The sequence below is a fragment of the Monodon monoceros genome, unplaced genomic scaffold, assembly GCF_005190385.1.
Source record: "Monodon monoceros isolate NGI ecotype Baffin Bay Population unplaced genomic scaffold, NGI_Narwhal_1 Super_Scaffold_10, whole genome shotgun sequence".
Classification (NCBI taxonomy): Eukaryota; Metazoa; Chordata; class Mammalia; order Artiodactyla; family Monodontidae; genus Monodon; species Monodon monoceros.
Window position 1 is genome coordinate 23,395,526 of NW_021703766.1, and position 72,089 is coordinate 23,467,614.

The following is a 72,089-nucleotide window of genomic DNA, read 5'->3' on the forward strand; positions in this document are numbered from 1 at the left end:
GTTTTCCCTACCCCCAGGAGCTAGAAATATAATTTTTAGTGTGTTGGGAAAGGGATTCAGATGTCCGTAACTGAAATATTATATTGCACTTATTTTTGGGTTCCTGGGCCCAATTCCAATGTGTGTGTGTAGGTGGGGGTTCCCCACACACCGCCAAATAGTTCTTGAATACCCCCATGGTGTCTGAAAATGCAGTTCAATCTGACACTGTCTTCCCAGGGGTAGTGTCAAATCCTACAGGTTCAGTACTACAAGATGGCCCCTCTCCATTTCAGATGCCAAGCACAAGCCCAGGCTGTTACTTGTACTGCTGACCCACTGGCTATAAATACCCACAGCTTCCTCCTCACATTCAATAAATTTGCTAGAGTGGCTCATAGAACTCAGAGAAACCTTTTACTTACTAGATTGCTGGATTATTAGGAAAGAATATAACCCAGGAACAGCCAGGTGGAAGAGAAGCATAAGGCAAGGTGTGAGGAAAGGGTGCAGAGCTTCCATGCCCTCTCCAGGTGTATCACTCTCCCCACTCCTGCAAGTGTTCATTAATGCAGAAGCTCTCTGAATCCTATCCTTTTGAGATTTTATGGAGGCTTCATTACATAGACAGTATTGATTAAATCACTGGGCACTGATGACTGAGCTCCAACTTCAGCCCCTCTCTCCTCTCCAGAAATTGGGGGATAGGACTGAAAGTTCCAATCCTCTAATTACCTGGTTAGCTCCATCGGTGACAAGCTCCCATCCTTAAAATCACCTCATTAACATAACAAAAGACATCTTTCCCACTCTCATAACTTAGGAAATTCCAAGAGCTTTGGGAGCTCTGTGCCAGAAACAAAGACAAAATATATATTTCTTGTTATAAATCACAATATCACAACTATAATTATCTATTTCTTAGAAAGTTGTGGAAAAGGCATTTCAAGCAAATCAAACAGTGAGGAAAAGTAGAAGTACAGAGATACTGAGGGGCGCAGAAGGCCTCTAGGGAACAAAAACTAATGAGCTGAGTCTTGGAGTTCAAGTGAAATGGATCTCAAAGTGTGGACATGGAGCAGCAGTGTCAGCATCAACTAGGACACATTAGAGATGCTAAGTCTCCGTTTCCACCCCAGACCTATTGACTCAGAAAATTATGGGGGTGGAGACCAGGAATCTATGCATTAATGTGTTCTCCAGATTCTGACACAGGCTAAAGTTTGAGAACCACTTATATATAGTCAGGGGATTCATCACAGGAACCACAGTGGACACCAAAATCATAGGATGCTCAAGTCCCTTATATAAGAATCTCATAGTATTTGCTTATAATATAGGCACATCCTCCCGTATACTTTAAATTACCTCTAGATTACTTATGATACCTAATACGGTGTCAGAGCTGTGTAAATTGCTGCCAGACTGTAGCAAATTCAAGTTTTGCTTTTCGGAATTTTCTGGAAATTTTGAAAAATATTTTTGATCCAAGTTTGGTTGAATTCACAAATGCAGGACCCACGGATATGGAGGGTTGACTGTAGTGGATGTCCAAAAAAGAGCCCTGCAGATTGTGTGACTCCTCAGTCTCCTCATCTGCAAAGCAATGCCACCTCCTTTGACATTTGTGAGAATCAAAGTTGAGACTGTAAACGTAATTCCTGAATTCAGACCTCTGTAAATGATAATTCCATATATGCTATGTTGATATATTATTTCATATGTATTATGTTTTATTATATAGAGAAATACCCAGTAAAGTATAGCTGTAGATGAATGAGCATAAATGTATGTGTATAGATTATAAAATAATCATCTAAATGAATATTGCCTCCTTCAAAGTATGAACACGTGTAAGGCTACTTTCCTATATAAGCCTATTGTCTTTTATATGTATAAAGGACACTTTATATACATAACGTGTCTTTCCTATATAATTCTATTATGCAGTAATCTGGATACCTAGACAGCTATTTAGATAGATAGATAGATAGATAGATAGATGATAGATTGGCAAAGAAAAGCACATATAATATATTAAGAGCTATTGAATTTAGTTCATGGGCTATGGGAGTTTAATTTACCATTCTTCCTTTATTTCTGTGTAATTTTCATAGTAAAATTTTAGAGAGAAAAATGTTTATTGGTTTCCTCTTTGGATGCTATCTCCAGAGCATATTTGTATGATATAAAAATCAAATTCACTGCCTGATTTTTAAACTTTATTTCGTCATCAATACTGAAATGCTTTTGGCTGTTTTCAAGTAGCAAAATATCCACACAAGTCAAGCATCCCAACTATATGGGACTTCCAAAGGATACATCATAAACTGCTTATAAAGAAGTGATTCTCAAACTTGACTTCCCATTAAACCACCAATATCAAAAGTTGCTGCTGCTCAGATCCCACCCACAGAGAAGTTAATGTATTCGGTCTGATGTGGGACCCAGATATTGCTTCTTTTAACCATCCCAAGTTATTCCAAAGTGTGCTCAGTGTTGCAAAACATCGCTCAACATCGCTCTAAACGATATCCAGTGGCTTTTAAACTATTAAAAATAGAAAGACTCAATTAAACACCAGTTTCTTGAGATAAATACTTCAAAGGAAGTGTTAGTGTAGGTGCTGCTTGGGAACAGGGTAGGTCTGGCCAAGCAGAATGAGGGAGGGCGTTTGTTCGTTCAAGAAATATTGTCATTTGAATTTAAAACAATGTCTATATCATGCTATAGTTAATTCTATATTAAATTATAGAATTACAGTTATATAAAGCATCAACATTGACAACACAGACAGGTGAAAATAAATGTTTAAACATCATGATTTTATTACCATTGCTCCAGTTTATCTAAAAGACCAAAGAAAAGATGTACACAATCTCAAGCTCTCCTTCCCTCTCCTAGCTCTCTCTGTCTCCTCTCCTTCACATACACTTACACACACACTTGCTCCTTGTGTCTTTCATACACACACATATACACACACCCACACACTCACATACACCCCACCTCACTGCATGCACACACAAACATCCATGCACATATATAATTTTAAAATATTTTTGTTATTCTTTCATATATAGTTTTGGCTAAATCTTGGCCCCCTATATGGTTTTTTTTTTTTGTTTTTTTAACATGGAAAGACTGTTCTTTTATTCTTTGAAGCAAAGATCTCATTTATTAGCTCTTCTGGTTCAAGAATATTAACGGTATGTCCTTTCGGACACATTATTTTAAATTACATGTAATTTAAATTCATGTAATTCAACTTTATTTGTACACATGCAGTTTTTGTTCCCTCTCCTTATGTTTTTTCCTATATCATTATTTCCCCTTAATCTGAAGATTCTGAACAATATTCATTTGAACATATTTTAGTACTTGTAGTGACATATTTTACCAAATTATTAATATTTCATTTCAGATTACTAAAATGTACAGCTTTGGGTAGTTTTATACCAGCCATTCACACATTCTACTGAAGTATCACACTCATAAGTTTTGTTGACACTAAAGACACCCAGTCATGTTTAAACTGACATGTAAAAGTATAAGAACCTTTCAAAAAGAAGAAAGAGATCACCTCAGAAAATATGACCATAGGGAGCAATACTGAGCAATGCTTTCAGCTATATGGGGGGAGACATAATTTGGAAAAAGAGCAGTAGAGGGAAGAGCAGAAAGGGTTGCAGATAAAAAAAAGGGAGAACATCATGGTTTCAAGGAGCCACAGAAAGTTTTCATCCATTTATTCATTAATTCATTCAAGGCTTTGGAGGAACTTTTTTCATCAGACATTAAACTAGATGATCTTTAAAAGGTTCCCAAAACCATGAGCCTAATATCAACCACAGGACGCATTCCATTCATAAATATTCATGAATATTTATGAGCACCTACTATGTATTAGGCATGAGAATGTAGAAAGTATCAAATCTGCACATAGTGTACAATCTTTGCTTTGATTAGGTGTGTTCTGGAGCCCCCCAAATTTTAAAGGACATAGACATTTTCAAAAGGGCAATGCAACATAAAATTCCGAAATTGATATTTTCCTAAACAATCCAGGAAGGACTAGATATGTCAAAAATGATCCCCCCAAAGTATTGATTAGCTCTGCCACTAAAGATCTACAGAGACAAGTCTTGCATGGTTCAGTTATCTCAAGAATAGTTTATTTACTTTCCTTTTCCACACTCCTTTCCACCCTCTTGATGTTCTTGTCTCTGTAAAATATCTATTTTTAATCTCAGCATCCAGAAGGTAAAGAGGAGAAAGGAAACATGAGATTATATCTAGGGTAATTTTGTCTGTTGGAAGAATTTTCACACCAAACTTTGGACGTTGAGTCACTGAAAAAATATTTAGTTATAATAATAGCTAACATTTAGTATGTAGCTACTAAGTGTCACACAATTTACACGCTATATTAGTTTTCTATTGCTGCGTAAAAAAATTACCATAAACTTAGTGGCTTAAAGAACACAGATATCAGCTCACATTTCTGTAGGTCAGAAGCCTGGGCAGACTCAGCTAGTTCTCTGCTTAGGGTTCTCATAGGCTGAAATCAAAATTTCAGGCAGGCTGGGCTCTTACCTAGACTCAGGGGAAGGTCTCCTTTCAGTTTCGTTCAGGTAATTGGCTGAAACCAGTTCTTTCCATGTGGCTGTAGATCTGAGGTCCCCATTTCATTATCAGCTTATAGCTGAAGGCTGCTCTCAGCTCCTTGAGGCTTCCTGAATTCCTTCCTACAGGAGCCCTTCATCTTGCCATTTTCAAAGCCAGCAAAATGATGTCAAACCCATCTCATGCTTCAAATCTGTCTGACTTCTCCCACCAGAAGGAGAATACTCTGCTTTTAAAGAGCTCATGTAAATAGATTAGACACCTCCCAATAATCTTCCTATTTTAAGAACAACTCATTAGTAACCTTAATTACATCTGCAGAATCCCTTTGACATGTAACGTAATCACAGAGATAATACCCGAGGGTAAAAACCATACAGATTACTGCCTATTACATATATTTTAGCTCTAATTTTCATCGCTACACTATTAAATCAGGTCTCACTATTCCCAATTTTCAGAAAGTTTAAGATCCAAGGTCACACAGTTATCAAATACTGGAGCAACGATTTGAACCCAGGTCTTTCAAACTCTAAAGTTGTTTTTTCCACAACTGCACAATCAACAATTTCTTTTTGAGCACCTATTTTGTACTATAGCCTAGGGCTAAAGGAATGAATAATGTTTTTCCCTTCTCTTCAGGAACAAAAAAATTTAGCAGGTTCCCCTTTACCCAATCAGTTAGTAATTGAATAATTCCTGATACTTATTATGTGCTCTTTTTAAGGGCTTTTCATATATTAATTCGTTTAATCCTCAAAATAACCTTATGAAATAAATGCTGTTGTAATCCCCAAGATCATACCACTTGTACCTGGCAAAGTTCAAATTCCATCACAGGCACTTGGGTGCCAGAGATCATGCTTTTAACCACAGCATATACTGCCCTTGAACCATCCATACTGAAGTTCTCTATTTAGGTGACAGAGAATACAAACAGATGTTCCACACACCATACTCTGTTGGCCATTCAAAAATCCATTTCATGTTATATTTCAATGTAAAATTTCCTTATTCTCAATGTGGACTTAGATTTGAGAATCTCCTGAAATATCTGAAGCTCTGATGACACTGAGCTCACATTCATTCATAGCAACAACCCACTGAAGCCAAATACACCTGCCCTTAGATAGAAATCCTAATTTGCCCCATTCCCTACTTCCTATTGTCTCCTATATATTAAAAGAGACAGTCTGTAACCATTAAGTACCCCACTAACACTGTTGTGTTTTCTTATGGTAGAGAATTTTTTTCCTGCACTTATCAGAAGTGGGAAATCAAAGAGCAAATTAGAAACTGTAGACAGCAAGCATTAAGTCCTCCTCCTTCATTTTGTCAGTTTCCTGATAGTCTTAGACATTTACCTTGATTGGCAACTTTTTGCTTTACCTAAAGTCCATTCTTTAATTGCATTTAAGAACTCTGTACCATCTTTAAGTCACAGAAAATATTGGAATGAGTTCTGTAATTGTGGGATTTGAGTGAGAAAAAGGAGATATTTAGTCTTATATCCAACCACTAGGAGGAGGAAACACGCCCTCCAAATGTAACTGTGTGTCATTATATGTAATTTTAAACTTAACTTTACATGTTAAATGTTAAATTTAAATTGATGAGTACTTACCTCATCTGAGTTTGTGATATTTATCATGTGTCTCTGTGCTATTTTTTTGTGAATTAGTCAATTGCCCTACATAGTTCCTTTAATTTCTAACACTTATGTTTGATAATGTTAGCATTGCATTCCAGAAAGAATTTTGCCCATGAAATTTGAGTCACATTCAGGGTAAGCAGAGCTAGTAACTCTGTGGCAAAATCAATAGGCTTTATGCCTGAGAAGCCCACGCATTTGTGTTAGATAAATGTCTCCCCACCTGGTTTTTGTTCAGCCCATCCACCAATACAAAACCTCACAGCAGCCACATCTGTATTCAGCCACAACTCTTTGTGAAAGGGACAGCTTGAGAACCTATTAAATATACATTGTTACTATGAGTGTTTTGTTCCTCTTTGCTATATAATAAGCTGAAAACTACAGTAGCTGAACATTCTTTGGGGAAGACTGCTGTTCCTTTTATTAACTTTATAGCCACACAGACTAATAGAAAACGCATTTTGTATCATACAGGTGAACTCAATCACGCTGAACTCAACAGGATGGAATATTTTCCCTGCATTTAAGTTGTAAATGGCAGGTTGCTTTACAATAAATATCTGGAACAATAAAATGTCACTTCTTTATAGAGTTGTATTATGAAAAATGCCTATGTTGTAAATAATTTTTAGAATTTTGACTATGAAGCTAATGCTTATTTAGAAGACTTGAGAATTCCTAAGTAGTTGATATATAGAAAATGTGAATTTATTTTTTCATATTAACTTTGCAGAGGAAGAGATATTTATGTCATTACTATTTTTAATAATTTTCACTCCTTATAAAATTAAGATTTAATGATTTACTAACGTAAATTTATTCAAAAATTTTCCTATTTAAGACATTTAAAGTTATTGCTAATTATCTCAATATATTCCCTTTCTTCTCTCTCTCTCCCATTCTCTCTCCTTTCCTTTCATTTTTCCATTTCTCATTTTATTCCTTTTAGAAAACATTCACTGTAATTCACATTCAGAAAATTCTTAGTGTGCTACTTGATTTTATTCGTTCAGTTGAAAATCTAGGTACAGAGTTATTTGTTATAGGCTGTTATTATTTTGTTGTTGTATTTTATTAGCAATAGCAGTAGTGCAGTGCCATTTGTAAATTGATCATTTAAAATCATTCCAAAGGAAAAATGATCATTCCAAAGACACATGTTATAATGAACAAAACAACTATAAACTGAAAATTCCTTATGAATTAGACTTCTGTATATGTCTTCATATAATTAATCCTCTTATTTGGGGCTTTAATATTTACCTAAATGTTCATGTACATAGCTTTTGCATCATAGTTTTAAAGTCTATATCAAAATACCCTGAAAAATTATTAAGATAGTTTTGCTAGGGTGACTGCATAATTTATAGTCCAGAAATTTGGGACTGAAAATGGACACTATCATTAATTACCCTTGGAAAATATACATAAATCAGAAGTATTCCAGGCAAGCTATGAAGAATGATCACCTTAAAGCTTGCCTACAAATCCGTATCATGGCCTTTGCTTTCTGATATTTCTACCATTCAGTATGAGAAAGCAAATAATCGAAAAACCAGAAAGGACCATTTTGGCTACCCATTCACCCATTTCATTTCAAATAATGCATATTTTTTCCTGAAAAGGATGACTTTGAAGAAGGGGGTGATTTACAAAGGTTTTAATTTGAGTGCAACAGCGGTTCTCAACTTTATTATTATCTAACATTTCAAGATGAGTTGGAGAGGAAAAGGGAGGAATTACAGATAGAAAACAAAGTGTGGATAACCAAATATCTATTATAATATTTATCCCATTCAAAAAATATCATTATGTGTTCATAGAAGTGGGTCAAACATGGGACATTAAACAGCAGGTGTGTTTGCAGGGTGGAAGCGGGACATACCGTTAGGAACATTGGCATAGAGTTAATAAAAATCCAAATTTAGGGACTTGTATCTAAAGTCCCCAAAACTCCAGCCCCATCTATCTTTCCAAATTTGTCTCTCATTTCTTCAAACGTGAAGCCCAAATTATGTATACATTTGCCTGTTTCTCTTTTATGCCTATTTCCCTTTTTATGTTTTTGTCAAATCCAAGTTTTGGGTGAAGATCACCTTCTCAGTGGAACTTACCCAATTTCTTCAATTTCTTTCTACTGCACCCCTCGCCTCCCCTCCTCCACACACACACAAACCACACTAGAGACCTAAAGTCCATTGTTCAGACCCTACTGTGATTTACAGGAGAGATAAGTAATGACACATGCACACAATAAAATCCTATTAAAAATTATCCTACTGTTAAAATTTAGGTTAGTTATATTTTGTTTCTATTATAAAATATTTCTTAATAAATAAAATGAAAATATGTAGGCAATAATAGTGGGAAAACTTTAAAATGACTCATAAAAAACTGATACGCACATTACTATATATAAAATAGATAATAAGAACCTACTGCGTAGCACAGGGAACTCTACTCAGTACTCTGTAATTACCTATATGGGAATAGAATCTAAAAAAGAGTGGATATATTGTATATGTATAACTGATTCACTTTGCTATACAGCAGAAACTAACACAACATTGTAAATCAACTATACCCCATAAAAATTAACTTTAAAAAACTTGAGATCTTATCTGCAGCTTAGATAGAATTGCTTGAATGTCCTGGCATTGACTTATATTCACATCTTCCATTGATTTAAAGTGACCCTTTATGTCTTTATTTTTTTTTTGCTCTTAGCAATAAACATACTCGGATAGGGTCCTAGAACCAGATACACAATTCCCAACATGTTAGAGCCAAAATTAACATCTTGATTTCAAAGAAGCTAAGTTTCTTGAAACAGTGTTTAGAGGCTGCTGTTTCACCTTGATGTAATTAAGAAGCTATGACCCCAGAAACGATGAACTACAAAAGCTTTTCACACACCAACTCCACCTCCATAGATTTGTCATAATTTTTTTCTTCCAGTTTTATTGAGATATAACTGACCTACAGGACTGTATAAGTTTAAGGTGTGCAGCATAATGATTTTACTTGCATACATCATGAAATGGTTACAACAATAAGTTTAATCCTCTTAGTTTTCCTTTGGAATGATTTTAAATGATCAATTTACAAATGGCACTACTGCTATTGCTAACAATAAGTTATTGCCATCATCTCATATAGATACAAAAGAAAAGAAAAAGTTAAAAAAAATAGTTTTTCCTTGTGATGAGAACTCCCAGGATCCACTCTTCTGACAACTTCATATATATAGCACAGCAGTGTTAATTATATTTATCATGTTGTACATTATATCCCTAGTACTTGTTTATATCATAACGGAAGTTTGTACCTTTTGACTACCTTCATCCAATTCTACCGTCCCCTTAAACTCCCCTCTGGTAGTCACAAATCTGATCTCTTTTCTTAGGAACTTGTTTGTTTGTTTTTGAAGTATAATTCAATTATATTGTTAGGTCAATTATACTCTGTTAGCTCCTGGTGGACAACATAGTGATTTGATATTTCCATATATTACAAATCCATAGATTTGTCTTAATTGGTAACTATTATTATTATTGTGGATTATTATTATATAAACATCATGTATTTTTTCAAAAGTTATTATATTGTAATCTTTTTTAATAATAATATTCAATGATATAATTAATTCATCATTATTACTCTTAGCTTCATTCTGGATTGTTACTTTTTCATACATAAGTTCCCTACCTTATTTTTGGGGTCATGAATTTGATTCATTCATCAATTAGCTGGATTAAATATGTTACTGTTAGTTTATTTTTTCTAGAAAATATACATTAAATCAAGTGGTTCAGAAATATCTTTGTATTGCCCTTCTATATGAATGAAAAATTTGACTGTGAAGGGAACTTGAGGTCCGTAACTTTTGCATCACAATAATCAAAATTATATTTTGGCAGATGCAGATGAAAAGTCTGAGGCAAGATTTATTTTCTTTTTTGACATATAGTATTTTCTGAAATAAGTTGATTTCAGAGTATTTCTTCTACCATGAATTAGAAATTTTCACTATGAGGTATACACGTGGTAGTCTTGTTTCAGCCGTGTTGCTGGATATCCTGTGTGATCTTTCAGTCTGCAGATTTAAGTTTTTCTGTAGCAAAGGAACAATATTCTGTGTAAATATTAACTGGCCATTAACTATCCTTCCAGTCAGTCAGTTTTACTGAATAAATGAACTAAACTTATAATTTTCTTTCATTTCTGATTATTTTCACTTTCCCTGAGTTATTTCCTCAAGCCTTTTCTCCATATTCCTAAATCAATTATGTGCATAATTTGTGCTACCTGTAAACATTTATATATACAGTGCACATAATTCCTCGATGCCTTTTTAATTCTGTATATGTCTCATCCAGTTTTTTTCATGTCTAAGATCATATAATACCATATATTGTCTCTTAATTCAATTAACCTATGTTTCCTTTATATCTTATGGAGTAAACAAAACAGATGTGGCTGAAATACGCTTCTATTCCCTGCAGACTTTATTATGTTTATATTCTCCTTTCACGTCTTGAGCGCCACACTCATTTTAATGCTAAAAATATTTTTTCCCTTCTTTACAAGCAAGTAACTCTTAAGTCTTAGTAATCTAGCTATTAGTGATTTAGAAGAGTTAAAAATAAAGAAATATGATCTGTTTTTAATCATTCTGTTTCCCTTGTATGCTGCTGGAATGTGTTGAAGAATACTTTTAATTCTCAGAATAGAGATCTTATAGAAGGAAGATGCCACAGCTCTGGGAAACCCAGCATGACTTATTTGTTTTTTTCTTTGTTTGCTTTTTGTTTGTCTGTTTATCATCATTAATATTATTATTATATTGTCTGAATGGTTGAATGACAACCACAAACAACTGTCTAGCTTGCAACTAGAATGAATTGTAGTCATTGCTATTCCATCAAAGAAATAACTTTTGTATCTTTGCTCTTGCTGGTCCCCCTCGAACCTGGTGTTTTGATGCTGTGTTGGTGACAACTAATGTGACCAATCATCTTTCCTAGTATCGGGATAGGACTGCTCTTTCAAGTAATTTTTACAACAGTTAAATTTTAAAAATAGTTCTATATTTTCACCATGTTTCTTCTAAAACCACTGCTACCATGGTAACCATTTCAGCCTTAGTGGCAACCATATCAGTTTGAGAAACCACTTTTCGGGAGCCTTTGTCACCAGTGGCCTCCTGTTTTAAGTGGCAGCGCTCATCCCGGCATTTCCCAGCATGGTTCATTCAGGCAGCTACTGCTCAGGTGAACGACATGCTCTCACAAGCCATCAGAGCAGGTGACGCAGCGTCCTAGCTCATGGTCATCTGAGATTCCAAAGATCCACAGTGACCAAAGGAAATTCAAATAAACTTTGTTAATATTAAATCCTCTCCCAACCTCTAGTCCTCACTTACCTATGGCTGGGTGCTCGCAGGTTGCAGAAAAGTCCGTTCACCTCTAACTTGTCCAGTACTCTGTTTGAAGAGGGCAATTTGCAAATTGGTCTTTATTGGACTTGTTCGATATGAATTCAGATGAACTGTATATAGTTAGATGAATAAACCTTATGAGTTAGAATTGATAACCAGGAAAAAAGAGCAAATTAGACGTTTAGTGACTTAGAGAAATTTTGTAATTAGGTAGTGTGTGTGTGTGTGTGTGTGTGTGTGTGTGTGTCTGTGAATATTTGAAAATTTCTCAAGCTGCTATATTTTTGTGGAAGTATTCTATGCTGATTGCATTTTCTTTGTTGTTCTGGCTTCCAAGAAATTAAAAATCAAATTTGAATCTTAGTGTAATATACTCTGACATGTATTCTTGAAATATGATATCCCTGGAGGTTTGCTTTTTATTATAATTTTTATATTCCCTATGTATGACTTTAAAAAAAATTATTTATTTATTTTTGGCTGTGTTGGGTCTTCATTGCTGCACGGGAGCTTTCTCTAGTTGAGGCGAGCGGGGGCTACTCTTCTTCGCAGTGTGTGGGTTTCTCATTGCACAGGCTTCTCTTGGGGAGCACAGGCTCTAGGCGTGCAGGGTTCAGTAGTTGTGGCACATGGGCTCTAGAGCGCAGGCTCAGTAGTTGTGGCGCACAGGCTTAGTTGCTCCGTGGCATGTGGGATCTTCCCGGACCAGGGCTCGAACCTGTGTCCCCTGCATTGGCAGGCGGATTCTTAACCAATGCGCAACCAGGGAAGCACTATTTATGACTTTTTAAATTTACCGTATATGTATTTGACAGACTGTGTATATTCTTAGATATCTTCACATCTCTTACGGAAAAAAGAGCCAAAATTAAATAAATTAATATTACAAATAATTTGAAACCTAGCTTTATTGAAAGAATAATCTGTTCCTTAGATTTATAGATTGCTCCAAAAGTAGGGTCCTTAATTTATTTCTTCAATTTCAACATAGATACCTATTAAACAAATCAGAAACCTAAAGCCCAAAGAAGATAAATACCTCCTCCGTGTCTCTTAACTTACAAATTGAAATACACTGTTTTCCACTGATTTATTATTTATTTTTATACCTGACATTAAAATGACCATAAGAATGACAACAGCTGAATAAACTGTAGTATATATTACTGAAATGTATATGGTCAATAATAAGGGATCAGTCAGCTCTTATACAGAAATACAGTGGGATGCTATGTGGATAAACATAGATGCTATAGCTAGTTATTACCTGATAATTTAAGTACAATCTATATTTTGGATCATACATGTAAGGTGTAAAATAGTACATTAGTAGGACCACACTTATGAGAATAATATATGTTTCACACGCACACACAGATAAATTTTGAGAGATTTTTATCATTAACATTGGTTATTATTTAGGGTGGCATTAAAGAGAAAATAATTTACTATGTGTTTTATTATTTAATTGTTCTTATGGTTTTCTTCCTTTCTAGAACATGCCAGAGATTGTCTTTCTTTGTTACCCCTGAATCACCAGTATTTGCATATGGTGGTATTTCAGTAATTTTTTGCCTTGAATTGATGTATATCAATTGAAAATAAAGTGTATATTTGAGGATTCTGAACGCATGTGCACCAGATTATCCTACTTTGCAATTGCAAGTTAGAGCTTATAATGAACCTCATTTTGAAAAGGAACATTAAGTTTTGAATAAAAAAGCCATCCATAATGTTTGCAGAGGGAGATTATTTATAGGGGAGTTGTGCACATCTCCATATTTTTGCAGTTTTTAAGAAAAGAAAAAAGTAGAAGCAGGTGGGCTTAGTTATTTAAAGTGTTATGTCATAAACCATGCATTGGATTTACCCTGGAGATTAGCACTTGCCAGTAGCCATCAGTTTAAATTAATGAGTCCATTGAACTACTGGTGAAGTGGGTTATATAAGAACCAAGCAAACCCCACTGACAGTTGAAGATCATGGAAAGTACCAACTCGGCTTTCTCAGCAAGCATGTGTGTATATGCATTCATTTTATTCTTATATTGTCTGTCCTGATAGCTGAACTGAGACCATAAAAATAGAAAATGAAAGAAAAAAAATCTCAACTATAACACTGGAACCAAATCTCTAGTTTCTTTTTGTCTCAAACTCCATTTAAAGTGGTTGTAAAATACAGTAATAAATTGCACTGTCTTGATATTCCACATGATCTTTTTTTGTTGTTATTCTATCAGTCTTTTCCATTGCTGTGCATGTTTCCCTCATATTCTAAACCAGTTTTTATATGTTGGATGTCACAGACCTTATCATCAGAAAACATTGACAGTTACACAGAACATTTACTGAAATATCAGATTATATTATTTCTTATTTTTTAGGTTGTGTTATATTTTTATTAATCTTTGTACTAAAATGTATCTTTCAATATAATACATTCTGTTTTTTATAGAGTTTTACAGACTATAAAGCATTTTCTTGTATGGCATCAAGTTTAATCCTCAAAAGCTTTGTGTGCTTAATAAATCAGTACTACTGTTAAATGAATGAGGTTATAAGAGCTTAGAGTATGACTTTATGAAAATCATTCAACCTATACACGGCAAAACCAGGGCCAGAGTCCATGTTTTTCAGTAATTAATAACAACCAGTGTTTATGCAGTACTTAACACCTTACAGACTTCTTGGCAAAGATAATTTCATTTAGTTCAAAAACTTCCCTATGAGGAAGGAATTATTAGTATTCTAATTTTACTGTAACTGAGGCACAAGTACTTGGCTTATGGTCTCAGATATAATAATTGAAAGTGCCGGGAGAAAATATTTGCAAATGAAGCAACTGAGAAAGGATTAATCTCCAAAATTTACAAGCAGCTCATGCAGCTAAATATCCAAAAAAAAAAAAAACAAACCCAATCCAAAAATGGGCAGAAGACCTAAATAAATAGACATTTCTCCAAAGAAGATATACGGTTTGCCAACAAACACATGAAAGGATGCTCAACATCAATAATCATTAGAGAAATGCAAATCAAAACTACGAAGTTTCACCTCACACCAGTCAGAATGGCCAGCATCAAAAAATCTACAAACAATAAATGCTGGAGAGGGTGTGGAGAAAAGGGAACCCTCTTGCACTGTTGGTGGGAATGTAAATTGATACAGCCACTATGGAGAACAGTATGGAGATTCCTTAAAAAACTAAAAATAAAACTACCATATGACCCAGCAGTCCCACTCCTGGGCATATATCCTGAGAAAACCATAATTCAAAAAGAGTCACGTACCACAATGTTCATTGCAGCTCTATTTACAATAGCCAGCACATGGAAGCAACCTAAGTGTCCATCAACAGATGAATGGATAAAGAAGATGTGGCACATATATACAATGGAATATTACTCAGCCATAAAAGGAAATGAAATTGAGTTATTTATAGTGAGGTGGATGGACCTAGAGTCTGTCAAACAGAGTGAAGTAAGTCAGAAAGAGAAAAACAAATACTGTATGCTAACACATATATATGGAATCTAAAAAAAAAAAAAAAAAAAAACTTCTGAAGAGCCTAAGGGCAGGACAGGAATAAAGACACAGATGTGTAGAGAATGGACTTGAGGACATGGGGAGGGGGAAGGGTAAGCTGGGATGAAGTGAGAGAGTGGCATGGACGTATATACACTACCAAATGTAAAATAGATAGCTAAGTGGAAAGCAGCCGCATAGCACAGGGAGATCAGCTCAGTGCTTTGTGACCACCTAGAGGGGTGGGATAAGGAGGGTGGGAGGGAGACGCAAGAGGGAGGGGATATGGAGATATATGTATATGTACAGCTGATTCACTTTGTTATAAAGCAGAAACTAACACACCATTGTAAAGCAATTATACTCCAATAAAGATGTTATATATATACATATAATTGAAGGTGCCAGTGATCAAATCCAAGCAACCTACATTCAGAGCTCATTTTGCATAAGCACTAAATTGTAAGCGTAATCTTTTGCACATTTCACTACTCAACAGTGACTATTAGTTTAAAAAAATAAATAAAACGTGTTATGGGACACTACTCTGACTATACCATCATTTAAAAAGTAAACCAGGGCTTCCCTGGTGGCACAGTGGTTGAGAGTCCATCTGCTGATGCAGGAGACATGGGTTCATGCCCCGGTCCGGGAAGATCCCACATGCCGCAGAGCGGCTGGGCCCATGAGCCATGGCCGCTGGGCCTGTGCGTCCGGAGGCTGTGCTCCACAACGGAGAGGCCACAGCGGTGAGAGTCCCACGTACCACAAAAAATAAAAACAAACAAACAAAAAGTAAACCAGCTACTAAACTGAAGCATAAATGTAGAAAAGTTCAAAAATCTTCAGTGTGTTACTTGGGGAAATTTCATAAAGGGAGAATACTTGTAAAAATATCACCCTGATAAAAAAAATTAGAATATTATCATGCTCTGCATCTCTCCCTGCCCCTAGTCATTACCTGCTCTCTTTAAAGGTAACTACCTTTCTGACTCAACATCATAGATTATTTTGGCTTGATGTTGAACTTGATATCCATGGACTTGTACAATATATAATCTTGTAGCTTTGGCTTCGTCCTTTCAGTTTTGTAGTAGAGATTCATCCATACTATTGCAGAAAGCAATACTCTGTTCATTCTCTTTCTTGTACAGTATACCAGTATGTGAATGTTCCACGATTTATATATCTATTCTTTTGCTGATGAGCATTCAAGAAGTTTTCAACTTGGGGCTATTATGAATGACGTTGCTATATAAGTTTTCTAATAACATTTTTGTTGCACATATGTACATATTTGTGCTGGTTATATTCCTAGGAGTGGAACACCTGGGTCATAGAGGATGTATATGTTCAAGCTCAGTAAATATTTCAAAGCATTTTCTAAAGTAGTTGTACCAATTTATACCGCCACCTGTATTGTATGAGTTTTCTACCTTTTCACATTGTCACCAACACTTGATATCTTCTGGGTTTCTAAAAAATTTATTATTTTAGCCATTCTTGTTGGCATGTTGTATCATTGATGTTAATGTTGAATTTTTTTCAAATATTTATAGTTATTGGATATTCTTTTTGAGAAATTGTCCACTGAAGTCATTCGCCAAGTTTCTTTCCTTTAATTGTCTCTTTTCTTTTATTGAAATGCAGTTCTTTATTATGGGTATAAGAAGAATATATGATGCGTGAGTGTGTATGTGTGTCTTACTCTTTGGGTTGTCGTTTTACTTTCTTAATTGTATCTTTTTATGAAATGGTGCTCTTAATGTAAATGTTTTACAGTTTACCAGTCCTTACATTTTTACATTTGAGGCAGCTCTTTTCATGTCTTATTTAAGAACTATTAGTCTGCCTTAACGTCATAAACACTATATTCTATATTTTTTTCTAAAAGTTGTATTGTTTCGTTATATAGTGCTACATCCATTGGAATTAGTTTTGGGGGTGGTGAAGTAAGAGTTTAATGTTTTAACATGACTATCCAATTGACCAGCACCATTTTCCCCCACTGAATGGCAATGGTACCCATAATATAGATCTGGTAATCATATAAGATTGAATCTCGTTCTTCACTCTGTTGTGTTACACTGATCCAATTGTCTATTCTTGTGTTAATACCACAGTGAATTAATTACTTCCAATTTATAGTAAGTATGGCGATTTGGTCATGTGAGGTCCAAGGCTTTGTTCTTAGATATTATTTTGCTTATTCTAGGGACTTTTCATTTCTACATAAGTTTTAGAAACAACTTGTAATACACCTGATGAGTTTTCAGTAGGACTGACTTGAACCTACAGATCCTTTGGGGCAATCTCACAATTTTGAGATTTTCAGTCTAGGAGTGTGGTATGTCTTTCTATTAGTGGGATCTTCTTTAATTCATCTCAGTAATGTTCTGTAGTGTTCTGTGAAAAGTTTTTGCACATTTAGATTGCATTTGGTCCATATATATTTTTATGCTGTTTTCAATGCTAAATTTTATATTTTATTTTTTGCTTTGTTACTTTCATAGAGGAGTAAAATTAATTTTCATATCAAACTTTGTATTCATTAACTTCTAAATTCTGACAATTGGTGTATAGATTCTTCTGAGTTTTCTGTATACACAATCATGTCTATGTGAATAATATATTTATTTCTTCTTTTCTAATTCTTATATCTTTTTATTTTTAATTTTTGTTTGTTCACTTATTAATTCTTTCACTTCTGCCTTATTGCACTGGCTATAACTTGGAGAAAAAATAGTAAAAACATATTGTGGTAGCATCCTTTTCTAGTTAGAAAATTCGAAGCAGAGTGATACTTGTAACATATTACTGTTTAAATATGAAAAATGCTGTTGATTTTTAAATATTCTTTATAGATAAAAATATTGATTCTATTTCTACGTTGCTAAAATTTCTCTTTGTATAAGTGGTTGTAGAATTATATCAGACATTTTTTCTGCTTTTACTTGGATGATCATGTAATTTTTATCTTCTGTCTTTTACTGTGATAAATTGCATTGCTTGGTTTTCAAATATCATACCACCCTTGTATTCCTGAAATAAATCCCATTTGGTTATGATACACTATAATTTTATATGTCATTGGGTTTAGTCTGCTAATATTTTGTTTAAATAATTAAGATTACCTCACCTATGTTCATAAGAAATATTGGCCTGTGCTTGCCATTTCTTGTAATGTTCTTCCTTTGGTAGAAAACATACATTGATCTTGTGTATCATGGTGAGAAGTGTTACCTGAATTATTGTTCACTGGAAGAGTTTTATAAGTTTGTTGCCATTTTTTTCCCCCAAATGTTTGGATTAATCAATAAAATTATTTAGAGAGTAGTTTTATTTTTTGGAAAATATTTAACTTCTATAGGATATTTTTATATCCCTAATATAATATATAATTTTTAAAATTTAATAGATCTTTATTTCTTCTCTTCTCAGATTTGGTAAGTTGTGTTTTTTAAAGGAATTTTATCAATTTCATCTAATTTATAATAAACCATTAAATGTATTGTCAAATTTATTACAAGTTTGTGTAAAATGTCCTTTTATCTTTTCAATATATGCATAATCTCTATTGATGTCTTTATTTTGTTCCTGAAATTGATATTGTAACTGCTCTCTACTATATAAGTATTTTCCATTCCATTGATTTCTGCAATTTCTTTGATTCCCATTTTTTTGTGTTTTGTTTTTGTTTTTCTTTTCCTGGCATCTTGATATGGAAGCTAAAATCACCAATATCCAGTCCATCTTTTTTTTTGTATAGGCATCCAAACTTTATATTTTCCTCTAAGCTCTAGTTGCATCACATAACTTTTGATATGTCATACTATATCCTTAAATTCAATGTATTTTCTAATTTCCTTTCTAAATTCTCCTTTGACCCAGGAGTTGCTTCACATGCTCTTTGTTCTTTTATTCTCTCCTTTCTTGCCCTCTGTTTGATTAATCAGTTATATATTTTTCTAACATCTTGATTGGAGTATAATTGCATTACAATGGTGTGTTAGTTTCTGCTTTATAACAAAGTGAATCAGCTATACGTATACATATATCCCCATATCTCCTCCCTCCTGCCTCTCCTTCCCATCCTCCCTATCTCACCTCTCTAGGTGGTCACAAAGCACCAAGATGATCACCTTGTGCTCTGCAGCTGCTTCCCACTATCTGTTTTACATTTGGTAGTGTATATATGTCCATGCTACTCTCTCACTTCGTCCCAGCTTCCCCTTCCCCCTCCCTGTGTCCTCAAGTCCATTCTCTACATCTGCATCTTTATTCCTGTCCTACCCTTAGGTTCTTCAGAACCACTTTTTTTTTTTTTTTAAGATTCCATATATATGTGTTAGCATACAGTATTTGTTTTTCTCTTTCTGACTTACTCCACTCTGTATGACAGACTCTAGGTCCATCCATCTCACTACAAATAACTCAATTTCATTTCTTTTTATGGCTGAGTAATATTCCATTGTATACATGTGCCACATCTTCCTTATCCATTCATCTGTTGATGGACATTTAGGTTGTTTCCATGAACTGTATATTGTAAATAGAGCTGCAGTGAACATTTTGGTACATGACTCATTTTGAATTATGGTTTTCTCAGGGTATATGCCCAGTAGTGGGATTGCTGGGTTGTATGGTAGTTCTATTTTTAGTTTTTTAAGGAACCTCCATAGTGTTCTCCATAGTGGCTGTATCAGTTTACATTCCCACCAACAGTACAAGAGGGGTTCCCTTTTCTCCACACCCTCTCCAGCATTTATTGTTTGTAGATTTTTTGATGATGGCCATTCTGACCTGTGTGAGGTGATACCTCATTGTAGTTTATAATCAATTATCTTTTAATGAAGCCGTTTCCTTTTATTAGCTTTTTAGTTATAGCATTTTACAATTTTTGTATTGGTTTCATTCTGTGCACCTTGACCTATTAGAGTATAATAAATATTAATGCTTCTATCATTTCCAGTATAATGCTATGGCTTTCTATCATTGTAATTCCTTAGAAACTTTTCTTAGCTTTTTATGTTATTGGTGTCATGCAACTAAACCCTAAACTTCATAAAATTACTCTTATAATAATAACCTTTATTATTATATTTGTAATCAATATTCATGTAGATTTCACTGCATATTTATTTGCTCTGTCTCTCTCTACTCTTCCTGCCTTTCCACATGTATACCACTTTTGATGGGAAGCCTCCCCTTACTATTTCTTTCAGTTTGTTTTCTGGCAACAAATTCAATGCTTTTATATGTTGAGAAAATTTTTTTTAGTGTTTGAAAGACATTTTTTCTGTGTATACAATTCTGTTTGCCAGTTGTTTTCCTTCAGCCCTTAAAATATGACATCCCATTGAATTGTAACTTTCGTCTTTTCTCTTTAGAAGTCAGGAGTCAATCTTACTGCTGTATAGATTTCTCTTGCCCCCCTTCCTGGACTGCTTTTAAGATTTCTTCTTTGTCTTTGGCATTGAGCAGTGTGACTGTGGTATAACAAGGAGTTGTTCTCATGTTTATCCTGATTAGAGTCTCTGAGGTTTTTTGAATGTGTAAGCTAATCTCTTTAATCTGTCTTAGAAAATATCTTGGCCTTTACTTCTTTGACTAAAGTTCTTATCCCATTTTTTTTTATCCTCCACATATGGGCCTCCAATATGAAAATATACATAAGAACTTTTCACCATGTACCGCAGCTATCTTATACATTTCTGGATTTTTTTGTTTCTACTCACCCCTTTTTTTTCCTCTTTGTGAGCTTTAGTCTGTATATATTCTACTGCTTTTCTTCTAGCTCATTAATTCTCTCTTCACTTAGAACCTCTATGCTGTTTAATTGATTTTGTGATGGTGGTGGTGGTAGTTCTTAATATCAATTACCATTTGTTTTAGTTCTAGAAATTCAATTTGAGTCTTTGTTTTTTCAAGGTTCTAGTTCTTTGATAAATTTCTTCATCCTATCTTTTCCTTTTCTTTAATATATTAAATAATCTTATTTTAAAATTCTTATGAAAAATTCATTATCTGAATCATGCAGCAGTCCATATATGTTTATATCTGTTTTTATCTTGATCCTGTTCTATTAAGCCTCATAACGTTTTGATTTTGACAGACATTATGTATAAAATGTTGTAGAGGCTTTGAATGGTGTTGTCTTACTACAAGAGGATTTTATTTTCCTCTGGGAAGTAGTTAAGGAGCAAATTAATACAGTCTAAAGAGGGACTTAGCTGACTTAGGCAGAATTTCAGACCTGAAAACAAAGCATGTCCATCAACCATGGTTTGCTCCCATCCCTAGTGTATTTATCTGGGTCCCTCTTCATTGACAGATGCTAAATGCCAATGATTGTCCCAGCACTCAGACCACAGAAGTTCCACTGTGTATTTCAGCTGCTCTTGGCTTGGTGACTTTTGCTCAGTGCAGATGAAGAAAAAGCAAACATCTTCGAGTGAAACCTGGGGCAGAATGAATGATGAAATGTGTCTATCACCTTCTGTGAGCCTCCCTTCTGTCTTAAATCTTCACCCCTCAAATCTTGGGTGTTGCCAGTGTCATCAGTTTTTTGTTTTTTGTTTTAATCCGGTCTCTCATTTTTCCCTAGTAAAAGTGTTGATGTGCCACCAAGTACTCCAGCATAACCAAATAAAAGACATCTATGATATAGATTTAATTGCAAATGTTGTGTAGTTATTGTATTTCATATAATATCTCTTACAAAGATATCTCTTACAAAGAGACATCTCTTACAAATGCAGCAGTGACTGTTGCATTACCTACCAGTTTGTGTTTTTATTATTTTCAATACAAAAGTAAATCTGATAGAAATGTAGGTGTTTTTCTATATAAGAGACTATGATCTGTGAAATATTGTTTGGGGGGAAAAAAAGACCTATTAAATTCTAAAAGAGGACTGAATTGGGGATTTCAGAAAGCTACTGCTAACTTTAGTTAAGCTCTAAAACACTGCCACTCTGTGGTAACTTGGAGACATAACAGCATCCTCTATATTTCTAGAGATAAAGATGCCCTAGCAAGTTACTTCTAAATTCCGCTTCGCTGTTATTCAGGAAGCTGAAATTTCCCCATTCAGTGAAACAGCTACTCCATACCTATCCCATGCACCTCTCTCCCAATCCAGGTTTCCAAGTCTGAGGTCCAGCCATTGGATTCTTCTCTTTGAGGGAACTTGAGCCAATGGCAAAGTGCTAAGGTTTCCGAGTCCCATGAGTTCCCATTTAGGCTCTGTCACTTGTGAGTGGAGTGGTCTTAGGCTCATTACTTAGCCTCTTACTTACCCTCTTTCAGTTTTGTCATCTAAAAAATAAGAATTTTAGCAGGAATATTCACTTTGTGAAAATTCATTGAGCTATATGCTTTTTCTGTGTCTCTGCTATATATTAAGAGAATTAATTTTTAAAAGATGTTAATATATCTAAATGCATATTTTAAAGAATTGGTCTGAACATTTAAATGTATAATGCCCCCATTACAATGACGCCTACACTGACCTTTCTATTCGAAAGTCTAATCTTCCCTCCCCATCTCCATCCATACATATTCACATATCCATCTCCTTTACTCTGTTCTGATTTCTGTTTTTTTTCTACAGCACTTTGATCTTATAAAATGTTGTGCAATTTGCATGTTGTATATATTTCTCACTTCGCTTTGTGGAATGTAGCTTCCCAAAGGCAGGGGTGTTTATTTGGTTGGTCTACAAGTGCCTAGAACAGTGTCTTGCACATAACAGGCGCTCAAAATTATTTGTTGAATGCATGAACAGGAAGTAAGCATAGTTATTCTCACATAGTAATAGTTCACATTTAAAGAACTTTTTTATGATCAGAATTTCTGCTTGAGACTTTTGTTCCAAATCTTTAATACAGCTTGTGGATGAGAAAGGTGCTGATAAGTAGGTGTCATCTCTTCAGATATTGCTTGGAAGGCACAGTTAAAATTACTGAGTTGTACACTTTAAAAGGGTAAATTTTATGGTTTGTAAATTATATCTCAATAAATCTCTCTTTTTTTAAGTAGATGGTTAGCTCTTCAGAGGGAAAAAAAAGTTTAGCTCCTGGTTCTGACACTAACTCACTTTTTGATCTTATATAGGATGTTTCTCCCTAGTTCTTAGTCTTTCATATACAAATTGAGTGTGTCCGTTAAGCTGAAATTCTAAAATCCCCTCCAGTTCTCATACCCCACCTTTTTAAAAAATAGACTTCTGCAGAGACAGAGAGAAAAGAAGGTGAGATGGTCTTGTGCCATCACATTGCTCTGCAACAAGGAGTACACTCATTAGAAAGCATTGGGTTTAGAGCCTGAGCTCCTCCTTTTCGTGTATTTAAATGTCCTATAGACACCCAACTATATATGTTTCCACACGTGCATACACATATCTAATTATCTAATTTTGTTGGATGGGAAACGAGACAATGAATATCACTTCTTGGTTTCGAAAAGACTTTCCCAGAAACTGTTTTTCCAGCCCAGAAATGTAGATCATAGATTCCCAAAGGCGCTGATTCCTCTGCCTGCATACCAGAGTGTACCTTAGGGGCTATCTGGTATCTCAATGCTTAATGAAATTAGCTCAGTTTAATTTGAGTGAGTTAGAAAACGCTGTTGTCACAATGAGAGAATGTTCCTATTACCTAATTAACAGGACTTATTAGGAGAGTGGTGACTGCTGAAGTCTGTTGAATACCCAGCCGTATGGGCATATGAAGCATGGATCAAACAGGTCTCTTTGTAATTAGGTTAATAGTTACTCTTTCTGTTTTCGCTCATTTTCATCTAAGCCCAATGCAAAACACATTTCCTGGATTTTTAGCAGAGTGTCAAGTAATAAACACTGTAGATGGATTTCAGGTATCAAGGCCACCAGTTACTGGACACATGTCTGCTGCCCAGTGACACCCCTTTTGCCACTTCCCTGAATGCCCTTCTATATGCCTCATCTGAGAGACCTCAGGTCATCTGCTCTATGGCTGTGGCCTTTTCTTTGCCATATGGCTATGCTGCACCCACCTCCTCCTGGTAATATGCCCCTTTGATATACCTTCAGTGCAAAAACCTTTGCTAAATAGGAAAGTACAGCATGTATAATTTCCTCATTAAATCAATAGACAAGGTCATTCTGTGTTAAAGGGAATAAGAAGTGCATTTCCACACGTTACATAGAAGTGCTTACATTTCAAAACCATCCAAAAGTCACTTCCTTAGCCTTTCTGACCAAAGGAGTAAGTGGATGAATTTTAAATTTTACTCTCATATATATTAAGGACTCTAGATTCATTCAGGATCCCTTAATCTGAGGACAAAGTGGTATCAAAAGAGGCACAGACCCTTAATTTTGAGCACAAAGAGATAACCCTTCCTAATTCCAAGTCTCAGTGCTAATTACAAATAGAAAGCATTTAATAAACACAATTATGTTTTTACCTCTTGCTAGGTAGTGTTCAAAGTGGTAGGGACTTCCCTGGCGGTCCAGTGGTTAAGTGCTCCCAATGCAGGGGTCGTGGGTTCGATCCCTGATCGGGGAACTAATATCCCACATGCTGTGTGATGTAGCCAAAAAAGAAAAAAACAAAAATAAAAAACAAAGTGTTATGCACTTTGGGGGGACAATACGCTCCTTTTTCTATTTTAAAAGTGAGAAAATTGAGCCTAAGGGGGAGCAGGGAATTGATCTCAAGTCAGACTCACTATTTAGGCCTCTCAGCATCTTGCAATCTACCATTTAACTTTGTTCCTGGCATGCAGTAGAGATTCAGGGAATTTTTTTTTTTCCAATGAATGTCTGTGTAACACTTTTACATAGGTTAATCATTTATTCAGAGTGTTGACTTAAATATCAGATGGAGTCTAAGGAAGGGAAACCCTAAGAGCTGAAGGGAAGATGAGCTTATAATGTAAGTTTGTAATTAGAAAACAAATCTCCCTGCCCAACGAGTATATGAATGAGCTGTCAGGAAACTGAAAGGAGGCACAGAAAACAAGTATCACACAGTCCCTTGGAGCTATTGCTACATACACTGAAGAGAGAGAGGGAGAGAAAAAAATAGAGAGGGATTGACTGATTCTTAGCTGTTTAATTCAGATCCAAATTCACTCTCTCCGGAAGTATCCAAAAATGGGGGAGAGGAAGGAAAGAAGTTCTGACTTTACTTGCAATATATAAAATACATTTTCACATCTCCAGAAAATAGGATCCAAAAGAAGATAAAATAAAGTTGGTATTTTCAATTTGAAAATCACGATGTTAAATGCCAAATCTATATGTATGAGTCTGTCTTGATCTAGGGAATCCTCTCTCACGCCTTCCTCCATCCTGATGCCCAACTGGGGCCAACAGACATCCTGAAGCTGCCTTAATACTGAAGCTGCTTAAGTTTGAGCAGCTGTCGTGAGACTGTTTTTATGATTACTTCAATATTAGCCATCAGTCCTATCTTGAATCAAGCTATATAACTCAAGTCTTCTTTTTCATTTGTTGTCAGCACATATTCCACTTATAGGAGGTGTTTGCTGTAAGATATTTAGGACCACACTTTAAGTCATTAAGTGTCATCTATTTGGAGAATAGCATCACTTAGCATGCTTCTCGAGAAGAGGAAATCTACACTTTTGAAAATTAAATCGCCTGACTTATCTATTAGTACTTTTGTCTTTTTTTAAAAAATATGTATAAGAATACTGGAAATGAAAGTTGAGAAATCAGGATGGATCCTGCAGGGCAAATGTTACTGCCTTTTACAACCAGGATTGCCACGTGTGCACTTCACTAACCTAGGGGTCATTGTTCCCTTTGTAATCCATAGAATTTTATATTTATTACAACTGTCTTGCAATGGATGATTGTAAATAATCTTGGGGAAGAGTCTTTCTTTGTTTGTTTTCTACAAATTTCCGTAAAGGAGAAGGTTCGATTACCACCAGAATTATTCTAAGCCATAATTATTCTGCTGAAATGGTGCTCCTGGATTATTCTTTTGCAGTCCCACATCTTTCCTCTTACAGAATTTTTCACACTTTGCTCTAAATATTTGTTTAAGGATGTATCTCTTGGGGATCTGCTTAACATCAAAGACTGCATGAGATTCATCTTTGATGGATATTGATAAATGTTGAATGACTGGATAGGTGGTAACAAAACAACTCACCTTGAAATTTACTTGAAATAAGCAGAGTATCACCTTAACAGTTGCTTTAGAAAAAAGTAGAGTATCACCTTAACAGTTGCTTTAGGAAAATAAATGAGTTATAAGAAAATATAAATAAAATAACAAAGTAAGCCTTTATTTGTTCATAACCTCTAACTCAGCAAAACTCCTAGCCTCTGATTGGACAGTAATCAAGTATTTCTCTCCTCAAAATTCTGTCATTTAAGAATATGCTGGCTTCTTGCACACCAATTTGATATGACCCATACCCTTCAAAATATAGGAAGGAAGGGCAATGCTATTTTATGTATTTTGCATTATTTATACTTATTTTGGGAACAGGTAAATGTAGATGTTTCAAAATATGAAAGGTACAAAAAGATAGACTCTAAAAGTCACCTATCCACTTTTGTCTCCCGCCACTCAATACTTGTTCCATAGAAAGCAGTGTTACCAATTGGGAGATTGGGATTGACATATACAAACTAACATGTATAAAATAGATAACTAAGAAGAACCTGCTGTATAAGAAAATAAATAAAATTCAAACAAAGAAAGAAAGCAATGTTACCAGTATATCTTGCACATTTATATAGGCAGTCAATGCAAATAAAAGCAACAGTATACATACATATATTTACACAGCTTGTCATTTTCTACTGCTGCTGTAACAAATAACAACAAAGTTAATACAACGCACCTTTATTACCTTATGGTTCTATAGGTCAAATGTCTGACTAGGGGCTGCATTCTTTTCCAGAGGATCTTATCACATCTGAAAGTTCATTTTGCTGTATAAGGTAATATATGCTTAGGTTTCAAGGAGAATTAGACTGTGGATAACTTTGGAAGCTATTATTCTGCTTACCACAGTGTTTCATACCCATTTCAGATCCAGGCTCATGCACACACACACACACAGTTTTATTTTTGTAATGAAACGGCACACTATAATGTTCTTCACTTTGCTTTTTTTCCATGGTATTGGATATTTTCCCATCTCATTACATAAAGAAATTTCTCATTCTTTTACATAGCTGCATAGGTTTTTGTTGTTTATTTATTTTTTTATATTTTTTAACATCTTTATTGGAGTATAATTGCTTTACAATGGTGTGTTTCTGCTTTATAATAAAGTGAATCAGCTGCACGTATATATATATCCCCATGTCCCCTCCCTCTTTCGTCTCCCTCCAACCCTCCTTATCCCACCTCTCTAGGTGGTCACAAAGCACCGAGCTGATTTCCCTGTGCTATGTGGCTGCTTCCCACTAGCTAGCTATTTTACATTTGGTAGTGTATATATGTCCATTACACTCTCTCACTTTGTCCCAGCTTACCGTTCCCCCTCCCCGTGTCTTTAAGTCCATTCTCTAGTAGGTCTGCGTCTTTATTCTCGTCCTGCCCCTAGGTTCTTCATGACCTTTTTTTTTTTTTTAAGATTCCATATATATGTGTTAGCATACGGTATTTGTTTTTCTTTTTCTGACTTACTTCACTCTGTATGACAGACTCTAGGTGCATCCACCTCGCTACAAATAACTCAATTTCGTTTCTTTTTATGGCTGAGTAATGTTCCATTATATATATGTGCCACATCTTCTTTATCCATTCATCTGTCGATGGACATTTAGGTTGCTTCCATTTTTCTGGCTATTGTAAATAGTGCTGCAATGAACATTGTGGTACGTGACTCTTTTTGAATTATGGTTTTCTCAGGGTATATGCCCAGTAGTGGGATTACTGGGGTGTATGGTAGTTCTATTTTTAGTTTTTAAGGGACATCCATACTGTTCTCCATAGTGGCTGTATCAATTTACATTCCCACCAACAGTACAAGAGGTTCCCTTTTCTCCACACCCTTTCCAGCATTTATTGTTTGTAGATTTTTTGATGATGGCCATTCTGACTGGTGTGAGATGATATCTCATTGTTGTTTTGATTTGCATTTCTCTAATAATTAATGATGTTGAGCATTCTTTCATGTGTTTGTTGGCAACCTGTATATCTTCTTTGAAGAAATGTCTGTTTAGGTCTTCTGTCCATTTTTGGATTGGGTTGTTTGGTTTTTTGATATTGAGCTGCCTGAGCTGCTTGTAAATTTTGGAGATTAATCCTTTGTCAATTGCTTCATTTTCAAATATTTTCTCCCATTCTGAGGGTTGTCTTTTCATATTGTTTATGGTTTCCTTTGCTGTGTAAAAGCTTTTAAGTTTCATTAGGTCCCATTTGTTTGTTTTTATTTCCATTTCTCTAGGAGGTGGATCAAAAAGGATCTTGCTGTTCTTTATGTCAAAGAGTGTTTACCTGTTTTCCTCTAAGAGTTTTATAGTGTCTGGCCTTACATTTAGGTCTTTAATCCATTTTGAGTTTATTTTTGTGTATGGTGTGAGGGAGTGTTCTAATTTCATTCTTTTACATGTAGCTCTCCAGTTTTCCCAGCGCCACTTAATGAAAAGGCTGTCTTTTCTCCATTGTATATTCTTGCCTACTTTATCAAAGATAACGTCACCATATGTGCATGGGTTTATCTCTGGGCTTTCTATCCTGTTCCATTGATCTATATTTCTGTTTTTGTGCCAATACCATACTGTCTTGATTAATGCAGCTTTGTAGTACAGTCTGAAGTCAGGGAGCCTGATTCCTCCAGCTCTGTTTTTCTTTCTCAAGATTGCTTTGGGTATTCGGGGTCTTTTGTGTTTCCATACAAATTGTGAATTTTTTTGTTCCAGTTCTGTGAAAAATGCAAGTGGTAGTTTGATAGGGATTACATTGAATCTTTAGATTGCTTTGGGATGTATAGTCATTTTCACAATGTTGATTCTTCCAATCCAAGAACATGGTATATCTCTCCATCTGTTTGTATCATCTTTAATTTCTTTCATCAGTGTCTTATAGTTTTCTGCATACAGGTCTTTTGTCTCCTTAGGAAGGTTTTTTTCCTAGGTATTTTTTTCTTTTAGTTGCAGTTGTAAATGGGATTGTTTCCTTAATTTCACTTTCAGATTTTTCATCATTAGTGTATAGGAATGCAAGAGATTTCTGTTCATTCATTTTGTATCCTGCTACTTTATTTACCAAATTCATTGATTATCTCTAGTAGTTTTCTGGTAGCATGTTTAGGATTCTCTATGTATAGTACCATGTCATCTGCAAACAGTGACAGCTTTACTTCTTCTTATCTGATTTGGATTTCTTTTATTTCTTTTTCTTCTCTGATTGCTGTGGCTAAAACTTCCAAAACAATGTTGAATGATAGTGGTGAGAGTGGGCAACCTTGTGTTGTTCCTGATTTTAGTGGAAATGGTTTCAGTTTTTCACCATTGAGGACGATGTTGGTTGTGGGTTTGTCATGTATGGCCTTTATTATGTTGAGGTAAGTTCCCTCTATGCCTACTTTCTGTAGGGTTTTTATCATAAATGGGTGTTGAATTTTGTCAGAAGCTTTTTCTGCATCTATTGAGATAATCATATGGTTTTTATTCTTCAAATTGTTAATATGGTGTATCACATTGATTGATTTGCATATATTGAAGAATCCTTTCATTCCTGGTATAAACCCCACTTGATCATGGTGTATGATCCTTTTAATGTGCTGTTGAATTCTGTTTGCTAGTATTTTGTAGAGGATTTTCGCATCTATATTCATCAGTGATATTGGCCTGTATTTTTCTTTCTTTGTGGCATCTTTGTCTGGTATTGGTATCAGGGTAATGGTGGCCTCCTAGAATGAGTTTGGGAGTGTTCCTCCCACTGCTATATTTTGGAACAGTTTAAGAAGGATAGGTGTTAGCTCTTCTCTAAGTGTTTGATAGAATTCCCCTGGGAAGCCATCTGGTCCTGGGCCTTTGTTTGTTGGAAGATTTTTAAAAACACTTTCAATTACAGTGCTTGTGATTGGGCTGTTTATATTTCCTATTTCTTCCTGGTTCAGTCTCAGAAGGTTGTGCTTTTCTAAGAATTTGTCCATTTCTTCCAGGTTGTCCATTTTTTTGGCATATAGTTGCTTATAGTAACCTCTCATGATCCTTTGTTTTTCTGCAGTGTCAGTTGTTACTTCTTTTTCATTTCTAATTCTATTGACTTCAGTCTTTCCCTTTTTTTCCTGATGAGTCTGGCTAATTGTTTATCAATTTTGTTTACCTTTTCAAAGGACCAGCTTTTAGTTTTATTGATCTTTGCTGTCATTTCCTTTTCATTTACTTTTGACCTGATCTTTATGATTTCTTTCCTTCTGCTAACTTTGGGGGCTTTTTTGTTCTTCTTTCTCTGATTGCTTTAGGTGTAAGGTTAGGTTGTTTATTTGAGATGTTTCTTGTTTCTTGAAGTAGGATTGTATTGCTATAAACTTCTCTCTTAGAACTGCTTTTGGTGCATCCCATAGGTTTTGGGTAGTTGTGTTTTCATTGTCATTTGTTTCTAGGTATTTTTTGATTTCCTCTTCGTTATCTTCAGGGATCTCTTGGTTATTAAGTAGTGTATTGTTTAGCCTCCATGTGTTTGTATTTTTGACAGATTTTTTCCTGTAATTGGTATCTAGTCTCATAGCATTGTGGTTGGAAAAGATACTTGATATGATTTCAATTTTCTTAAATTTACCAAGGCTTGATTTGTGACCCAAGATATGGTTTATCCTGGAGAATGTTCCATGAGCACTTGAGAAGAAAACGTATTCCGTTGTTTTTGGATGGAATGTCCTATAAATACCAATTAAGTCCATCTTGTTTAATGTATCATTTAAAGCTTGTGTTTCCGTATTTATTTTCATTTTGGATGATCTGTCCGTTGGTGAAAGTGAGGTGTTAAGTCCCCTACTATTTTTGTGTTACTGTCGATTTCCCCTTTTATGGCTGTTAGCATTTGCCTTATGTATTGAGGTTCTCCTATGTTGGGTGCATAAATATTTAGAATTGTTATATCTTCTTCTTGGATTGATCCCTTGATCATTATGTAGTGTCCTTCTTTGTCTCTTGTAACAGTCTTTGTTTTAAAGTCTATTTTGTCTGGTATGAGAATTGCTACTCCAGCTTTCTTTTGGTTTCCATTTGCATGGAATATCTTTTTCCATCCCCTTACTTTCAGTCTGTATGTGTCTCTAGGTCTGAAGTGGGTCTCTTGTAGACAGCATATATATGGGTCTTGTTTTTGTATCCATTCAGCCAGTCTGTGTCTTTTGGGTGGAGCATTTAATCCATTTACGTTTAAGGTAGTTATTGATATGTATGTTACTATTACCATTTTCTTAATTGTTTTCAGTTTGTTTTTGTGGGTCTTTCCTTCTCTTATGTTTCCTGCCTAGAGAAGTTTCTTTAGCATTTGTTGTAAAGCTGGTTTGGTGGTGCTGAATTCTTTTAGCTTTTGCTTGTCTGTAAAGGATTTCTCCATCAAATCTGAATTTGATTCTTGCTGGGTAGAGTAATCTTGGTTGTAGGTTTTTCCCTTTCATCACTATAAATATGTGCTGCCACTCCCTGGTGGCTTACAGAGTTTCTGCTGAAAGATCAGCTGTTAACCTTATGGGGATTCCCTTATATGTTATTTGTTGTTTTTCCCTTGCTGCTTTTAATATGCTTTCTTTGTATTTAATTTTTGATAGTTTGATTAATATGTGTCTTGGCGTGTTTCTCCTTGGATGTATCCTGTACTGGACTCTGTGCGCTTCAATGACTTGATTAACTATTTCCTTTCCCATGTTAGGGAAGTTTTCAATTATAATCTCTTCAAATATTTTCTCAGTCCCTTTCTTTTTCTCTTCTTTTTCTGGGACCCCTATCATTCGAATGTTGGTGCATTTAATGTTGTCCCAGAGGTCTCTGAGGCTGTCCTCAATTCTTTTTATATTCTGCTCTGCAGTAGTTATTTCCACTATTTTATCTTCCAGGTCACTTGTCCATTTTTCTACCTCAGTTATTCTGCTATTGATTCCTTCTAGAGAATTTTTAATTTCATTTATTGTGTTGTTCATCATTGTATGTTTGCTCTTTAGTTCTTCTATGTCCTTGTTAAACATTTCTTGTATTTTCTCCATTCTATTTCCAAGATTTTGGATCATCTTTACTATCATTAATCTGAAATCTTTGTCACTGCCTATTTCCTCTTCATTTGTTTGGTCTGGTGGGTTTTTATCTTGCTCCTTCATCTGCTGTGTATTTGTCTGTCTTCTCATTTTGCTTAACTTACTGTGTTTGGGGTCTCCTTTTCGCAAGCTGCAGGTTCACAGTTCCCGTTGTTCTTGGTGTCTGTCCCCAGTGGCTAAGGTTGGTTCAGTGGGTTGTGGAGGGGACTAGTGCCTGTGTTCTGCTGGATGAGGCTGGATCTTGTTTTTCTGGTTGGCAGGTCCACGTCAGGTCTTGTGTTTTGGGGTGTCTGTGACCTTATTATGATTTTAGGCAGCCTCTCTGCTAATGGGTGTGGTTGTGTTCCTGGTTTGCTAGTTGTTTGGCATAGGATGTGCAGCACTGTAGCTTGCTGGTCGGTGAGCGGAGCTGGGTGTTGGTGTTGAGATGGAGATCTCTGGGAGATTTTCACCATTTGACATTACATGGAGCTGGGAGGTCTCTGGTGGACCAATGTCCTGAACTTGGCTCTCCCACCTCAGAGGCACAGCCGTGGCACTTGGCCGGAGCACCAAGACCCTATCATCCACACAGCTTAGAATAAAAGGGAGAAAGAAAGAGGGAGAGTGGGAGAGAGGGAGAGGGAGGGAGAAAGGAAAGGAGGAAGGAAGGGAGGAAGGAAGGAAAAGAAAATATTATTAAAATAAAAAATAATTATTAAAAATAAAAAAAATTTTGGGGCTTCCCTGGTGGTGCAGTTGTTGAGAGTCCGCCTGCCGATGCAGGGGACACGGGTTCGTGACCCAGTCCAGGAAGATCCCACATGCCACAGAGCGGCTGGGCCCGTGAGCCATGGCCGCTGAGCCTGTGCGTCTGGAGCCTGTGCTCTACAACGGGAGGGGCCACAACAGTGAGAGGCCCATATACCGCAAAAAATATATATATATAAATAAATAATTAATTTTAAAAATTTTAAGTAATTAAAAAGAGAAAGAAAGAAGAGAGCAAGCAAACCAAAAAACAAATCCACCAATGATAACAAGTGCTAAAAACTATACTAAAAAAAAAAAAAAAAGACCCCTAGGACAAATGGTAAAAGCAAAGCTATACAGACAAAATCACACACAGAAGCATACACATACACACTCACAAAAAGAGAAAAAGGGAAAAATATATATATTTCATTGCTCCCAAAGTCCACCACCTCAATTTGGGATGATTCGTTGTCTATTTTGGTATTCCAGAGATGCAGGGTACATCAAGTTGACTGTGGAGATTTAATCCGCTGCTTCTGAGGCTGTTAGGAGAGATTGCCCTTTCTCTTCTTTGTTCTCATAGCTCCCAGGGCTCAGCTTTGGATTTGGCCCCGCCTCTGCGTGTAGGTCACCGGAGGGCGTCTGTTCCTTCTGGGAGGTCTGAGGTCTGCCAGCATTCAGTAGGTGTTCTGTAGGGGTTGTTCCACGTGTAGATGCATTTCTGATGTATTTGTGGAGAGGAAGGTTATCTCCACATCTTACTCTTCGGCCATCTTGAAGCTCCTCCCCTGTTTGTTTTATTGAAGGAATACATCATAGTTTATTTAATTAGTGACATATTGAAACTTTTTTATTTGAAAGCTCATATTTCTTTAAAGAGGCCTTTCTAGCTAGTCACATTTGAGCAACGAATATGCTGCTTACTACCATTTCAGTTATTAGAAATGTCATCTTGATAAATGCTTAAATGATTTTATTAGTTATCAATATCTTTTCTTAAACTTATGATTTAGCTAAACCTGTGATTTAGCTCCTTGAAAGGATACCACCCATCTTTTCCTACTTCTTTCAGATCTTTACTGTTTTTCATTATTAGTTCCCTTCAGCGCACAAATAATCTTCTTGGGTTTGAGGAAGTGTGGTGGACATACCATTATCGTCCTTTTTCCTTTCTCTTCGTGTCATTCCAGTCGCATTGGCCCCATTACACCCACAGGGTCATTTACTTTATCATTTTCCTCCTTCCTTACAGGCTGTCATGGAAACCTGGTTTATTCAGTATCACTTTCTTCCTAAAATAGCGGGCACTGCTAAGCTATATAATTTTCATTCTGTCTAGTGTGTTGGGATCAAGGCTACTGATCAGTACCCACCATTAATATGATTGATTTCCTATGAATTAACTTTATATAATTTTTCTTTGTTAAAACATTAAACTGTATTTGAGCACAAAGCAAATTCATCCTATTATTGTATAAGAGAGCTTAGACATTATTTGCTAAGTTCAGTTGCCTAATAAAATATTATCATCTGGAATTTTCAGACATTTCCAAAAATATTATTTTTAAAAGCTCCTTGATCTTTGCTAGATTTAACCTTTGATTATTATTTATGAGACTTATCTTTCTACTGCTGCTTTTTCTTCTCTGTTATTTGTTCTTTTCATAAGAGTATTTAAAAAGAAGTTATAAGTTGTTTGGTTTTTTTGGGTTTTTTTTTGTGTGTGTGTGTGGTACGTGGTCCTTTCACTGCTGTGGCCTCTCCCGTTGCAGAGCACAGGCTCCGGATGCGCAGGCTCAGCGGCCATGGCTCACGGGCCCAGCCGTTCTGTGGCATGTGGGATCCTCCCAGACCGGGGCACGAACCCATGCCCCCCGCATCGGCAGGCGGACCCCCAGCCACTGCGCCACCAGGGAAGCCCTGTTTGGTTTTTTTTAGATGATACAATAAAAATTACACCTTCTCAGAGCAAAAACTGTAAGAGGAGCAGTAGAGAGAGAGACAGAGACAGAGAAATGGAGAGAAAAGAGACCCGCTGACAAATTTCAGAAGAAAAGAGCGTATTTAGTTATTTCAAAAGTCCTTCTTAAATCACCTGTTTGATAAGGGTAGGGTAAAGGGATACCAAAAAATGTTTCTGTTCATTTTCATACATGATTATACACTTATGTCCAAATCATATCCAAAGTCAATTTTCTTTTATTTGAAATTACATTTTAGAAACATGTATGTTAAGCAAATACTATGAATTTAAAAAGACACACGTTTGCTCTGAAAAAGAAAAATAACATTCAATTCCAACATTAGCTTCTCCTTAGGACACTGAGGCACAATTGGAATAAAGGAATTTGTTTAAAACCCAACAACTGAACAAATAGCTACAGTACCTCTTTGCCATTGATAAAGGGCTCATATTGTTTTCTTTTAGCTCTGTTTGTTTTTGAACTGCATGAGGTCTGAATACACGCAATCTTCAAATCCAGGACACATATTTCTATAAACATTGCTTCAGGTTGATCATATTTTGGTACCAGCAGGAAGAAAGCTTCCATTTCCATGTGCAATAAAATTGTACCACGGGGGTTGGCAGAATACATTTAAGGAAGCTACTGTCAGTTAAAACCAAAAGCTGTGATGTCTGCATCACCAGATAGCTGGATGGGGATTTATATAATACACAGGAAAATGCAGGATCTATGCTTAGATGATATCCCTATTTACAATTCTGTGTCCATGTCACCTTGCACCTGCATACAGACCTGCACCACAACGTTGAAATAATCAGCCCAGCTTGCAAATATTTTTGGAGTCTGGTTCAACTAAGTATGAAACAGCCCAAATTAAGGTGATGGACTGTGGGTTGTGTGCATTTGCTTCCTTCAGCATTTGAAAGCCGTTTTTCTGCTAAAATCTGACTACTCAGAATTCAAGCCCTATGCAACTAAGAAACTCCAAAAGAGGTAATGAACCACAAATTATTGCCATTAGATATTTAATACTCAATCAGTATGTGCTCTCTCAAGCATATCCCACCGGCATTGCATTCATTCTGATAGTGTGGTACTGGTTCAATTACTTTGCTCATTTACAATAAAAGATTAATGAAAAGAAGTATATTTTAGCTCACAGGGATTAACTGCATCCCTTACTTTCCCTACGCTAGAAATATTCAACCCATAATACTGATGGCTTTTGCATCAACAAGTACATGGAAAATTAATAGACTTCCTTAGGCTGGGAATCTCAGAGGGTATTCTGATTGAAATATCCAGGGAAAACAAGATTGAAAGTTGGCTTTGGGCTGAAAATGAATTAATTTATCTGCTTCTTTAAATTTACTCATATGACATTTCGAATTAGCCAGTGTAAAAACGTGTGTACTGTAAGTATTTTATATCTGCACATTTTCTGTCAAGTATTTGCAAAGCCAATTCCCCTTTGAGATCTAATTCTACCAAATAGAGCCAGGTATGTCTATGGTTGGTAGATGTTCCAACATTTGGAGAGATGTTGACTGTTAACCTTTCACAGGTTTTTTTTTTTTTCTTCAGAGAAAATAGATGCCAAGTGTACTAGTACATTTATTTTGAGTCCTTTTTTAAAAAACAAAACAAAACAAAACATAAGGTTATTTACTGCTGGGAAATCTAGGTTTAAAATTTCAAAGTGACTTCCTGGTAAATAATTCTTAAGTTTCCACAAACTTTGTGAGTGTGATACTATATTTTCCAGTGCACTGAATATAACAAACAAACATCTCTATGTGATGTATAGCTGCAGAAAAAAAAAACTGTCAAGCCGTATCTATTTTATACTATGCTAATTGTTTTCAGACCTTGTTTTACATAATCCTTACACTAATTTATTTATATTATTGACTCCATTTCTCAGGAAGAATCTGAGGCTAAAAGAGGTAAAATGACTTGTCTATAGCCACACAATTAGCAAATAGCTAAACCTGGAATCAGGCCATTGTCTTTCTGTCTCCAAAGCTCATTATATGTTATACCAAACCAGATTAAAAGTAAGGAAACCTCTGTAGCCAGGAGTCAACTCTTCTCTAAGCCTACTTTTGTTTGTCTGTCCAGTGGTGACCCTAACATTTACCTGACATAAAATGTTTTGATGATGGAATACAGCAACCAATACGAATGAAAACTAGGAAGGCAGCAGTACTCTATGTGCAGATGGAAATAAAATATGGATGGATTGGGATTTAACTGTGCAAACCTGATCCTTCAATTCTGGTGAAATTAGTCCCCTTGGCATTGCCAGATGGAATGTGTCTGATATGCTTTACCCAGTCTGAATAGACAATTTAAGGGCTCCTCTCTTCTCCTTTGCAGTATGGTTTATTAATCCTTTTCTCAATCAGAACTATTCAGGAAACTTTCAGTTGCAGAAATACCTGGTCTGTGTCTTTTGCAGATTGTTATCCTGTTGTTAGGAGAAAGATGTGTTCCTTTCTATATACCCTTAAGTTGCTTAAGAGAGAGGAGTCAGCCAAATTTCTGTTCCCATGTCTCATGTACTTTCTAGGAGCCCTATTCCCAAGCTTAGTGATGTCAGTCCCTGAAAACTGTAAGCTGTTTAGTAGACATTCCAATTTTTCAGTGGTTTCTAAGGAAGAAACCAGCTGATCAGAGACAGATCTACTACTTCTGAAAATATATATCCACCGTAAATATCAAAGATGAGCAAGGCTGAATCGACTTAGAACAGAATCCAACCTCTTTGTCATAAAGGAAATACTGCTTTTGTAGCACCAATCAACCCATTTTTGTGATTTATTTCACTAAATTTATTGTATTTCTTGGCAGCAGTTATACTGTGTCAGAAAAGAACAGAGCTAATCATTGTATTTTGATGAAGTAGCATATTTTGTAGCAATTTGAAACTGGATTTATTTTTCGATTTCCTAGTGAGCTCACTGGGAAAGACACATTTCATTTTAAGAAGGCAGTCTAAGTAAAATACCTAGGAATCCTACCTAAGGAGAAAAAAGACCTGTATGCAGAAAACTATAAGACACTGATGAAAGAAATTAAAGATGATACAAACAGGTGGAGAGATATATCATGTTCTTGGATTGGAAGAATCAACACTGTGAAAATGACTATACTACCCAAAGCAATCTGCAGATTTCATGCAATCCCTGTCAAACTACCACTTGCATTTTTCACAGAACTAGAACAAAAATTTCACAATTTGTATGGAAACACAAAAGACCCCAAATAGCCAAAGCAGTCTTGAGAAACAAAAACGGAGCTGGAGGAATCAGGCTCCCTGACTTCAGACTGTACTACAAAGCTACAGTAATCAAGAGAGTATGGTACTGGCACAAAACCAGAAATATAAATCAATGGAACAGGATAGAAAGCCCAGAGATAAACGCACGCACATGTGGTCACCTTATCTTTGATAAAGTAGACAAGAATATACAATGGAGAAAAGACAGCCTCTTCAATAAGTGGTGCTGGGAAAACTGGAGAGCTACATGTAAAAGAATGAAATTAGAACACTCCCTCACACCATACACAAAAATAAACTCAAAATGGATTAAAGACCTAAATGTAAGGGCAGACACTATCAAACTCTTAGAGGGAAACATAGGCAGAACACTCTATGACATAAATCACAGCAAGATCCTTTCTGACCCACCTCCTAGAGTAATGGAAATAAAAACAAAAATAAACAAATGGGACCTAATGAAACTTCAAAGCTTTTGCACAGCAAAGGAAACCATAAGCAAGACGAAAAGACAACCCTCAGAATGGGAGAAAATATTTGCCAAAAAAGCAGCTAACAAAGGATTAATCTCCAAAATTTATAAGCAGCTCATGCAGCTCAATATCAAAAAAACAAACAACCCAATCCAAAAATAGGCAGAAGACCTAAGCAGACATATCTCCAAAGAAGATATACAGATTGTCAACAAACACATGAAAGGGTGCTCAATGTCATTAATAATTAGAGAAATGCAAATCAAAACTACAATGAGGTACCACCTCACACCAGTCAGAATGGCCATCATCAAAAAATCTACAAACAGTGAATGCTTGAGAGGATGTGGAGAAAAGGGAACCTCTTGCACTGTTGGTGGGAATGTAAATTGATACAGCCACTATGGAGAACAGTATGGATGTCGCTTAAAAAACTAAAAATAGAGCTACCATATGACCCTGCAATCCCACTACTGGGCATATACCCAGAGAAAACCATAATTCAAAAAGACACATGCACCCCAATGTTCATTGCAGCACTGTTTACAATAGCCAAGCCATGGAAGAAACCTAAATGCCCATTGACAGATGAATGGATAAAGAAGATGTGGTACATATATACAGTGGAATATTACTCAGCCATAAAAAGAAATGAAATTGAGTCATTTGTAGTGAGGTCGATGGATCTAGAGTCTGTCTTACAGAGTGAAATAAGTCAGAAAGAGTAAAACAAATACCATATGCTAACACATATATATGGAATCTAAAAAAAAAAAATGGTTCTGAAGAACCTAGGAGCAGAACAGGAATAAAGATGCAGACGTAGAGAATGGATTTGAGGACACTGGGAGTGGGAAGGGTAAGCTGGGACAAAGTGAGAGAGTAGCACTGACATATACACACTACCAAATGTAAAATAGACAGCTAGTGGGAAGCAGCCACATAGCACAGGGAGATGAGCTCCATGTTTTGTGACCGCCTAGAGGGGTGGGATAAGGAGGGTGGGAGGGAGATGAAAGAGGGAGGGGATATGAGGATATATGTATATGTATAGCTGATTCACTTTGTTATACAGCAGAAACTAACACAACATTGTAAAGCAATTATACTCCAATAAAGATGTTTAAAAAATAATAATTAAATAAAACCTAAAAAAAAAGAAGGCAGTCTAGAAGCAGTGACCACAGAACAGGTGTTTTTTGTTTGTTTGTTTTCATACTTATGGGAGTTTTAGATGAGAAAGAACTGGTTGCTTCCCAATGATTTTGTTGCTTGTTTTACAAATGATGATTATACTTCTATTCCACATAGAAGCCACTGCTGTTTGAAATTCCTTGCATGTTTTGCACCTGTGCAAATAATTTATCTTAGTACAGACCTTGTACGTTGTCTTTTAGAAGTTTCTGTTTAACAGCTATTAGGTATAATAACCCTCCTTTGTAATCTGGGCAAGTCTTTTAATCTTCTTAGTTTTTAATTTCTTTAGTTATGATATAATGCACTTTGGCCAGAGCGTGAACCAATGAACACTATACATCTATTAAAATGTAGTCCCAAGGGCCTGGACCTTAGCACTTAGTAAAATACAGACTGTGCCTTCAATAAGCTCACCACGTAGTGGGAAACAGAGGCAAGCAAAGAAGCAGACACAAGAGAGAGGTATCAGTACCACACCAGAGAGCTGCATGGAGTCCTATCAGAACAGGAAGGACATGGCCAACATTGGGGGTGTGACAGGAGTGAAAAGTCAGGAAATATGTCACAAAAAGGGAATAATTGACCTATGTTTTTAAGAGTGAGTAGTATTTTGTGGGCAGATGGAAGGAGATGGATAGTCTAGAAAAGGAAAGAAACAACAACTGTAAAGAAATTAGTTATCTTTTAAAAAATTGTAGAGGAAAGCATAATGCTATTAGGGAGTAGCATAGAGGCAGGAGGCTGTGTAGGAGAAGTTAGAGATTCCAGCACCACCCAAATCCTGTGCTGCCTCGTAAGCCTATTGGGGCTCCTGAACTTTACTGCAAAAGTAACGGGAAAACACTGAGGAATATTAAGCAGCATTAGATAATATCACAGTTAGTCCAGACATGTTAATTCTAGGGATTTTTATGATCTCATGTTTATAGACTACTGAATAAAAGTGAAAGACAATTAAAAGCAGGAGGAAAGTACGGTAAACGCCCTTCATATTTAGGGTTGTACTCCGACTGTCTCAAATTTCACTTTTATGTGTGGTGACCATAAACCATTTGAAATTTTCATGCTGTATCTTTATAGGTTTGACTTGTAACAAGTGTCTTAGTTGATGCTTGATGAAAACATTATAAATTATGTATATTTGGCCTGAAATCTTCTAAATCTTTGTGATACAGTACACAAAGGATTATTTATGTAATTTTTGTCTCCCCATTAAAATCACTAGAGACTAAATTTGGCTTAAGATAAGCCGGGTCATCTCATATCTCCAAACCCTTGGGCTCTTTTTCAGTTTTCTTTTTACCTTCCGAGGTACATGACTTACCTTCTCCGTTCTCAAAAAGGTACTTGGCTTCAGGATCTGATTGGCCCCTTGTCCAGCAGAGAGCTAAAAGGTTTTCTAGTTACAGTAAGAATATCTCAGAGTATATGTATTATCTTAGGGCCACGAATTTACTGTGCCAATCATTCTTTTGGAATTTCAGCCCACTTTTTAAAAACTTTTAATTTCATATTGGATTATAGTTGATTTTCAATGTTGTGTTAGTTTCAGGTATACAGCTAAGTGATTTAGTTATACACATACATCTATTCTTTTTTGGATTCTTTTCCCATATAGGTTATTACAGGGTATTGAGTATAGTTCTCTGTGCTATACAGTAGTTCCTTGTTGATTATCTATTTTATATATAGTAGTGTATATATGTTAATCCCAACCTCCTAATTTATGCCCCCAATTTTTCCCCTTTGGTAACCATAAGTTTGTTTTCTAAGTCTGTGAGTCTGTTTCTGTTTTGTAAATAAGTTCATTTGTGTTATTTTTTTAGATTCCACATTTAAGTGATATCATATGGTATTTGTCTTTCTCTGTCTGACTTACTTCACTTAGTATGATAATCTCTATATCCATCCATGTTGCTTCAAATGGTATTATTTTGTTCTTTTTTATGGCTGAGTATTCTATTGTATATATGTACCACATCTTCTTTACCCATTCCTCTGTCGATGGACATTTAGGTTGCTTCCATGTCTTGGCTGTTGTAAATAGTGCTGCAGTGAACATTGGGGTGCATGTGTCTTTTCGATGTATGGTTTTCTCCAGATATATGCCCACTTTTGAAGGCTCAAAATGTTTCCATTCTGATATTCAACATGTCTTTCCTATAATGAACATCCTTGCCATATCTCTCTGATCCTCAGGAGCCTTGCCGTTGTTTTTATTTACCTAATCTGGTACTTAGTAGATACTAATAAATACACACACCTGCACGTGGTGGACATTGCTTTATTTTCCCTTTAATTTCCAAGAGGAGTTTAAAATGAGATTTTCCTCTCCAGCCTTCATTTGGGGCACTCGTTACAATTTACACAGTTACTTTCACTTAAAAGGAAATGCAGTCCCCTTTGCTTGTTGGAAATACATTGGGAAAATTGATTTTTAAATATATACAGTTTCTGGGCTTCCCTGGTGGCGCAGTGGTTGACAGTCCGCCTGCTGATGCAGGGGACACGGGTTCGTGCCCCGGTCCGGGAAGATCCCACATGCCGTGGAGCGGCTGGGCCCGTGAGCCATGGCCGCTGAGCCTGCGTGTCCAGAGCCTGTGCTCCGCAACGGGAGAGGTCACAGCAGTGAGAGGCCCGCGTACCGCAAAAAACAAAAACAAACAAACAAACAAAATATATATATATATACACACATACAGTTTCTGTGGTAAACTAAATGGAGAACCAGAGGATATTGACTATTAAGTACTGACATCAAAAAAATGCCAGTTTTCTTAGGGGAAATTTGTAAGATCATGGAAAGAGAGATCAGTCAATTGAGAGATCAATCCCAATTCTTCATTTCTGATGATTCTGTGACCTTGGGAAATTAAAATAATCTTCCAACACAAGTATCATTATTTTGTAGACAAGTAAATGAAGGTTTTGAGAGAATATTTTAAAAAGGTTAAAATAATTTACAAAGCACCTAGTACCAAGTGCATGACACATGTTAGAGTCTTGATAATTGGAAGTTGTTATCATTTGTTATGTCTTCACTCATCAGTACTGATAGACATTCTTACCTCTGTAAAAAGAACAAGGATATTTTTACCTGATCACACCCTGAAATTGAAAAGTAAAAATCAGGTAGAAAATTGAGGATTAGAATCGGAGAAATACTCTTTAAAATGTTTAATCGTTCTCTGGTTCATAAAAGGAAAAGAATGGTTCATATAGACTTCAATTTGCAAAGCTCTTTTTGTACTCTTTTTTTTTGGCGGTACGTGGACCTCTCACTGTTGTGGCCTCTCCCGTTGCGGAGCACAGGCTCTGGACGCGCAGGCTCAGCGGCCATGGCTCACGGGCCCAGCCGCTCCACGGCATGTGGGATCTTCCCGGACCGGGACACGAACCCGTGTTCCCTGCATCAGCAGGCGGACTGTCAACCACTGCGCCACCAGGGAAGCCCCCAAAGCTCTTTTTTTAAACTCTCTGGAATCTTGCTATAAATAAGGGGGGAAAAGAAAACTCAAAAGTTTGATAACTTGAAAAGATTGCCCACCCCAATGTTGCTCCCATGACAAGTTTAAATACCCTACTCGGTGCTCCTTAAGCGCAGCTCTGACATTTGTCTTTTAATACTCCTCTATCGTTCATATGTAATGTAACAGTGAATCCAAGTCTGAGTTATGGTTAATAACAATATTTTAATGTCACCCAGCATTTTAGTATGCCATAGTCTCTAGAAGAAATGAATCTTCATTATAATATAAATGTCTTTTATATATAGCCTCAACCAGATTCTTGACTAATATTTCAATACATTTATTTTAAGCATAATCCAATTCTGAGAAAAATGGTTGGTGTAGTGAGCAATGGCTGAATTATCCATCCTGTTGAATTTTCATTCACTGTCCTAAGTAAACCTGAAATTGACAGTATGATTAGAGTGCAAAGTCAACCACTGAAATGAACATGTATAATTTGGAATTATTTCTATCACAGTATGTCCCTAAGCACATTGGACCAAGCAGTTACCAAAGGATTTTACTTTTAGAAGCTTAGAGTGTTCAGAGAACTGTTGTCTGCAGCTAATACGTGTTTCCGTATCAGGACATTGATCTGGTTAGTCATTTTTATTGTATAAGAAAATCAGTAAATATTTTTAAATAAATATAATTTTGTGATTAATATCAGTAAGACAATAATTTTTTGTGCTTAATTATACACAGTACTCTTGCACATACATATACCATTATAGAAATCCACAGGGTGTACTAAGCAAACATACTGATCTCCATTTTACAGATAAGGAAACAGGTACCAAGTAGTAATGACTTATCTAACTTCTCAAAAGGGATTGTTCAACTGCATGAGGCATGTCCCCACAGGTGGGCAAATACTGGCATTCTTATAGGCAGCACTTGGACCAAAAGACTCTGATATAACTGAGACACTCTTTGACTTAGAGTTATCACTATAAATAAATAAAACCAACCTTTCACTGAGTTAATGACCATGATTTCAATGGCATAGTGCTCCATCTCCAGAAAATTAAAGTCAGGGTGATGAAAGTGAAGTGGTAATATTCCTGGGGGCAGAGGAAGGTATATAATAGCAAATTGTTTCTACAAGATCAACAAGAATAATATGGATTGGAAAACACAATGTGACCTGTTACCCACCATTAAAGTTCCACATTATTGGGACTTCCCTGGTGGTGCAGTGATTAAGAATCCGCCTGCCAATGCAGGGGACACGGGTTTGATCCCTGGCCCAGGACGATCCCACATGCTGCGGAGCAACTAAACCCATGCTCCACAACTACTGAGCCTGTGCTCTAGAACCCGCGAGCCACAACTACTGGGCCCATGTGCTGCAACTACTGAAGCCCGCTCACCTAGAGCCCATGCTCCGCAACAAGAGAAGCTACCACAACCAGAAGCTCATGCACAGCAATGAAGAGTAGTCCCCGCTCCCCGAAACTAGAGAAAGCACGTGCGTAGCAACGAAGACCCAACACAGCCAAAAATAAATAAAATAAATAAATTTATTTTTTTTTAAAGTTCCACATTATTGATGTAAGCAGGCATAGCATCTGACAAAAGAGGAGATATATTCATATTTAGTGTGTTCATAACTCTTTGTAAGCCACTGGCCTGTAGCAATATAATTACGGGTCAATCAGTGTCTTGGTATTAGAAAGTTAGGTTAAATGATTCAGTTCGGGTCAGTGAGAATCAGAGCTTTTTTACTTTCCATGCTGGTAGAGAAGGACAAAAAGGCAAAGCTACTTTATATATTGCAAGGATATGAAAGGAAGGAGAGAGTGTGTGGTGCGATCAGAAGATTGAATCAAATGACTGAAAATGTTTTCTCCTGGGACACAAGAAATATGAGATTTTAACAGGCTGTATGTTTTCACGGTCTTTACTTTTCATTTATTTTAGAACAGTAAAGAAATTTTTAAAAAACTTTATGAAAAAGTCTGAAACTACAGAAAATTATAACGAGGAAAAGAGAAATCCCCTCTAACTATTATAATGCATTGCTCCTCTGGCTGTCTCTAAGTGGGAAGGGGAAGAGCATTGAACTTGGAGTCAGGATGCCTAGTTAGAGTGGAAGCTCGGTCTCTTGCAAATTTATTAACCTTCGGTAACTTTACCAAACCCCACTGTATCAGAATTGTCTTATCTGTAAACTGGGGTAATAATTGTACCTACCTTATAGGACTGTTATGAAGGTTGAGTAAGTGAATATTTGAGAGTACACTGAATAGTCCCAATCACATTCTAAGAGCAAGAAAAATGTTAGATATAATCACAATGATAACAAGTAATAGTAAATATGGTAGATTTCAGTATTGTTTCCAGCTATTCTATTCATTCCTGATTTCTATAAGAGCATTATTCATCCTTTCTCATTACAATGCTCCTCAGTATCTCCTATGAAAGGACAATGCTGCCCCACTCATCTAAACTTGTTTTGGCCAATGAAATGTGAGCAGGCATGACAGACACTATATTTGAACAGGACCTTAAAATCCATTGTGTGTTCATTCAATGCTTTTGTTCTTTTCCCTCTGCTATGATAACAGCAGGTCTAAAACAGCGACAGCTTCTTAGGCCCATGTCCATTTCAGACAAAAAATATATATTTATATCTCAGAATGAAATAAATAGTTCTTGTTTTAAGTCACTAAGATGTTTTAAGACCTCCATTACTCCAGCAAGGTTGACTAATACAATAACTAAACAGATGAATATATGAATGAATGAATGAATAAATAAATAAATAAAAACTCTATTAGTATTTAGATTATTTTAAAAACATAACCCTTGATTATTTAGATATTCAATCTCTGTAATCATCTTAGATTACACACACATATATAATTTTGTAATTTGCTTTTTTTTTCACTTGGCTTATGAATGTACTTCCCCCATAGCATTAAATAACCTTTGCAAATATTAGAGCTTATAGGTAAATTGAAATAGCCACTAGAAGCCTATAAGTGGTAATACTAATAATAATTGTAGTGATAAGGTTGTTCTCTGATAATGAAACTATGAATATGCACATAGTATATTTTAAACAGGGTCTTGTAAAGCCATATCATGATGTTTGGGAAAGTGGTGACTCTAAGGTCAAGACAAGTTGACTGTAATAAAATCAAGTGTATTAACATATCTAAATAAAGTAGGACAAAGAATGACACAGAGGTTGAAATTATTAGTGCCCATTCAGAAAGTGTTCAGTGATTATACAATAGATTTGAGCATAGCAGTTCCTTTGGCAGTTCATCCAGAGGATGAATTGTGTGCCTCTAAGACTGGTTTACCTAATACAAAGACTAGCCACATATTCATGGTATCAGTTAACATGGGTACAGAAAAGAAATAACTTGTTAATATTAAAAACTTAATGATTCATCATGGAATATTTATAAATTCACTGGACTTCCTTATTCTTTTTTTACCTGTGTGAAGGTAGAACATATCATTATCATGCAGTGTATTCATCTCCTAAATGTCTTAAAGCTGACTGTAAGCATGGCTTTGAGGAGACCTGTTGCTGTTAAACTGATATTTTTTGAAGCACATTTCATGAAACACTTGTTCCACACCATGCCAATAAAAATGACAACAACAACAAAACAAGCAAGAGATTCCATAGTCAAAAACTTTCTAAAACTTTTGGTTAAACAATGGTCAATCAATGTCTTTACTCTAGACATTTACGGACCATTCAAAAGTGAATATACTAGTTGGTAAGAAGAGATATTCTACAATGAAATTTTTAAATTGACCACAGGGCCCTTTTTAAGTGTATTATGCTTTTCATTAATATAAATAGGAGCTTGTCTGTTGTATATTTAATATGTCAACTAATCCTTGTTATGAATTAATGTTCATCAAACAAAATTGATATCACTGAGTTGCAGTTTCCCAGTCTTTAAAATGGGGATAATAGAACTGCCTTAAAAAGTAGTTATGAAGATTACATGATACCATTCAAACATTTCTTAGCATAGAATCTGACAGATAATAACAAATGTTTCAAGTGCTTTACATGGCCTAACTCATTTAATACTCTGAAGTTCCTTGAACGAGAAAACTAACATGAAAAACCCCATATTTAACCATTACCACACTGCCATTTATTATTTAAACAACACTGGCCAAGTTACTTAACCAGTTTGTGCCTTCCTCATCTCATTTATAAAATGTAGATAATAATAGTATCCACCTCTGAAGTGAAGTACTGCTTGTGAAGCATTTAGAAGCCTGCCTGGAAAATGTGAGCACTCAATATATTTTATCTGTTATTTCTATTAACTATTAACAATGTTAAAAAGAATCCATTTCACACAAAAAAATTTACCTTTCCACAATGCTGTTTATTTGTCACTTTCTGATCATAATAATAATTATATATGCATCTATATAATAGAGAATGTTATCCAAAAAAATGGAAAAACATGACCACGTATTGAGTTCCTACTATATAATAGGCACTGAACATATATTAACTTAGGTGATCTTCTGCCACAATTTTTGAAGTCAGTATTATCATATCTACCAAAAAATATATCAACTGGATATGAGGGAGGTTGAACATCTTGACCAAAATGCATCAAATAAGTGTAGTCCCATCAAGGCTTGGACTTACTATGTCAGGATATCCATACCTTTTCCACTATACCTATAAAAATGAGATTTATCCATAATGGCAACTTGAAAGACATGTCTATTCAAATCATCAAATTTGGTACATTAGTGTTAAACCACTTTCTAATAGGAATGAGCGTGAAGTGCTGTGATCAGAAAGTATGCGGCCATTACAGTCTGTCACCTGCTTCTCCTGGTGAAAAAATAATTCTAAGTATGTCTGTCCCCATCATTGAAGGTAGGCAAAGAAATAACAAGCTGTGATGACCCAGGAAGAGATTAGAAACAAAAATACACTGATAGAAAGATGGGGAACATGTGTCCATTCTTCTATTTTTAATATATCCGTTTGGTTTAAAATAATGTTCCAACCAATAATTTTCATGAAAACGTATGCATTTTCCCCATGCTGAAGATATACTTGTGGATATGTGTTTCATTTACAATACATCTTTATTAAAAGGAAGTATTCTAGTTTCTCTTGGGAGATATAATTTAAGTACCATAAAATTAATTAATTATAAGTGTATAATTCATTGAATTGTAGTAGATTTTTAGAACTGTGAAACCCTATCAACACTCCAGTTTTAGAATATTTCTATCACCTCTCAAGTTTCCCATGCCTCTTTTCGGTCTATATCCATTCCCTCACCCAACCTCAGATAAACACTGATATACTTTCTGGACATTCTTAGACATGTAATAATACAATATGTATTTTTTGTCTAGCTTTTTCTCAGCATGCTATTGAAGTTCTTCCATGTTGTAGAATGTATCAGTAGTTTATTCACTTGCATTGCCAAACAGTATGTGTTGTTCCCACTTTTTGGCTCTTATGAATAATGCTGCTCTGAATACTTGCATCACGTCTTTGTGTGGACATATTTTTTATTTCTCTTGGTTATATCCTAAGAGCTAAATTGTTGAGTCATATGATAACTTCATGTTTAACTTTCGGAGAAACTACCAAACTGTTTTTCAGAGTGGTTGCACCATTTTACATTCTCAGCAGCAGTGCATGAAGGTTCTTGTGTCTCCACATCCTCACCGACACTTGTTTGCATATATCTGTTAAAAATTTTTACTTCTATGTCAATATAAATATTATAGTTTAGTTGTCATGAATTTGTCTGAATTTGGTATCAGCATAATACTGGCCTCACAGAGTAAGTAGGGAAATGTTGTCTCCTGAAAGATGTAGTGAAGGGTTATTAGTATTTATTCTTTAAATGTTCGGAAGAACTCACCACTGAAGCCATCTGGCCTAGGGTTTTCTTTGTGAGGAGATATTTCATTACTAATTCAGTTTCTTTACTTGTTATAGGTCTATTCATAAGTTATAGAGAAGTTTTTGAGTGGGGAGGCATGAGCAGTGAGTTTTCAAAATCAGGGTGAAAGCATGTACACATGTATAGAGGCAAGAAAGTGCTTTACCTGGATTTAGTACTCCAAGTGTTTGGGGAGCCCAGAAAAGGGAGAAAATATTCAAGAGCTATGAATATAGCACAGTCAGAATAGAGTAAAACTTTTTTTTTCATTTTATGTAAATTAAAGACATCAACAAAATGTATTCAGTTATCTTTAATGAGCTAAATATATCACTTGTAAGAAATTTATAAGCAGACAATACTATCTGAAAATCCAAACAAGGATTTAGATGATAAATGAATGAATAACCATCTGTTTGATGATTTGTTTTGTAATGAGAATATTTACAGGTGAAACTATGAATGATAGCCCAAAACACTAATATTTTAGAAAGTGTAGTAGGCAAAATAATGGCCCACGAAAGATGTCCATGACCTAATCCCCAAAACCTGTACAAATGTTACCTTATATGGCAACAGGGACTTTACAGATGTGATTAAAGTTAAAGACCTTGAGGTGGGAAGAATATTATGGATTATCCAGATGGGCGCAATGTAATCAGTGAAGTCTTAAAATCAGAAAAACCTTTCACAGCTTTGGTCAGAGGGAGATGTAATACAGAAGAATAGTCAGAGAGATGCAATTTCTCTGGCTTTGAAGATGGACAAAGGGGGCCAGGAGCCAAGGAAAGTGGGAAGCCTCTAGGAGGTTAAAAAACAAACAGACAAACAAAAAACCAAGGAAACAGATTCTTCCCTAGAACATCCAGAAAGGAATACTGCCCCCTGCAAGACACCTTAAGTTTATTCCACTGAGACCTGTGTCAATTTTTTGACCTTCCAAACTGTAGGATAATAAATTTGTATTGTTTTAAGCAACTAAGTTTGTGGTAACTTGTTATAGTAGCAATGGAAAACTAATACAGTAACTATTCTAGAACGTCTAAAACGTAGTCCAGATGCTTTTAGGCTTATTGCTGGAAGTGGTATTAAATACAATTAAAACCTGTGGTTACTCAAAATATCAAACACAATCAGGACAATGTGTATGACTCAGTCACATAAAGTGAGGTTCTTACTTGCCAGCTTCTGCCAAGAAGACCCAGCAGTAAAATTATGAGGACATACATTTCCATGTACATATCCAGTCTCTTCTACTTTGAGCAACATTTTAGATCACTCATTTCAGAGACTTTCCTTCTTAATACTTCGTTTTTCAAAAAAGATCCATTTTTTCCCTCTCTATCCCTAGCTTGGGTCCCACAGTGGATTGTTAATCTGTGGTCTGACTCTGGAAATGTCATTTAAGGTAAGGCATGGGATATACCTCCTCTTACTCCAGTATTTCTTAATTTCAATTTTAAGAGAAAGCTTATTTTGGCAAATTCTGAGATACTAATAAATCTTTCAATTCTCTTCCTATCTCTAAATCCCTCTACCCATTTATCAGACCCCCTTCTAGTCTTGATTTAAAATGCAAAAAACCTTCTTCTGTTACCTCTTTCTTATTTTTCTCTTGCTCCATCTTAACCCTACTATAGCCAGCCTTAGCCTTTAGTCATTTACCTCTGCATCCTGTCTAGTGATATCACCCAAGATCACTTTTTATAAAATTTTGCAATATGTTTATCTGTTTTTAGATGAGAGATGGGGTTATACCATTCAAGTAGTACAACCAATTTATTGCTTATAACTCACGTGCCAAATGAGAATCCCCAAACTGCCAGATATTTACTTTCTGAACTCCTATCAAGTACCAAATGCTCGGCATCAGTTTTGCCCCCACTTCCCTATCCACAGGCCCATGTCAGATATTGTTATCAGATCAATAATACCCGGGTTCGGTCTCCTCAGACTGTAGTAAAAATCACCATAAACTGTGTAGTGGCAAACAACAGAAATTTATTCTATTGTTGTTCTGGAGACTAGAAGTCTGAAATCAAGGTGTCAGCAGGGCATACTTCTGAAGGCTTTAGCTTTTGGTTTGCCAACAGTTCTTCGTGTTCTTTTGCTTGCAGCTGCAACACTCCAATCTCTGTCACCATATGGCCTTCTTCCCTATGTCTCCTGTATCTTCAGGTCTCTCACTTCTTATAAGGACACCTGTCATTGGATTTATGGTCCACACTAATCCAGTATGACCTCATTTTAACTTAATCACATCTGCAAAGACGCTAGTTCCTAATAAGATCATATTCATAGATACTGGGGATTAGGCTTTCAATATATCTTTTGTGGAGACACAGTTCAACCCACAGCATCCCTAGAGAGAGCTTTAGAATACTCAACAAGCTATTGCAAACAGCCACTTACAATCAATCAGTAAGGGATGGAACATAGAATCAAATGTAATTTGGAAGGCAGTATTGAGGAGTATTTAAAGCATGAATTCTGCAATGAGACAGCCTTGATTTGAAGGCTGGCTGGACTTAACAGCTGTGTGACTTTGTAAAGTTACTTGACCTTTCTGTTCCTCAGATATCATATATGCAAAGTGAAGATCATAATACGACCTATTTCATAGGGTTGTGGAGATGAAATGAAATAATATATGCAAAAGCACAATGTCTGGCACTTTAAATGATCAGGATATGTTGGCTTTTAAAATTGTTAATTTTTCTGAAAATATTTTAATTGGTTTATTATTATGAACACTGAGGTGTTATATGTGATCAGTATTGTGCAAAATATCTGATTAATGAAAACAGCCTTGACTTTATCTTTTTAAAAAATATGTAGTTCATATTATATACAATTTTAAAATGTACAAAAATTGAATTTTAGTGATTTTTATTATTAAAGTACTAATTGCTCTGTAATGTCAAGCATAAAAAAAGTGATTAAAAAAATTTTGCAGCTTTGTCTATTTCTCTTTCTCTGAGTCTCTTTTCTCTTTCTCCTTTCCTTTCTCTCTTATTATCTATTTATATATTACATATATATTTTATACACATATATTGATATAATTACATTATTTTATTATATTGAAATCTGTAGTATATATAATTATATGCATATGCATTTTTTCAAGTTTTTTGCTAGCCTGTGGAAACAATTGTTAGAATTTTGTGGTAGTCTAGTAAGTGCACTTATTGAAACTTATATAATTTTATAATATTTTTAGCACTGTATTTGGTCCCGATTTAAATATGATCTTAATGTTAAAATATCTGACACGTTAAGGAAAAGAAAGCTGGGATATTTTTAAATTTAAATAAAAAGTATGACATAAAACTGAATGAATGCTTAGGGACAAGGTAGTACTTAAATACAGTTGAAGTAACAAGTAAAGGCTAATTCTAGAAGCTTTGCACAGCAGTTTAAGGTCACACTTCACATATAATAAACAGTTAAGTTAAAGTTAAGCTCTTATAAGATTTCTTTATATATAGGTTTTTAAAATCATGAATCCATACATTTATTTCTGTGTAGCCCTGGCTATGGTATATTAGTAGATGAACAATGCTGATTTTTTTTGCTGTTATGTTAAGTCAACTCGCATTTATGCTTCCAGATCATTTTACTAGGTCCTGGCTTTATAGAGGCATAGTATTCTGTTGGGTACCACTAGAACAGACAAGAGACAGAAGAATCTCCAAATTACTATTTTTCCCCAAATTTAAATTAAACAATTTTTTCAAAAATGAAAGAGAAAGCCTTTGATATTCATTTATTACTACTAAATTTGTGATGACACAAATTTTGTGATGACACACACGAGGAACTTGATGCATAGCAGGCATCCTTCCTCTTAAGCTTTCTTGCTTTGGTTTATATATATTCCCCCTGTATCACACAGCCAGCTTTGGACCTTAAAGGACATCAACATAAGGAATAGATGTATTATAATTAGATACAAATTATTAATCATTCAAGGGAAAAGCTCAAACTGTTCTATTATGACAGACAGATGCCATGAGTTATATGACTAACTTGATAGTTCATCTATCAATGTCACCTGACTTACTAAAATATACACTTTTCTCTCCTGCACCAAAAAACGTTGTTCAAGATTATTTTCCCTAAAATAATGTTGCATGGACTCTTGTTTTTGTGTATTCTTAAAATACCTCATGTGTAATTTTTCCAAGCATAATGAGAATGAGTAAGAAGGTAATGCCCTAACCTGTTGACTTAAACTTTTGAGATGGACCTGTGTTTTTTAAAGACCCAAGGACACTTTTCCCCTGGGGTGGACATGGGGAGTTATTTTCACGTTTCTCCTTAGCAGAAGCATAGTATCTGAAAGCAGCTGAATAACTCTTGCCACCTGTTCCAGGTATTTAAATTTATGTTGCTCATTCTTTTCCGTGCATAACATATATTTATCCACCTCAGGTGAAAACAACATCAGAAGGAAAACCCACCAAACCAAATTAAACCATCAGGATTTAAGCCAAAATTTAGTTGCAAGCAGCTTGATCAGTGATGTTTTATTCATCAGTCACCTGCACTTATATCAAATTGTTTACGCACAGATTTCAAGCATAAATAGCGAGCACACCATTCCATTTTACTTGTGTAATATCATGGATTAATGTGGTGCCCATTAGTCTGTTAGATCCCCATAGATGTTCAGGTGCTGCATCAAATGACTTCCTATTAGTTGTATTCAACTTATTTTTCAAATGGAATGAAAATCATTTTCAGATGTTTTAAGACATAATGAGGCAGATTATTTAAGTACTTAAGCCACTTTATGAAAGTAAGTTAAGCATGAGTGGAAGAAGCATTAATGCATTTATGCTACAGAGCAACTTATTGAGGTAATTTATATATTTTTTTCAAAGCTCATGTCTTTTATAACCTAAATATTTTCCAGTGTTTCTTTAATTTTTATTAGAGAGGCAATGGAATGTTACAGGGTAAGCTGAAATTATGTGAGAGGTCTACTTTAGAAAGGTTGGCATGGGAAGACCTCCATGGAAAGGGAATATTTAAGTAGAAATCTTCAAAGGAGGCAAGAATGCAAAAGTCACAGGGGGGAACATTTCAAATAGAGCCACTATCAGGCACAAAGAACCTGAGTTGGGGACAAGCTTGGCATGTTCCTGGAAGAGGAAGAATTCTTGAGTATCCTTTAGTATACTTGGTTCTGCCATATTCCAAAACCATGCTCTTTACACTACACTACACTGCCTAAAAACAACCCTCCCCCCAAAAAAAGAAATAAATAAAACAAACACGGAGAAAGTATAAGAGTGTTCTTTATCCTGAACCATTCTTTACTCTTTTCTTAAGGTCACTACATCTCCACTGACTACAGACAGTCCTTGACTTAAGATGGTTAGACTTAACAATTTTTTGACTTTACAATGGTAGGAAATTGATATGCATTCAGTAGAAACCCTACTTCAGATTTTGAATTTTGATCTCTTCCTGGTCGAGCTATGTGCAGTATGATACTCTCTCGTGATGCTGGACAGTGGCTGCGAGCCACAGCTTCCAGTCAGCCAGGCAATCCCGTGGGTAAACAACCAATACACTTACAACCGTCCTGTACCATTCTGTTTTTCACTTCAAGCACAGTATTCAATAAATTGTGTGACATATTCAACACTTTATTATAAAACAGGTTCTGTGTTAAGTGATCTTGCCAAATGTAGGCTAATGTAAGTGTTCTGAACACATTTAAGGTAGGTTAGGCTAAGCTATGATATTTGGTAGGTTGGGTGTATTAAAAGCCTTTTTGACTTAAGATGTTTCAACTTATGTTGGGTTTATTGGAATGTAACCCCATCATAAGTCAAGGAAGATCTGTATGCTTCCTTTTTTTCCTGAGGCCCTCACCTATCAAATGATACTCTCTTTTCCAATCTAACATACATGTTGCTAAAATATTTAAAGAAGTGCCACACCCAATTTATGTGTTTTATGGGCAATTTCATTTGCAGGAAAGATGGATAGATATATGAAAGATAGAAAGTTAGAAAGAAAGATAGATGAGAGATAGATAGATAGATGGATAGTTTTTTTACCCTTTTTAGAAAATCCATGTCCAGGAATTTTACACATATTCTTGATCACTACTAAGCCACTTAAATTCACTGAAACTTCATATTATACATTATTATGCAATATTCATTTCTTTATTCATAACTAATAATATCCATCATTGGTTCTGATAAATTGAGTCTATGAAACCTTTTTTTTTCTTATTAATACTATTTTTAACACATTCAGTTATTTGATTCAAGAAAGGTACTATTCTTACTTACCATTGTGGGTTTTACAAAAATATCTGAAATGCTGTGAAATATACAAATAATATCATAAGTCAACTTTGTTGCAAAAAAAAGTAAGATTTTAGAAAAGAAATGATTGGAAGTCGCTTGATTATGAGATAGTTTGACATATACAATAGATAGCTTACTTTAAAAAAAATCTAAAGGCATAAAAGACATTAAGGGGGGACAAAGTACAACATTCAGAAGAATGATTTTACAAAAGTTCTTTGCTTTTCCTTTTACACTGTGTTCTTTATCACTCTAGATAATTTAAGCTATCTTTATAAGATGTACAGATGTCTCTTTTTAAGCTATCAACTATGTTTGCTTGTTTTCTTCAGGAGAATTAAATAAAATAACTTAGAGTTGTACTATACTTTGAACCAACAATATTAAGATTATAGGTAAATTCTAGTACAAAAAGAAGTCACAAATGGAACAAATGCTTTTTATGTTGAAAGTACACTAAACTAATGAGAGAGAAGGAACTCTTGGATCAAAAATCCGTACCTTATTCACAAACAAGTAGCCATTTTTGCTCATCATATACATTTCATTTTTGCTTACCAGACATGATAGTTTGAAGTTTTTGTTCCTATTCAAGTAATTCTGAGATGGAAAAAGAGAATTCCTGTTGCTTTTTAGTGCTTTTCCCCATTCTAGACATCAGTTTCTAATTTAGGAAATTGAGTGATATAAACAGGTGATCTCTAAGGTCCTTTCAGTGTTGACATCCCTGGATTCTATATCAAGCCAGATTCTCAAACTGACCCAAAAAATGATGATGTGGATTTGTTTTTGAGCTACTAATAGTTCTTCATTCTTAAAATATGACCTTTAGGAGTGTGGCATAGTGCAAAGCGTCTTGTAATAGGTGTTGGGACACAAGAGTTCTCATCCTAGCTCTGCCACTGACAAGCCTCATGATATTAGATATCTCATTTAATTCTGTCAATCCTTATTTAAAAACTTAAATGACTTCAAATTGTTTTTCTCACTATAATTTCAATGCGAGATAAGCAATGAATCTTGACAGTAATTATAGCCAACACACAGTGAAGACATTCTCAGAAAACAAAAGGCTCTGTAAAGTCTTCAGATCTTGATTTGTTTATTCCTTTTGAAATATGGAGTGAGTTATGGTGGCCACTTGGCATACTTGAAGCCCTTCAGATTGTCAATTCTTTGCTCTTTCCAAAGCTCTGTAGATCTGTTTTCTCTGAAATGTTTGTTTCTCTCAATTTGTAGCACTCTGTAGGGTCCCACACTCAGAGCATAAAATAAAAAATACAAAGAAAAGGGAATAATCTTACCCCAAATTTATTACAAATGGCAATTTGGGAGACTCATTATCACAGTATGAAACATAAAAAAGAAGGATCATAATCAAAGAATGTGAGAAAAATGTAGAAAATATGTGGGTGCATATCTATGCAGCTATTTCAACAACATCCAAATGTGTGATGTTGTGCTGTTCATGCATGAATCAATAAATACGTTGCCGTACTCATTTAACAGTGTGTTATTGAAATTAGACTATAGTTATAAATACTAATTAGAATTAAGTCATTAGAAATGAAATATGCTCAGCATCTTCTACCAGTCTACTGAAAACGAAGATGCTCAAATTGGTTGAAATTCATCAATTTTTGTTTCATACTTTTATCAGGATTTTATAAAACAGAAGTATGAGGGGGGGAGTCCCCAGGCTTCAAGAGACTATAAAATCTCAGTGAAGTTGGTTTCCTGCTTGTCAAATGAAAAGGGATAAAAGCCCCTTGGTACACACGCACTGCTGAGTTGGTCGAATTGAGCCAATCTAATTTTTCAGGGTTGTTGAACACATCAGGGAAGACCTGAGCAGACAGATGAAGTACAGACTGTACTCTATGCCTCGGCTTCAGCAAAATCCAAGTGATCTCTCAGCCTGTACTTCTGAATTCCTGCATCCTGGGTCTGAGTGCTCTTTAACACTTGTTAGTTAGTACCTGTGGTGCCTCACTCAGGCAGCCCTGCTTCCTTGATAATATAATGTGAGACTCCAGCCCTCTCCAGCTCTGAGCTACAGAATCTTGGGCCAGAGCAAGGCTGACCTTTGATTGCAGCTTCTCTAAAGACGATGGAAAGCTGTGGAGTTCAGTAACTCCATGGAAGACTTTAGTCTATTCCAGGGTGGAAGAAGCCATACAGGAAAAACTAGAGACAGCTGGGAGAAGCAGGGAGGAGAGACTGAGGAGAGATATATGTTGAAGACTCAGGAGATAGAATATTGCTGAGGAGTATATACTTAGAAAAAAACATAATTCAAAAAGACACATGTACCCCAATGTTCACTGCAGCACTATTTACAATAGCCAGGACATGGAAGCAACCTAAATGTCCATCGACAGATGAATGGATAAAGAAGATATGGTACATATATGCAGTGGAATATTACTCAGCCATAAAAAGGAATGAAATTGGGTCATTTGTAGAGACGTGGATGGGCCTAGAGACTGTCATACAGAGTGAAGTAAGTCAGAAAGAGAAAAACAAATATCGTATATTAACGCATATATGTGGAGTCTAGAAAAATGGTACAGATGAACCAGTTTGCAAGGGAGAAATAGAGACACAGATGTAGAGAACAAACGTATGGACACCAAGGGGGGAAAGAGGGGAGAGGGGTGAATTGGGACATTGGGATTGACATATATACACTAATTTGTATAAAATAGATAACTAATAAGAACCTGCTGTATAAAAATATAAAATTCAAATCAGCTATAAAATAATAAAATAACATTAAAAAAATATATATTGCTGAGGAAAGTTCACCGAATTATGCTAGGGCTTCACAACCTTGTCACTATTGACATTTGGGGGCAAGTAAGCTTCTTCTCTAGGTATGTAGTGTTGTTGTGGGTGTGTGTTTGTATTGTAGGACATTTAGCAGCATCCCTGGCCTCTACCCACTAGATGCCAGTAGCACTCCTCCCAAGTTACACAAATCAAAAATATCCAAGCATTGCCAAATGTTCCATGCTGTGGGGTGGGGGTAGGAGGGAAGGGTGGCAAAATCTCTCCTCATTTAGAAATCTCCTGTGGTTCATCACCTGCCTCCATGGCTTGGATTAACTGCTTTCTACTTTACCTTATAATAATCATACTTCTTCTTCAGAAGGCTTCCGTTACTCTCTGTGAGACTTAGATGACTCCCTGCATGCTTTGTTGATACCCTATTCTTACTTCACTCAACAAAAATGCATTGAACACCTATTATGTACTATGTATGTCCTAGAGATATGATAGTAAATAAAATTGACAAGGTTCCTATCCTAATGATGCTTTCATGTTTGAAGAGGAAACAGACAGTAAAGTGTATAGTCACAAATAAGCAAAAATTTTGTGGTTGCTAGGAAGGAATTAAAGAGAGTGAGGTGATGGGACCACTACTTAGTAATTAAGGAAATAATTTAACTTGAATGGGCATGGAAGCTGACAACTGAGCAGAGACATATGAAAAAAGAAGGAGTTATAACAACCAGGTTGAGGAAGCAGCAAGGGCAAGAGCCCTGACATGGGAACAAGCTGGAATTATTTAAAGAACTGCAGGAAGGCCAGGGGCTATAGTGTTGTGAACTAGGGGAAAGGCAGATCTGAGATGAGGTAGAAGAGGTAGTCCTGGGCCAGGTGATACAGAGCCTAGTAAACCATGGTAAAGTCTTAGATTTTATTTCAGTGCTGTATCATAGCTCTTAATATACTGTCTCTACCTGTCAAGAGACATGGTCTGTTATTCATGTGACCTTAAGCAATTCATGTCATTTAAAAAAAAAATCTGTAAAATGGGTAACCATATATGCCTCAAATAGCATTGTGAGGATCAAATAAAATGTTGTGATGATAATAAGTATTAGTTAATGAAACCATAGGCACAGCATTACATGCATTATATCTCTTAGTCCACAAACAATAGGCTTTATTCCCACTGTGAGGATGGAGAAAAGACACTTGAACTCATTGTTAACGGCAGAGTAAGAGACTGTTGGAGCAAAACACATGATGGAGAGGACAAGATACTCCAGAAAATGGGAGCAATATGTACAAAGTGCAGTTATCAGAAATTCTGGAGTAGAGGGTGACAATAAGCAATTAGATATGTATGGCTGGAGTGTAAGGTGCAGGAGAAGAAAAACCTGGAGAAATAGATTCTTATTTGGGTTATTCAGTCTTGCTAAAAGTAACTTTACTTCTTTGAGCCTCAATTTCCTTTTGTATGAAAAGGTGCAATAACACGTCTTTAATAGCATTATTGTAAAGGAAACATAAAATAATCTTTTTAAACAGAGCCTAACACAAACTAAGTTTTAAAAATGTTAGGTATATAGTCAAATATCCAAAGAATGCCTATTAGTGCACCAATACCCTTCTAAGCTCATTTCCAGTGATAAGCTAATATACTCTGTTCCAAATCTTTCCCATACTACATTTTGATGAATGACTTGAAGGAGAACACAGATCAGATTTTTTAGATAACCAAAGTTGGAATGGATAGTTAATATACCAAGTGACAAAAATCATGTCTTGATAAGCTGAAGTGATTAAATTTAACATAGATAAATGTGTAGTCTTAAACTCACATTCAGAAAAAAATAGTATCTGAGATGAGACAGATGTGGGTAAACAGCCATTCATATGAAATATCAAAGGGCATTTTTGTGTGAATGCACACTCCATATGTGAAAAGAATGCTATATATTTTCCAAAAGTGCAGATGCAGTGCTATTTTAGTGGCATTCATAGAGGTATGTGCCTGATATAAGAAAGTAATTATCTCACTTCAGTAAAACCAAAGAATCTTATTGCAGTGACAGAAAATGGTTGATATGTATAGATTGTTTGAATGACTACATCTTTGAAACTAATGACTAAAGTGATCAGTATATTAATACTGCAAATCTGTCTCTAGTTAGTGTCCATTTAGAATGAAAGGTGTGACAGAAAGATGTGAAAAGCAGTGCCTGAAAGGAAACGGAGCTCACAATATTGACCTTCATCTTCTCTTTTGATTCCTATAATTCCACTAGTGTTAAGGAGGCCAGTATACCAGTTGGCAGATCTTTTCAAGGAAGTTGACCCTGAGTAGCTTGCTTTTGACATGTGGCCAATGGAAAAGTCAAACTGTAATTCATCTGGGGAGTCTGGTTGAAATGTGTAATGATGGGCACGACATGTACTCAGCAAGAGTGGCACGAACCTATACAAGGGAATTGGAATGAGTACAAAGAGGACGCTCCAAAAAAAGGGTGCAGAGAAAAGCACAGCCTTCGTTTGAAATATACTCTTCTTGAATTTCAAGAGACTGGAACATGTTTTAAGGAAATCTGGGCTTGCTTTCAAAAACAGGATCCATTTATAGTCTGAGGGGAAAGCCACAGGAGGGTAAGGGATGCTGGCTGAGATATGCTTTGAATTCCTTGATTTTCCAAATCTGAAGCTCAAAGTCAAATTGAGACCCTGCCAACTACTTGAACCATGACGAGAGTTAAAAGGTTTTCATAAGTCCTTGGAAAATGTAACTACAGCTTTACTTTAATTCTCCAACATCAATAATGGTGGCTGGATTGGGTAATCCTTGTGATACTACTCACTTTCACTCCCTGGTACAAACTCTGCATTTATGCCTTGTTTTGGAAAGGTATTACTCATAGAGGACAAATGGTAAAGTGATTTATATAAGATGACTCTCTTGAAGCCATGACAGTCATGACTTGCTTTGCATTCTTGGGGTGGATTTGAGCCTCTGCAGCCATGAAATTTTGTAAGAGAACATGAAAACTCTTTTAGGAAGCAGGTGAACACAGGATTATGGACAGAGAATTCTACAGGAAAATGGTGAGCACAGATTAAGGACAGGTGCACCACTGGCAATATCATATCTAGATTCGAGAGAGAGAGAGAGAGATGATAGATAGATGATAGATAGACAGATAGATAGAGTCATTCAGTCTTTTAAGTCTTATAGTGATTTTATCTAGCAGACCCTCTTTACTGTAGAATCCTCTCTTACATCACTTATCACTCATTCTCAGCTAATTGACTCTTGCTGTCAATTTCACTGTCAATTTCAGAAAGAGTGCTTCCAACTAAACTGGCTTTTAAAAACTATTGCTTTCTCAGCTTTTTTCCACATGTTAATGCCCCTTTACCCTTTTTATAACATTCCTTGTAGTAAGCTGTATATAGCCTAAGTTATGCTCTAAAAACCTCCAAATCTTATTTGCACAACAGAATAAAATGTATTTCTCACTCACTCTAAATGTTCCGTAAATGCCAGCATGGGGCTGCACTTAACACTATCATCAAGGGACCCTGACTCACGGAGGCTATGCCTTGTTATAGTTGTACCATCTGTGGCTCTAGCCCCTTTCCAGTAACTAAGGCAGGGGAAGAAAAAGAGTAGAGACTTTTGCTGATCAAACCCTCTCTCTAGAAGTGATATCAATCAATTATATTCACATCTCATGGCTTGGAATCTACCCAGTATCATGCTGTAGTGGAGCCATTGTTAAAACTCTCACCTGTGATGAACTGAGATGTGATCCCAGTGGAAGGGAAGTACGAGCAAGAACCGTTATCCAGGCAGTTGAAAAGTTTGAGGAAAGTAATAACGATAAGGACAGTAGGACTCTATGGCTATTGTAGGAAAGGGATGTACTGAATAAGACAATGATAGGCTTGGGGTGAGTAATCAACAATTAAAGGCTAAGTGTGAAAACCAGGAAAAAACCCAGTATTTTCCTCCTTTGTCTTTTACTCTTTTTTAAAAATTTATTTATTTTTTTAAATTTTTGGCTGTGTTGGTTCTATCACATATGCACCATACAATCTGTCAGACTGATAGAGCAATGAAAATGATTACTGAAGAACAGACTGGCGATGACCCCTGAGTATATGGGAAAGCATCCATCAGGACACAGTATACACCCTAAATCAATGACCATTATATTTTCCAGTGTACCCAATAAATATAATATATGAGTCTGAGAAACGTGGCTGAAATTGTGAGTAACTACACATATCATCACTCCTAGTGATTAATTTGGGGAGTTTGTGCTTCCAATACTGCAACTCTTTTCTATTTTTTTTTTTGTGGGGGGTGGTACGCGGGCCTCTCACTGTTGTGGCCTCTCCCGTTGCGGAGCACAGGCTCTGGACACGCAGGCTCAGCAGCCATGGCTCACGGGCCCAGCCGCTCTGCGGCACGTGGGATCTTCCCGGACCAGGGCACAAACCCGTGTCTCCTGCATCGGCAGGCGGACTCTCAACCTCTGCGCCACCAGGGAAGCCCCAGTACTGCAACTCTTGACTCTAAAGGTTTAGACGTCCTGATCCTTTGCCAGAGGACACAGACATAATCTCATTCAACTTTCAACTATAGCTGCCATCTGGTTACTGCAGGATATGTGCGCCAAGAAATCAGCAGTCAAAAAAAAAAAAAAAAAAGGAATCACCAACCTGGATAGGGTAATGGATTTTGATTATCAGGAGGAGATAGGGCTGTCAAAGAATATGTTTAGGTACCAAAGAATATGTTTGATATCCAGGAGATCCAAAGTCACATCTCTTGGTACCCCCTTGCCCAAATTTAATAGGAAATTGACAAACAAAACAACTGTGGCCTGAGAAGGGCATGATGACTATCAGTAATACCCCCTTGATACGAGGATTTGGGTCACTTGACTATGTAAGCTACCTAAAACCAGCAGAGTTGCTAAACAAGGCAGGGTGGAATCTCAAATGTGTAGTAGAGGAAGGAGATCATGAATATCCATTGTGGCCTCAGGATTAGCCACAGCAGGAAAATAAACCAACCAGAATCCTGGAGGAGCTGTTTTCAGAATTTATCGTATGACGAAAGTAGATCTAACAGTGCAAGGTGTGCCACCCAGGTGTGTCTCCTAGGTGAATCATTCTCCAGGAATTTTCCTCAAAAAAAGAGAGCTAGCTTATCCAAACACATAACCTATTTCTAAGACATGCCACTTAGAGTCACTGGTCAAAGAGGAGGTATACATGTCTCAAAAGAGGACACTTATGAAGCCGCATCCTACCTCCAGTGATACCCTTGCATTGTATGTTTATAATTCAGTGTTTCTCATTGTTCACGCTTACCTATTTCATTCACCCACAGGTTTTGACCCAAAGCATATTCCCCCCAAAACTTTTATATACCAATGTCCATCTCAGAGTCTATTGGGGGAAAAACCTGATAAGACATATACATCTACAATAAGAACCATGAAGAAGAAATGCAGGTTTCTCTGAAAGTGTAGAATCTAAGATTAGGTTTAAGTAGGAGGCCAAAAAAAAAAAAAAACCACAAAACCCATATGCAAGAGATGATTAAGCTATAATCTGGAGGATGTAAATAAATGTGTTATCTGTTGATTAGGCTGTGGTGAAGGGCAGGGGAAAGAAGAAGAGTATTCTATCTAGAAAGAAAAGCATGTGTAACAGCGTGAAAGCACAGTGACAGGGGTAGCATGATATGAGGGCCTAAAAGGAGGCCAGAGTAGCTGAACCACAGAAGGAAAGCGAGCACTGGAGAGGTAGAGTCTCATATAGATCACATTAAATACAGTGATCTTCATTCTAAGATCAATGAGGTAGCTACTGATTTTTTGTTAATGCAGTTGTATAGATTGAGGCAAGAGGTGAGAGATGATCAGATTCCCATTGTGAATAGCCCTTTCTGTCTTCCTCATAGAAGAAAGAGAAGGAGCATACTGAAAATGGAGAGACTGGAGACACAACTATGGAGGTACAGGTGGGAGGCTATGGGACCACAAGGAGGGATATCGAACCCCCAATTAGTAGAAGACACAACTAAACAGAGTGGGAAAATATGTCAACCGGAGACTATCAGGCAGAGGAGAGAGGAAGGGGTTTTCTAACAGAGCTAAAATATGTGCAAGCTTCTGATCAAGAGAGAGCCATCTTTAAAAGCCTTAAGCAGGCATTTCACAAAAGAAGATATTCCGATGGCCAATAAACATGTCATTCCTATAAGGCACAAAAGAAGACATAACTAATTTATACTGCCAGAAGTCAGAGTGGTGTTACCTGTGGGACAGTATCATAAAGGTCATAGAGGGGGCTCTGAAGTGTTGGTAGTGTTGTTCTGTTGCGTGACCTGGATGCTGGTTATAAGGGTGTGTCGTTTCTGTGAAAATTCATCAAGCTGTACACTCACAATATATTATACTTTCTTATACGTATATTTTACTCCAATAAAAACTTTAAAATGATAAAAAAAACAATAAATAAGTAAAAGAACACAGCCCACAGCATGGGGATGGTAGATTTGTACATATATAATAATGATCTCAAGGCAGATAACAGCGCCTTTTTCTAAACAAAAGCACTTTATAATAAACATAAGAAAATTTCTCTAAATATCATGAGTCTTGTCAGAGACACCTGTTTTAACTTCATATAAAGACATTTTATAAGCCACTGGGCCTTTTCCTCCTTTCCTGGTCATCTCAGGGACCAGGAGAATTTCTCTAGTTAATTAGAACAGTAGAGGAAAAGAGACTAGACTTGGAGTGGATTTCAGTTCTAATTTGGCAAGTCAACCAGCTGCGTAGCTTTGAGCACATGCCATAACCATTTTGAGCTTCAGCTTCCTCATCAGTAAAATGAGGATTGTCTCCATACCTCCTGGAGCTATTAAGATCAAATCAAGTAATTCTAGGGGAAAAAAGAGAGAGCCAGGCTTATCACCAGCGCTATAACTTGATAGTTACATATAGTTGGGAGCAGAAATGTATGAGCTGGAGAGCTGAGGGTCATTTCCTGAATGGACATCTAGAGTTGGGGTTTAGACTCTACACTAACAATAAAGTGGAACTGCACAGTAGAAGGCATCATATCTACTGCACAGTAGAAGGCATCAGAGTGACATGACCATAATTCCACTTTAGAAAGATCTCACTGAAAGAAACTTAGAGGACAAAGTGGGAGAACTGAAGAACCATGACAAGGTTCTAGAGTAGATAGGAGGAGTCCGTTACCTTACTAGAGTTTAAAATCAAAGAAGGTGATTCTGTCAGTTGTATATAAGGAGGTTTTCCAGTGGAACAGAATGTGGAGACTGGTTGTCAGAGGCAGGGAAAAATAACACAAAGATATTTGCATAGATCATTGAAAGATAAAGGCTTCAATGTACATGGTGGTAGAATGTCCATGAAATCCTTGCCTCGCCTTTGGATGGAGTTCAGAGACTGAAACAAGTATATCATTAAGTGAACGACAAGCCCGGTTGGCCTGGAACTATTTCTATTTAGCCACTGAACGCCCCACATCTAGTGAAAACCCTCAGTCCCAGGCAAAGGATTACTCTAAGAGGTGAGTTTCAATATGGATAAAGTTTCTTAGGTTGAGTTGCAGAGGAAACAAACTTTGAGGAGATTTTTATGCAGTGAATTTATTGGCAGGTTGGTTTGGGGATGAACAGCAGTAAAGGGGTGAAGGCAACAGGAAGAGGGAAAGCAGGGACATGAACTATGATGGAATCACAACACAGCCCTCAGTTGGTCCTAAAAAGAGCTCTGGGGCTGGGCTGGCCCTCAAGAATTGTCTCACATTGAGGCATGGGGGCTGGGGATTTGTACTCCTACACAGATCACTCTTTGGATTTCAAGTTGTCCCCTGAGAGGAAGCATGGTCAAGGTTGATTTCTGGTGAAGGACTGAGCTGTAAGCCATCAGCAGCCCACACTCCGATTCTTAGCATCTGGGAGAATGAGTGCTTTGGCCCTTCACAGGGGAACTAGACCAAGCACCACAGCATCTATTAAGAAAGCAATTCCACAAATAAAACCTGGGAAACTCCCTTCATTTCTGCATGGGTTCTTGTTGCTAGTTGGCTTTCTGTGAGTGCTTACAAAATGTTCAGCAAGTGAGCTTCCTCTCCTATGTTCCTTCTAGTTTATTTTGATGGCTGTAACTCAGCAGCATGTGCCTTCTTTAATAAACACATGTCCAGCTCCTAGGAAGAGACACCCGTATTAGGTATTGGATGGATATACTGTTCCCTTCTTTATTTAGACTTGGAAATTGAAGTCACCCCTTTATTCCCCTGTCCTTTTCCCTCTGCTTCTCCCACTTGGGAAACATTTACCAACATCAAAGAGCAGCGGAACAGTAGAGAGCTGACTTAGCCATAAAGATTTCTCATTGCTCTGATACATGTGACCTTTTTTCCTTTCGCTGTTACTTAATTCTGCCCTCTGGACTTGCCTCTAAGGTGCAGAGAGAGAACCAACTCTTTGCACTTCAGGAATGCCTTTCTTCTCAAATTATCACAGGAACAGGCAAAATGATCCTTCACAGACCGCTTTAAGTTACCCAATGGGCTTGCAAATATGAGAGAAGCACAAGATATGCCTTTCCAGGTTTCTGGGAACTCTATGACTAGAAAGAAAATGCAAATAATCATTGTTAATTAAAGGCATCTGGGACATGAGTCGAGGTGAATTATCACTGATATTAGTATAGGTTCATAAACATTTTATCTTTAAAGCCATTTTATTGAATATTGATTAAAAGCCTCAATTTTGGAATCAGATTTTGTGACCTCCAATTTGACCTTCTCCAACTCCCACCTGTGTTATTTTGAGCAGATTAGTTAAATACATTGAAGCTTAAATGCACCATTTGTATATGTGCAAGGAGGATTATAATAGGTAGTATGTGGTACATGTTCTGTCCAGTCCCCTCGTCCCTGACAGTGAACCTGTCCCCCTGCTATAGGTGTTGATTGCTCCTAGCACTTACCTGCACTTTTCTTCAAAGGTTTTCCCTTGGTTGAGGGCCACTTGAAGAGGCTGGGCAACTACTCACCCCCAACTCAGGCCGGTAATTGATTCTACAGTGGGCATATATCCCAATTCTGACCAAAGAATTATGAAAAGTGTTCTACTGGGAAGTTTTTCCTCATTAGGAAGAGGCAGCCTTTTTCATCTTCTGAATGTTGCTGTGTTTCTGTGTACTTCATGAAACATCTGTAGTTATCAACAAACTGTACTGAATATGAAACAAATTGAAGTTGTTGGGGCAGACAGGAAAAAAAAAACTAAGATTTTTGATAACATAGGTGACTCCCTAAATCAAACATTCTGGAGAATTTTGTTTTCCACTGGAAAGACTGGACTTCCTGTTACGGTGGGTAACACATGTCATTATTTAGTGAGTTGATTCAAGGGCCCTCTTCCTTGCAAGCAAAAGCAGGCTAACAGATACACAGGGTGTGTGTGTGTGTGTGTGTGTGTGTGTGTGTGTGTGTGTGACAGAGAGACAGGGACAGAGAGAGACAGAGAAGAAAGAAGAAAGAAGGGAGAAGAGAAAATATGTGTCCTGGCATCCACTTTGATTCCCTAGTCTTGGTCCCTGAGGAAGCCCTACCTACTTCTCAAAACACTTACCAGCTTTCTTTTTCCTGAACTGAATTGAATTGGGTTTCACTAAAGGGGACCTGAAAACATGATATTGATTAATTCCTATTTCAAAGTGCTTAGCACAGCTAGAGTACAATAAACACTCAATGACTATTAGCTATTTATAGCATTCTTAATTATCAAGATAATCATTATGTTCTTTCATCTCATCACTCCTTATGAAACCAAAGTGGTGGTTCTTAAAACTAGTTTCACATTAGTGTCACCTATAAAGCTTTGAAACATTAATGCAACCCAAATCTTCCACTTCCACTGTAATGGAGTAACTGATTCAGGTCTTCAATGTAAATAACTAGGAAACTAGACAAAACATATAAAACAACTCGTATCACTATGATATACAGTTGGTCTTTGTCCTTGGTTCCTGGCACACAGCTCCTCAAACCTTTGGAATCTCTGGAGTGATAGAAGCATCGTTTGTTCTAATGAGGCCATTGTTTTTGGGGTTTTTTTTCCCCCAGTGAAACACAGTTTACTTACATATACAAAAACACATATACAAGCATATACATATATATAACTAAAATTAAAACTTCATAAGGCAATATTTACCCCCAATGCAAGTCATGTATTCTTTTTTTAAAAAAGTTTTATTGGAGTATAGTTGATTTACAATGTTGTATTAGTTTCAGGTGCACAGCAAAGTGAATCGGTTATGCATATACATTTATCCACTCTTTTTTTAGATTCTTTTCCCATATAGGCCATTACAAAGTATTGAGTAGAATTCTCTGTGCTATGCAGTAGGTCCTTATTAGTTATCTATTTTAAGCACAGTAGGGTGTATATGTTAATTCCTATCCCCCACCCCCTGGTAAACATGAGTTTGTTTTCTACATCTGTGACTCTATTTCTGTTTTGTAAATAAGTTCATTGGTACCATTTTTTAGAATCCACATATGAGAAATATCATATGGTATTTGTTTTTCTCTGTCTGACTTACTTCACTTAGTATGACGATCTCTAGGTCCATTCATGTTGCTGCAAATGGCATTATTTCATTCTTTTTTACGGCTGAGTAATATTCCATTGTATATATGTACTACATCTTTATCCACTCCTCTGTTGATGGACATTTAGGTTGCTTCCATGTCCTGGCCTTTGTAAATAGTGCTGCACTGAACATTCGGTTCATGTGTCTTTTTGAATTATGGTTTTCTCTGGGTATATGCCCAGTAGTGGGATTGCTGGGTCATATGGTAGTTCTATTTTTAGTTTTTTAAGGAACCTCCATAGTGTTCTCCATAGTGGCTGTATCAATTTACATTCCCACCAACAGTGCAAGAGGGTTCCCTTTTCTCCACACCCTCTCCAGCATTTATTGTTTGTAGATTTTTTGATGATGGCCATTCTGCCCTGTGTGAGGTGATACCTCATTGTAGTTTTGATTTGCATTTCTCTAATAATTAGTGATGTTGAGTGTCTTTTCATGTGCTTTTTGGCCATCTGTATTTCTTCTTTGGAGAAATGTCTGTTTAGATCTTCCTATGAGGTCACTCTTGATAGGCCCCTAGATTGCTTCAGCAGGGGGTGCTGGTTGCCACAAAAACCAAGTCAGGATTAGAGGGTTGGAACTTTCAGCCCTATCCCCTGGAGGTAGGGCTAGAGATTGAGTTAATCACCAATTGCCAAAGATTTAGTCAATCATGATTGCTTAATGAAACTTCCATAAAACCCACTGAATAACAGGGTTTAGAGAGCTTCTGGGTTACTGAACACATGAAAGTGCTGGAAGGATGGCATACCCGGAAAGGACATGGAGGCTCCATGTGCCTCCTCCCATATCTTGCCCTATTCGCTTCCATTTGTCTGCTCCTGATTGTATCCTTTACAATAAACTGGTAATAGTAAGTAAAGGACTTTCTAGAGTTCTGTGAGCCACTTAAGCAAATTTTCATGCCTGAGGAGAGAGTCATGGTATCTCTGGATTTATAGCTGGTTGGTCAGAAGTACAGGTGGCAACTTGGGACTTGCAAGTGATGTCTGAAGTGGGGGCAGTCTTGTGCGACCGAGCCCTTAACCTTAGGGAACTGTGCTAATACCAGTTAGTGTCACAACTGAACTGAATTGTATAGCATCCAGTTGTTGTCCAGAGACTTGGAGAATTGGTTGGTGTTGGGGGGGGAAACAAAAACATACATTTGTGTCAGAAGTGTTGTGAGTAAACAATTCAGTTAGACATTGTATAGCAGGCTGCATAGGGATTATGATACCTGAGAGAAAGGAAATAAATGAGGTGAACCTTATAATTACCCTAGCTTTCAGCCTGGAGGAAATTTCAAAACCCAGTACAGGAGAAGGAACCCCAGAAAGGCAGTATTCTTTTTTTTTTAATAGATCTTTATTGGAGTATAATTGCTTCACAATACTCTGTTAGTTTCTGTTGTACACCGAAGTGAATCAGCCATATGCATACATATGTCCGCATATCCCCTCCTTCTTGAGCCTCCCTCCCACCCCTCTAGGTCATCACAAAGCACTGAGCTTATCTCCCTGTGCAATGCGGCTGCTTCCCACTAGCTGTCTGTTTTACATTCGGTACTGTATATGTGTCGATGCTATTCTCACTTTGCCGCAGCTTCCCCCTCCCACACCGTGTCCTCAAGTCCATTCTCTATGTCTACATCTTTATTCCTACCCTGCAACTAGGTTCATCAGTACTATTTTTTTTTTTTAGATTCCATATATATGCGTTAGAATACAGTATTTGTTTTTCTCTTTCTGACTTACTTCACTCTCTATGACAGACTCTAGGTCCATCCACCTCACTACAAATAACTCAGTTTCATTTCTTTTTATGGCTGAGTAATATTCCATTGTATACATGTGCCACATCTTCCTTATCCATTCATCTGTTGATGGACGTTTAGGCTGGTTCCATTTCTGGGCTATTGTAAATAGTGCTGCAGTGAACATTGGGGTGCATGTATCTTTCTGAATTATGGTTTTCTCAGAGTATATGCCCAGTAGTGGGATTGCTGGGTCATATGGTAGTTCTATTTTTAGTTTTTTCAGGAACCTCCATATTGTTCTCCATAGTGGCTGTATCAATTCACATTCCCACCAGCAGAGCAGGAGGCTTCCCTTTTCACCACACTCTTTCTAGCGTTTATTGTTTCTAGATTTTTTGATAAAGACATTCTGACTGGTGTGATGTGATACCTCATTGCAGTTTTGATTTGCATTTATCTAATAATTAGTGATCCTGAGCATCTTTTCACATGCCTCTTGGCTATCTGTATGTCTTCCTTGGTGAAATGTCTATTTAGGTTTTCTGCCCATATTTTAACTGGATTGTTTGTTTTTGTGATATTGAGCTCCATGAGCTGTTTGTATATTTTGGAGATTAATCCTTTGTCTGTTGTTTCATTTGCAAATATTTTCTCCCATTCTGAGGGTTGTCCTTTCATCTTGTTTTGCTGTGCAAAAGATTTTAAGTTTAAGTCCCATTTGTTTATTTTTGTTTTTATTTCCGTTACTCTAGGAGGTGGATCAAAAAAGATCTTGCTGTGGTTTATGTCAAAGAGTGTTTTTCCTATGTTTTCCTCTGAGAGTTTTATAGTATCTGGTCTTACATTTGGGTCTTTAATCCATTTGGAGTTTATTTTTGTGTATGGTGTTAGGGAGTGTTCTAATTTCATACTTTTACATGTAGCTGTCCAGTTTTCCCAGCACCATTTATTGAAGAGGCTGTCTTTTCTCCATTTTA